We start from the raw sequence: 57,762 nt of genomic DNA on the forward strand, positions 1-57,762 counted from the left end.
AACTTTTTTTATTAAGATTGTTCGGTGCTCGGGGCCGACTCCCGCTGCCTCCTAGCTACAGCTCTGAACTTGATAAGGCGAAGAAAGAAGGTATTGCGAGCGAAGCTAGCAAGATAATTTTACGAATTGTATTTTATGGGCATATAATTTTAAATCGAGGAAGGCAATTGCCCCTGTATCACCCCTGCAGGTGCCCTAGACCGTCATTGTTTGCCCCCTTACCCCCCTAGAACTGATCCCCAAAGATTGGAGAGGCAATGCCCTCCTCTGCCTCCCCCTGTGGTTGCGCCACAGAACAAACCAATGGGTATCGCCGCACTGGAGGAATACATTCACGCGAAATTGAGCTTTTGGCGGCCGAACGGCATGTGCGAACCTTTTCTAACATTGAACGTTGTGTTCAAGAGTGTCTGCATGCTCGCTACCATATATTATGTAATCGGGTGTTTAAAGCATTTACGGTCGCTTTTTAATACAAAAAACTACAAACCTTACCCACCTAACCTATATGACATACGTTTCTAGAAGCGATATCGGGCGGGTCCACGCAGAGCCTGTCCTTTGGCGACCAGCTTATGGCAAGGAGTGCAAGAAATAATCACTTTTTATGTAAGGAACTTGCATTTTCTGTAAAGCGACAACATTATACCGTTGTTTCCATTATGTACCTGCAGATGGCGCGAGCGTCGAAAGTCACGTGGTCTCGCCAGTGTTTCCAAACTTGCCTTTTCTTACGAGAATGTCTTTTTTAACTATGCTTACCTTACCTAACCCTATCTAACCTAACCTTGGCCGGAAATGGTCCGTGGAGCTATCGTGAATTGTTTTTGGGACTATCATGAATGGTTTTCGGGGCTATCGTGAACGGTTTTTGGTGCTATCCGTCAATGGTTCGTGGGGCTATCGTTAATAATTTTTGGGGCTATCGTGAATGTTTTTTTGGGCCTATCCGTCAATGGTTTGTGATGACATAATGAACACGAAAGTAGGTATTTTTCGGTTAAGAAAATCGACAAAACACAAGCACGACGCGCGATGATCCATGACGAGTGCACGCCATATTGTCTGTTACCCAAGCGGAACAAGGAAGACTTATAATGACTCGTAATATGAAAAGCTGACATTATTTTATGGAAAAAGGCATAACTTCACCTCAAAGAATCTTCCGCAATGCAGAAAAGGTAAGTATCAATGCTAAAATGAACTAAATAAACGAGTGAGAGGTGTTCGGGCGATATCGCATAATTACCCTGTATTTTTCTTGCGCGCAAGAAGTTTTCATAAAACCCGCCACATCAAGGTTCATCATAAGATGGGGCAAAACATTTTGAACCTGACTGTTCAAGCCCCATACATAGTTTCTTGAAGAAACACGGGAAACGGCACGTTTCTCTCTCTCACACAAAGTAACCTTCATTTTACTTCGGTCTGCTATTTCGTTGCCACCGTGTTGACGCCGCCGAGTTGTTGTGTCTTGGAAAACTATTGGTGTTAAATTCGGCTGAATATACACTATGACCCTTCATTGTCGTGGGTGTTCACGAAAATTGCGAGTCTGAGTCAGTTTGAGTTCAACCTTCTTGTAGCAAGGACGGTGTAAATTATGTTCCTCGTACTGCACGAAGAGCAGTTGTGAGAGGATTCAATACAGCTCTTATTGATCGATTAATTGATTTATTTTGCTTCGTTCTTCTGCTACTTTTGGCTAATCGCGAAGATGTGGATTAGTGATGAAATTGATTAACGGACACTTAAAAAGACCCATACCCTGGATTCGAACCCGCGCTGTGCAATATAGCCTTATGTTCGGTTTTTGTGAAAAAGTGTGTGTTCCGTGAGTGTTATTTAATGTCGCTAGCACCAGTAGTACAGGCACCAAGGGTAAAATACGTTCTCAAGACAGAAACCTAATTTTTAATGTGTATTCTTACTTCAAGGAATTGACATCGGAAAAAGTGCGTGCTGAATCAGTGTTTTCTGAGTCGAGAACTTACGGCCAATGCGTGTGGTGTAGGCGTGCATACTGCGTCACGTATTATAAAACAGGGTAAAATATCTACCACAGAATCGGTGAACCCTTATTCAAATCTCCCGGGAAACATGCAAGAAAACAGAAACCAGAGCGACAATGATGGCCTTGCAGTTCCTCTACAATAAATATCTTCAAACTTCTTTCAGGTACGAGTTTCTCTTATATGCTGCAGTGATATATGATATGATATTATAATCCTGTGTTGAATTTAACAACAAAGTAACTAACTGAATGTTGTTATAAGAGCTATATTCACTAATTATCACTATTTTATTTCACTGTACTCAAATATAATGTGCATGCAGAGAAAGTATTACAGATAACGTGATGGAACTTTTTGTATCTGGATCTGTCATGATTAGTGCTTGTTGCCATTCATTTGTTTTTCTTTAATTTCAGTTCAGTTGCTAGTAGTGACAAGTAACTGACGAGATGGCTGGGAACCTTTCCGTTGAGCAACGTGTGAAGCTATAGTTTGTGATTTTAAGCTGATTCTCAGCAACGTACACAATATACACAACCATACATTTTTGAATCCTTGTCCCGAGGTTCAAAACTTGCAGTACCTGAAGTTCTGTGGATGCTAGTTTAGGCAATAGACACGTGCTTATTCAAATTATAGCTTAACGCCCATTTCCTTTTAGATATATATAGGTTTATTCACAATGTATTTACAGAAGTTAATTCTTGGCCAAAATCTACATTTCGGTTTACCCTGTCCCCCCTTCCCGAAGAGAGTGTGTAGACTCGCGTAGCCACTGGCTCCACGAGTAAAAAAAAATATAACCCTCAGTACCAAAAAAGGTGGCTGAAGGTATGTGTGTTGTGTACCCGGTTTCCCACATGAAATAAACTATTGGAATAATGTGAAAAGAGCAAGTGTGTGTATTAAAAGAAAGAAAGAAAGTTAAAGTATCCGCCTATTCATATTATCAAGAAAAGTCTTCGTTTCGCCCCATAGAGAAGAGACACCCCTTTACCTCGCCGTATTGCACCAAAACATCTGAGGCCGACTGTTCCCTTCCCTTCCTTTTATAGGCCCCCGCTAATCACCTAACAGTTACTGGGAAGTTTCCGCTTGTCGGCTGTCCAGAAACACACCTACCTACCCAACGGCCAAGAATTAGCACGTACATGAATACATAGACATCCACAATATTACCAAAATACATGACACTAAAACCCGATCGATCCAATTAAATTAATTAATCAAACATATAAAATAAAAGAGGATCAAGTAATGGTTCGCCTCATTACAAACGGAAGTGGATTTTAAAGTGTTTTTGGAAATGTGAGAACATGAAAGAAGTGCAGAGACGATGGCGGGCAGAATTTGATACTGCGCCACCGTCACGTGTAACAATTACGAAATTACGCGACAAGTTTGAGAGGGAAGGGGGAAGGAACTGTGTGTGATCTGGGAAGGTGTGGCAGAAAGAAATCAGTATCGGACGAAAGAGGGATGGAAGCAGTGGTACAAACTTTCACAAGATCCCCCAAGAAGTCCAAACATCAAATTCTGCCCGCCACCGTCTCTGCACTTCTATCATGTTCTCACATTTCCAAAAACACTTTAAAATCCACTTCCGTTTGTAATGAGGCGAACCATTACTTGATCCTCTTTTATTTTATATGTTTGATTAATTAATTTAATTGGATCGATCGGGTTTTAGTGTCATGTATTTTGGTAATATTGTGGATGTCTATGTATTCATGTACGTGCTAATTCTTGGCCGTTGGGTAGGTAGGTGTGTTTCTGGACAGCCGACAAGCGGAAACTTCCCAGTAACTGTTAGGTGATTAGCGGGGGCCTATAAAAGGAAGGGAAGGGAACAGTCGGCCTCAGATGTTTTGGTGCAATACGGCGAGGTAAAGGGGTGTCTCTTCTCTATGGGGCGAAACGAAGACTTTTCTTGATAATATGAATAGGCGGATACTTTAACTTTCTTTCTTTCTTTTAATACACACACTTGCTCTTTTCACATTATTCCAATAGTTTATTTCATGTGGGAAACCGGGTACACAACACACATACCTTCAGCCACCTTTTTTGGTACTGAGGGTTATATTTTTTTTACTCGTGGAGCCAGTGGCTACGCGAGTCTACACACTCTCTTCGGGAAGGGGGGACAGGGTACACCGAAATGTACATTTTGCGAATAACGGCCAATAACTTCTGTAAATACATTGTGAATAAACCTATATATATATCTAAAAGAAAATGGGCGTTAAGCTATAATTTGAATAAGCACGTGTCTATTGCCTAAACTAACATCCACAGAACTTCAGGTACTGCAAGTTTTGAACCTCGGGACAAGGATTCAAAAATGTATGGTTGTGTATATTGTGTACGTTGCTGAGAATCAGCTTAAAATCACAAACTATAGCTTCACACGTTGCTCAACGGAAAGGTTCCCAGCCATCTTGTCAGTTACTTGTCACTACTGACAACTGAACTGAAATTAAAGAAAACAAATGAATGGCAACAAGAGTAGATGGGACTACCTTTAGTGCCTAACAATAGACCTTTTCATTGACATTAATGGCTTTTTTATTCAGTATCGAGGGGTGACGCTATTGTTAATTAATCAAGCGCCACGTGTCGGGGGTGGAGGAGGAGATGAGTCATCGATGACTCATGCACACGTGTGAGTTTGAAATTAATGGTTTTCCATTAGTGCACAATAGATATTATTATGTATTCCGTTTTTACCCTAACCTAACCCTATTGTTGTACTTTATATATGCGTTTCGGCCGGATGTGAGTCATGGGTGGTTTATGCACACGTGGGAGTTTGGAATTAATGGTTTTCCATTAATGTACAAAATACACTATTGTGGAGTTCTGTTTTTTACCCTAACCTAACACTATTGTTGTATTGTATATATGTGTTTCAGCCGGATATGAGTCACAGATGATTTATACAGACGTGGGAATTTGGAATTAATGTTTTTTCCATTAATGTACAAAATACACTATTGTGGAGTTCTGTTTTTTACCCTAACCTAACACTATTGTTGTACTTTATATATGTGTTTCAGCCGGATATGAGTCACGGATGATTTATAATACTTGAAGTTAATGGTTTTGCCATTAATGTACAACCCATTTGATGGCGTCAGGCAAGGTTTCTAGGCGTCGATGACGTCATGTGGCGACGGTGAAGGGTCCGTGGTTCGCAACCTAGAAATAAAGACAAATAGTGGATCGCATCCACTTTAACCTGTAGATACTGAAACTGATTGTACCTAGTTCAGCCAAATTCCTAATGCTTTAGGTCAAATAGTCTTTGCAATGTTACAAAAGGCGGAAGAGAAACGCGTAAATTACTTCTGCAAAATAAAATTGGAACCTCAAAGAAAATTAATCATGCGTGTAAAAAAATTGGCGCCACCTGCCCGCCTACCATTCAGCTCCTGTAAGGGGAACATAACAATGGAGAGTCTTTCTCCCCTCGCGCGTCAATGAACGCTCGCGGTTTGGGGTGACGTAGAATGCAACCACGTAACAGGTTCTTGCTGTAAGCGTATTCTTCCCTTTTTTAAAAGCAATTATTATTAATAACATGTATTCTGCCGTATACTTCGTTTTCATATAGGCTACATCGTTCAATTTCTTCGTCTTTAAAGCGAACATAGGCTAACGCCATATATTGTGTTATAATATCTTCTACCTCCGATCGCATCGGCACCGGTTGAATTCGGGTAAATCCAGATCCTTAATTATAGCAAATATAATCCAGCATCGTCGCCACATGACGTCATCGACGCCTGAAACCCTTGCCTGACGCCATCAAATGGGTTCTACATTAATGGCAAAACCATTAACTTCAAGTATTATAAATCATCCGTGACTCATTTCCGGCTGAAACACATATATAAAGTACAACAATAGTGTTAGAATAGTCCGAAAACGAACTCCATAATAGTGTATTTTGTACATTAATGGAAAAACTATTAATTCCAAACTCCCACTTCTGTATAAATCATCTGTGACTCATATCCGGCTGAAACACATATATAAAATACAACAATAGTGTTAGGTTAGGGTAAAAAACCGAACTCCACAAAAGTGTCTTTTGTACATTAATGGAAAACCATTAATTCCAAACTCCCACGTGTGCATAAACCACCCATGACTCACATCCGGCCGAAACGCATATATAAAGTACAACAATAGGGTTAGGTTAGGGTAAAAACGGAATACATAATAATATCTATTGTGCACTAATGGAAAACCATTAATTTCACGTGTGCATGAGTCATCGATGATTCATCTCCTCCTCCAACCCCGACAAGTGGCGCTTGATTAATTAACAATAGCGTTACCCCTCGATACTGAATAAAAAAGCCATTAATGTCAATGAAAAGGTCTATTGTTAGGCACTAAAGGTAGTCCCATCTACTAACAAGCACTAATCATGACAGATCCAGATACAAAAAGTTCCATCAGGTTATCTGTAATACTTTCTATGTTATTAACATTCAAATATTGTAAATCCCTTTGTGGGACACTCTGTATTTATAAAAAACTGAATATTGGACACAGCGAATTCTCTGTTTACCTTCCGCTAGCAGTTACTTTGGCAATTGCGCAATAGAACTGGCTGCGTACACCGTATAACAACGAAAACATTTAGCGATGAAATATCCCCATTGCAACCCCCGCACGTGAAGTAGATAGCAGAAGAAGTCTGTAAACGAATGGCTGCTCACAAATAAAAATCAAGAGTATTGGGAAGGTAAAAAAAAAGGTTCCCCAGAAAATACCCACTAAGTAATTGCTACCAGCACTGAGGTTTGTGTTAACAGGCACAATTAGAGATATCGAATCATGTAAAAAAAATGCTTGTGGAGTATGATACATTCGGATTTAATCAATCGGAACTTGGACAAAGTACTCATTTTGCACTCGAAAACTTTTTTTAAAAAAAGAAAAAAAAAAGATGTTTTTGCAAAAAAATAAAAAATAAAAAAGTGCCCATAACTTCCCTCGTACTTACTCAACTGTACAGTGGGAACCATGAGTATTACCATCGCCATGTTCGTGCACTTTATTTGACCCAATATGAGCTTCAATAATTAAAAGAAAACTCAAAACAAGCTGTTGACAACTTCTGTATCAGCATATATAAAAATCCATAGCTTAAAAACACGTAGGATGTAAGAGAAAAATTAATGAAAATAGTCATGAACAATTTGCACGCAATACTCATGGATCCGACTGTACAGCATGACTATTCTTATTTATATAATACAGTTAAGTATCTCAATATATTCCACCCGAGAACGTAAGGGACTGATATAATAATATCATAGAGAGGTAACTCACTAAATTATAAAGAACCAGGAAAGAAACTGGTACTTACCAGAAACTGGTCACAAAAGAAGCACCAGAAAAAACGTATATTCAACGTGTGAACAAATCTTATTGAAATTGAAGAAAACAGTGAGGTCATGAGACGTAAACAGTCCCATCTTACGAAGAAGACCGAACCTTTCGCAACACGAGTGTATTTTTCAACGCAGTAATGTAGAAGAAACATGCAAAAAGCAGTTACATATCCTGTTACAACAACTATGTCCTATATCTTAGTCTCCCGAACAAACATGTTTACCTAGCAGTCACAAGACAATGTTACATTACGGTCGTAACCGATAGATGGCACTGTAGACTTAACAGCTGAACATCTGCCTGTGTTGCTGTGAGAAAGAGTCGAACGATGAACAAACGCATATGCATATTATTTGGCTTCAACGTATACGTAAATGTACTACATGTGCAAAGTGTAAATACTTGCTCGTGGCCAAATCTTGAACCAATACTCATATGTGAGATATTGCTTCAAACATAAAACAATAGCACTTCAAATGTAGACCACGAAATGTTTGAGTTACAGGTTTCGAACTCAATGAACTCCTAGAAATGAACGAGTGAGAAAAAGAACGTAGGTGAATAAAGTTTGCAACATTGCGATTCGTAAGACAAATTTTCAACTATATTTTTCGACCAAAGAAGTGAGGAAGTAGTATGAAGCTGGCCAGTAGTAGTTGACCTCCGTGGCGGAGTGGTTCGGACATGAATGTTTGTGTTTGCCACAATGAGAATAGAAACTTGATATATGCGAAAAAAGTAAAAAAAACAACAACATATAAACTGGAATACTACCACATGTCTAAAACATTAAGATGTTTTAGAAATTGATGTATGTGAAATTATTGATTTTTTTAAATCACACGCGTAACTCACATATTAGATCTTCGAGGATCTGTACAATTCCTTCTGTTTTTGCATTAATCCATGATGTAAAGAATCCTTAAGATTAAATGCATATTTAATATTCCTGTAATTAAATGTATAGTACATATAATTGCTTGAGTCATCGCACTGTTTGCCATTTAGTATTTAGGTAGTACATACATTCTGGGATTGTTACAATTTTTGTAGTATAACAAGCTGATGTAGTGCGACATATTCTACTCAACATCGTTCTTAATTGTTGTCACATTGCGTACTTACGTGTTGACATGTAGCTATTCTATGATCTATAGTGTCTTCTTCATTACATAATACGAGTTCATAAATTATGATCTATATTATTATGTCTATGTCATGATATAAAATATACTACAGGGATTGAACTTTATTTGTTAAATGCTTAGCCTAAATGTTTTCCAGGCCCCGTTGGAAGTTTAATGATCTACTTTCGTCAGTTGTGTATTTAAGTCAAATTCGCATTGATATAAGTCGTTGACTTGTAGGTTTTACATCCAACTTCCTGTTCCCAGCCGATAAACACATTCCACAATTGTTGTTAAAAGATAAGCGTCTCTGGTAGCATGTAGCTTCTGTGTTCGTGGTCAAGGTCAAAGAAATTGCTTCCAGTATCGATCGAAGAATTTTCGCTGTGCAGCTATCTGACTGTTGCACTAATGTCTGGAGATTACGCGAGTGAACAAGAACGAGGATATGCACTCGACGTGCATCAGGCCTAGATCACTTGGCTCTCTATGATTAACTTCTGTGTGATAAGCAGATGACGGATTTATATGTATAATTGATTGATTCATTCATTTAGTTTATTTTACTTGTCGTTTTGTGCCTCTTGGCTAATTTGCGAATTATATGTATAAAAATGTGATACATTTTTAGTTATTTTCACCAAAATATAGAATTACATAGACTTAAAATTGTAAAAAAAATACCTTTTATTATAAGTCATAATACCCTTATATTCACATTAATTGTAAAACAACACAAAATGTGTGTTTTTATTTTCTGTTTCCGAAACAATGAATAACAAAATTTTGTTGTAAGTGTTCGAACGTGAATTTCCTTCTGTTGTCTGTTATAAGATGGATTTATATTGACAAACTGTGTTCAGTATCGCAAGAAGTAATGGGAATGTATTTCAAATTTGTCAGTTATTCGCAAGAAATTCACCCAACTCATTCGGTCACACGGGGACATCTAGTTATTGCCCGAATATGGAGTATATATTAAGAAATGCTCGGAAATATGTAAAATATGAGCCAAAACCGACTAGGCCATATGTTAAAATATGTAAAATGATGAATTTTTCGAGTCTACATGCCTATTGCACAAAGATATAATATATCAAAATATCACTGATTTCAACTTCATATTTAAATATGTATTTACATATATATACGTTCCCTGGTGATAAGCACCTCTCAATACCTGACCTTACCACAAGAAATATGTAACTAGCGATCTCAATCGTATTCTTGTTCCCACTAACCAGGCTTTTGCAAAGGCATATCTATTTAAGTAGTGCACTCTTGATGTAAGCGATAGATTTCGTAACACTGATCTTGTGTATTGCTTGCTAATTTTTAAAAATTTATATTTATCGCAGGCTGTTGTTTATTCTGAGGAATATATACCTAACCATTCTAATACAGCTTCTACTTTATGCAGCATCATTTACAAGTTATGTAAACTAATTTGTTTGTTCTCTCCGATGGCGTAGTGGTAACGTCGTCGCCTTGTAATCAAAGGATTCCGAGTTCGATACCCGCTTAAGGCACCTAATGTTTCAGGTCCCACTTCAACTCTAAGCCCAGTCACGATTAACCTTTATGTACATATAGTGGACTTGAAAATCTAAAGCGATCATCACTGGGAAGGGAATTTCTTTCCAGCTTTTTCTCTATCAGCTGTGACCCTGGACTGCCTTTAACACACTAGCGAGGCGCTGGTGTCTGGACTCACAATCAGTATAATCCTCCTTGTAGCTTGTGTTCCGTGCTGCCCTTATGTGTCTGTTTTGATTGATTGATTGATTTCGTGTTTTAAATGCACTTTATGCACAGTAAGGCTAATCGGGATTGAACCTATACTTTACAGTGGGATCCGAACCAGTATGTCTCCACCGGGTATCGAACCAGGGATCCCTTCATTACAATGTGACGACGTTACCACTATGCAATCGGGGAGGCCTTTAGGTATTTTTATTTTCTCTTCATCCATATCAACTTATCACCATTCATTCCCATTAGCTAGTAGCTGAAAATGGAAGTAAAATAAATTAAATCAATCAATATTTCAGATGTACTTGCTTTAAGATTCCTATAACTTTTAATTTTCTACCTATGGAAATCTTTATAGCACACATTACTTAGACATCAATTCCAGAAAAGCCAAGGAAACGTGTAGTCATGTGATTTGGTCTTAAAATTTCTCATATTTAAATTGTTGCTCTCAACGCCATAATCTTGACATGTAGTACACAGCAATCTCAATTCCATTAAGATGTGCCGCCCCCGTGGCGGATTTGTTAGCGCTACGACGCCAGGTGTTCCAGGTTGGAATCTCGGCCTGGCATGGATGTTTGTGAGTGTCCATTCATCAATTTCGTCATGTCATCACTCATCCCCATCTTCGCAAATTAGCCAAAAGTGGCAAAGTAAAATAAAGCAAATCAATCAATCCATTAAGATGTAGGTAAAAGTAAGCAAGATAAAGATTGTTTGGTTTAATTACTAAGGGTAACAATGCAAAAAAATAAACTGTTTTATAACCCATAAAAGCTGTTATCATAATCGAGATGGTGCGCACAGATAGGAAATGGGCACGTTACGAGACAAGGGAAAGTGTGAGGAATTTGTTTAGAGGCTAGCGACGGGTTTATGTATGTGCACGCGCATCATTTTCTCAAGGTTAGATTCGATGTTTACAACTTCCTGTCAGATTGCAAGAGTTTGTTCTGAGGACACTTTATGCTCAGATAGGATGGACTGAACCTACTATAGAAATCTGGAATCCGATAAACTGTGCAATGAGGTACCACGTGTATCGAACCTGGGAATCCCTTGATTACAATGTAAACACTACGTCACTGCAATGAACACGCCTACTACAGAAGTTTTTTTTTCAATTGTTTGATTTGATTTTTGATTTGATTTAGTTTATTTTACTTTGCGTTTTGTGCCTCTTGGCTAATTTGCGAAGATGGGGATGAGTGATGAAATGATGAAATTGATGAATGGACATTCACAAACAACCAAGCCCGACCGGGATTCCAACCCGGGACCCTTGGCGTCGCAGCGCGATGTGCTAACCACTCGGCCACAGTGTCGGGCTTTTTTCAATTGTTGAGACCCAAGGTTCGAATCCCTGCCTGTGCATGGGGGTTCTTTGCCAGTGTCCGTTAATCAGTTTCATCATCTCACCACTCTTCCTCATCTTCGCGATTAGTCAAACGTGGCAAAAAGTGAAGTAAAATAAACCAAATCACTCAATGAAGTGTTGAGTACAAAATGGAGAAGTTTTGTAGATTCCTTACTATTGAAATAGGGACACGGGTCTGCGAAAGAAACTTTTTGACTTTCCTTTTCTTACTATTTATCACTTTCTACCACTCTAACTTTACCCCTGTCTTCCTTTCTGCACTTATCTCCGGCCTTTTCCCTTCTTTTACTATTTACCTCTTTCTACCTTTCAGTCTCCAAGTCTCCTTTTGTTTTGTCTCCTTGTTAATATTATTTCTCTTTCCTTTGTCTTCATTTCTCCATTTACCTGTCTCTCCAGTCTTGTATTTCTATCTTCTACTCCCTTTCACTTACTTTTTACCTATTTCTACCATTACTTTAGTCTTATATTTTCTTTTTCTCTCCCTGTTTTGCTATGTATCTCTTTTTACCACGCTTTTATTTTCTCTGTCTTCACTTATATTCACTTTTCTGCACTTATCTCCGTCCTTTTCCCTTCTTTTACTATTTACTTCTTTATTTATCTTTGTCTCCAGTCTTTTATCTCTCCCTTTTACTTACTATTCATTTAGTCTCATATGTTCTTTTCTTCTTCCTGTTTCACTATTTATCTCTTGTTACCACTCTTTTCTTTTCTTTGTCTTCATTTCTCCATTTATCTCAATCTGATGAAATTGATGAATGGACACTCACAAACACCCATGCTCAGGTTGGGATTCAAAACCGGGACCCCTGGCACTAGTGGTTTGTAATTCACTGCAAATGCTATTAATGTTATATATTTCTATCTAACTACCAAATTGAAAAATAATGTCTATGTGTTTTACTCTTGGTACTTTTCGTTTTAGGAACCCGAAACATTCGGTAACAAGATTCAATATCGAGCGGAATACACTGAATTAATCAACTTATATATTGTATTACTATATTAACACATCTACAAATTGTGTAGCTTTTCATGTCGTCAACCTGTTAATACACGCAATCAAGTTCTGTCATATTATCCAGGATTCCCTCCTCTTCATAGAACCTTCTGATGACAACCATGTCTTCGTTTGTTAATTGATATCCTCCTTTGGTAAGGACGCATGTTGTAATCTCGCTGTACTCACTTCCTGAAGTGCGTTGGCAAAATTTTGCAATCATGTAATTCCCTGCAACAGCTATTGGTACCGAGACTACTACATCATCTGTAATCAAGGAATGGGTAATTAAGATAATGAATGGCATTTTGCAGACACAAATAAGAGAGTTACTCCGCTGCTTTAAATTAATGTATACTGCTAAACCACAACATGTAGGCTACAGTCAACTGTAACAGTACTTCTTCAAACTTCCCAAAATGTGTCCTTCATGACTAAATCTTAACGTGTACAGTCAACAGCAAAACTATTTCTCTAAACCTCTCCGAATGTGTGCATTATTGCTAAAGCAAAACATGTATTGTCAGAAGCAAAAGTACTTCTCTAAACCCCTCCGAATGTGTACATTATTGCTAAACCAAAACATGTACAGTCAGCAGCAACATTACTTCTCTAAACGCATCCGAATAAGTACTTTATTGCTAAACCACATGTATATGTATAGAGTACTTCAATCACAAAGTAATGGGTTATTAACGAAATTGTATTGTCCTCCTATTCACTTTCTGGCAGGGGCGCCGACTTGTCAAAATTATTGGGGGGGGGAGTTTATCACTGAAATAAATTAATGAATGACTCACTCACTCCCTTTTTTAAGTTTTGGCCTGAGTGTTCGGAATCTCATAAAAGCCTACGAATTCCTCAAAAATATCAAAATTTTCATTTACAGTTCGAATGCAAAATTTCAATTGTTCACGGATGGAAATGTCACAAGTTTCGTCAACCATAAGAGCAAAATATTCCTGACTTTAATATCTGCTACCACGGAGCGCAAAACAGATCTCCCTAATATATCAATGATCTCGTTCTGAATGTCATGTGAGAGCCATTTGTAGCCCGAACGTCCCATCCACTCTCCTAGTTCATGCACATTTTCTTTTGAAACTCTTTTTAATAAAAATGTTAAAATACTCATAATTATATACTTAGTGTATAGTAATAAGTCATGTGTTTTGGTGTCTCTGGACATAGTCCCCCCCAAAGTTTATGGTTTAGCTGTCTCAGCCCCCCAAAGTTGATGGTCTGGAACATTTCAAATGTGTATTTAAAGTGAAGTTCATGTGGCACAATTCAGAGTAAATTTTACAAGAGAATCAAAATAATACTTGTACATTATATTTTCTTAAGCAAAATTATTTTGGGGCTCTGCCCCCATGGAGTCGGCGCCTATGCTTTGTACGAACAGTAAATTGGGTGTCTTATATGATTTTCAAATAACACTTCCCAGAGCTGCTGTCAGCCATTGTGAATTGAAATAATACACAAAACATGATTCAAGACAATACTCACATGTTTCACCAAGCACACATGTGTATCTTTCTTGGTGTGTCATGTTGCAAGGCATCACTAACGTCTGGCCCATAGACTGAAGAGTTAAGTTAAACGATGTACTGGAATTTCCATTTCCAAAGGATAAGGTATAGCACAATATAGAAGAGGAAGAACCTATTTGAAGTTCCCAATTTCCAGATACATGCTGTAATACAAAAGTATACTGTTTTGTGTTATTTTTTGTAATTGAAAAGACAAGTAATAATAGAATAGGACATATAGAATCTGGTAGGAAGGAAAACATCAGTCAAGCAGTGAATAAAAATAAACAAATGAACATAAAAATGAAATAACGTTGTTTCAAAGGGCCCTTTACCAGTTAAGAGTGAATCATAAAATAATTTTTATATAATACCAGGCTTATGAATTCACGTATTCTTGCTCTTCATATGTTTTTAATGTTAGTACAATTTTAGAAACATTCGAATGAATATATGAAACATACCTCTGGAAATCCAAGTGAGCTAAAACCCTGACATCTATCGGTGACCAGCGAATCGTATATTGCTTCAACAGACTGGTCCTGTCCCGATTCCCTGTTCAACACTTTTAGGCGTTCCTCTTGTTCAGTGTGGCGTAGCTTTTTCTTTGGAAGGGGAGAGAACTGTTCGCTTATTTGTAAAAGTAGGAAGGCGATCAAAACCATACAAGCCAAGGTCTTCATGCAGCTTACCAAGAAATTCAAAACTGGAAAATTTTTCATTGATATTGTACGATTAGCAGACATTGTAGTACATGCGATCGTGGTCATTTTGCTTCAGCAGCATAGTTGTCGTTCTGTATCTAAACTAGAGCTGCTTCCTATTGGCAAGATAATACGGATTTGTCGTAACAGACTAATTAGATTGCCTTATCTTCTGAATGACAATAACTTACAAACTTGATTAATTTACTGTTGACAACATTTATACATTCCCTCTGTTAAGCAGATACATTACTTTTAAAATTAATTATATATACGTATAATTTGAAATTAATTGTACTGATACCTTGGAGACGGCTACCCCCCCCTCTCTCTCTCTCTCTCTCTCTCTCTAGGGTCTCCCCGATGGCGCAGTGGTGGCGTTGTCGCCTTGTAATCAAAGTGTCCCGGGTTCGATACCCGTTGGAGGCGGATTGTGGTTCGGATCCTACTTTAAACTGTAGGTCCAGTCCCGATTAGCCTTACTGTGCATAAAGTGGACTTAAAACACAAAATCAACAAACCAATCTCTCTCTCTTTATATATATATATACACACACACACACATCAAGACCTTTCAGATTCACATTTCACAGAGGAAAATATGAATGTGCACACGCACTCACGCACGCGCGCGCACACACACACACACGTACACACACACACACACACACGTTTCTTGTTGCTGTTTGAACGGTGGGAATTCTGTCGTCTTGCACCCAAGGGGTCCGGATTCGAATCCATGTTGAAGCACATTGATTCGAATTCCATTTTAAAAAACAGTAAGTCCAGTTCCGCTTTACCTGTCTGAGAATAAAGTGGAGATTACACGAACTTTTACATTTGCTGCACGAAACATTAGGAATTTCACAGTTGAAATAATCGTGAATGTATATGTATAACTGTGAATGCATATTTAATATGCAATATTTATTTAATTTCAGTTTCACTTGCGTAATGTCCCAGAAAAAAGTCAAATCAAAGAGAATGTTAGCTTTCGCATTGTGTCTGCTAGGTAGGTGGCCTACTGGGTTAGAGGGTTTAAACCTCATCGTGCGAATGAATGTTCCTCGTAAACGTTCATCAATTTTCTCATATCACCCTCTTCGTTGATTAGCCAAAAGTGGCATAAAAGCGACGCTGGATAACAAAAATACGAAATACATACTTTTCTCATCTTTATTTCAGGAGTTGACAAATAAAGTATGTTAGAAATCAAGATGGAACAAGACATAATCAGGCAGATCAGAAGTTACCAATTAATTTTATACAGTATTAAGGTGAAATCAATGCTTCACTTATTTCTTGATTCTTATATTTACGAATTGTCACTTCAAAGGTACAATGGTGCAACTTGGTAAAAAAAAAAGAAGAAAAACCTGACTGTTTAAATGACCTTGCCGAGACAGTATGTGACTGACGACGTTTGCAAACAACTCTGAATGCCATTGGTTGTTTGACAGGAGTGGGCACGGGTGGGCAAGTGCCGACCCAAAAATTCCTGTGCCCACCCGACTGCCCACCCAATCAAATTCGATAAGTACATATACTTGGCGATATATCCATGATTCAATAAAGAAGTGTATTCTGGTGTTCATAACATGTATATTTTACTTGTGAATATTATCTATGCTGAAGTGTTCACATATTATCAACCCATAAAAAGCCAATTTTGTCATTAGAAAGTGAAAGTAATTACTAGAGCTATTGAAACAAAAACTGTGATCAAATGAATACTTCCATGATTAAGAGCAGCTAGTAGGCTTAGGAGGCTCAAAATTATGCAGGGTATGATCAAGATTAGATCAGAATTTAGGGTGAGCTTGAGGACTACAGCTCCGGGTCTCCACATACGTATATAAATCCCGACCTGGGTATGGTTAAAATAATCTCTAAATAAACAAATAGAAACATCATCTTAGGGTTACTTCCTCCGGAACACAATAAATTATTTCGACTTTTTAATTATTATTAGAATAATTTAATCAAGAAGACTTAGATGGGCAGGCCATGTGACGGGAATGGCAGACGAATGAATAGTTTACAGGATTCTTGTTGGCAAACCTGATGGTAAGAGACCAGTAGGAAAGCCAATACAAGGATGGATGGATAACGTTGAGATGGACCTAAAAGAAATCGGTAAGGATGGGAAAGATTAGATTGATCTTGCCCCGGATAGGGACAGATGGAAGGCTTGTGTTGCTGCAGCCATAAACCTTCGGGTTTATGTATGCTAGAGTATAATAAAAAAATAATGTAAAGTACTCCCCTGTGCTTTGTACCACGCCATGAAGGCGTATAGGAGGTGTGGAGTTAGGGTCCCTCATACTTTCTTGATCTCGGCCGAAGCTGGGGTTTCTGTGATCAGAGTATAATATAGTTTTAATTAGCTCTGCACTGAAATCCCAGAAGTGTCCCTTTGTTTATTTCATTACAATTTTTATATACCTGTCATCTTCAAATGCGAAGATGCGAAATATCAACTTTATATCACTACAATACCTAAGTAAATGCATTTTAATAAACCAGTTATGTATGGATAAAGCTACAGAATTATTCAATTGCTAATGAGTGGCTTATCCTATTTAGAAATCCTCGTTCCACACATAAATTTTGCCATATGATTCAGCCGAAAATGTCAACAGAATCTGCAGACGCAGCTGAAGTAAAGAAAAAAATACGTCACGAAGTATCCAGAAGACGATTTTTTTGTTAAGTTCGTTTTTAAGCCCACTTTTATGCTCAGATAGGTTAATCGGGACTAAGCCTACAGTTTAACGTGTAGTCCGAACCAGTTTGCATTGTGCTTTCACCAGAGGAGGGGGGGAGTCGAACAAAGGACCTCTTCATTTTTAATGCGGCAGCGTTATGCCATTGGGTAATAAATATACAGAAAGAACTCGCACCAAACGTGTCATTTTATCACCACAGAAGATGCATCCATTTTAAGAGGGTGATTGCCTGAGACAAATATTTGAGACTTTAATAATTAGCTGCCTTGCTTCACTAATGAAACGCTGTGCAATTGAAACTACCACCTCAACTTTCTAAGAGGTATGAACTAATGAAGCACCATTTTTGTAAGAGTAAGTTTTGGTTGATTTGTTTTATTTCAAGTCATTTCTCTGCTAATTTTGATAATGACGACGATAAGGTTCAATGGTGATTAGATGAAAGTAACGAAGGGGCGAAAACAAACACATGCCGACACTCAAAATACAATCCCTCATAAGTTATTACATTGACAGTGGTTCCAGGCGCCAGGGACTCGTTGCCCTGCAAGAATAAAGTTTCCAGGGTATGCTGCATAGGACAGAGGTTGACATTCTAGTGTGCTCGAAATGGTCATGCCATACAACCCAAGACATCTATGAAAAATGTATTACTGGTACGGTGATCAACTTCAATGAATTCCTTGTGTCCTAAATCATTTTGTTACCTCAAAAAATATGTTCATGTAACCATACGTGTATTATTTCTCCCGCATTAGTAACATGACTGTTCAGAAAATGAATAGCAACTTAGCTAATAATCTCTTCAATTCTGAACAGATTTTTCAATCTTACTTGTTTATTACATATGAGTGATATTTTTTTCAAAATAGCCTTTCAGTAGCCTAGGAATACTTCATGGACAATGAACAAAGAATTGGTTTTCCGTGTCTGTTTTAAATCATTCCTAATAAGACGTTCATTTTAATACAAACATTCAGTGGAGGCGATTAGGAGGAGCGGGAAGTGGGGGATGCAGTTCCCCAGCCACACTATGCCACTTTTTGCCCCCGCAGTATGGCCTCTTTATGCTAAGCCTTTTCTACCAAGAAAAGTATATTGTCCCTGCCCCTCAAACGTTGGCACCCAATCGCCGCTACTACAAATATTCACATAGATTTGTCAGTTGTACAAAACTTGTAAGCTAAGAAAAGTGACCTGCAAGGAGTAAGAAAACTCTTTCAGTCCAAAACTCATACGATGAAAATACTATGCTCAGGAACATGCATTTAAATTACGAGAAACTTCACGAATGTCTACCATCGCACTTCCTATCACTGTCGCCGAATACATAAAATCAAGTATGTGCCTTGTATTTGCAACACTAGCTTAAACCTAATCCACATTTATTTCACTGTATTAACATCCATGAAAGAATTAGATTAGAATGTATGGCTGCGCATGGGTAAACACTTCCTTGAAATAATTGTGTCCATCAGAGACATAGCAAAAGGAAATGGAATAAGATGCGAGAACAGATTAGAGAAGAATAAAGAGGAAAACAAGAAAGGAAAGGAAAAAGAAGTAAGAGGAAAATCGGGAGTGTAAGAGAGAGGAGATACATACGTCTTACATACACATATATACTATATATGGTCTTACATTTATACTGCCCACCCTAATCCAACAATATGGAGCTTCTGCCCACCCGGTCGAAAATTTCTGGCGCCGCCCCTGGTTGTTTGAGTTTCCTGTCAGTGCATCTACTGTCAATTCCAAAGAGACAGTGTTAAGCTACAGCCACACAGAGCACTACACACACCATGTTCGATATACGAAACCAAAAAAACTTCCTTTATTGACAATGTGACCACTGGTGTACGCAAGATTTTATTTCGAGAGGGGCTGAAATTGTAAAGGTGGATAGTGCATAGCTGCTTTCTATGGGGTGGCATACACACTAACATATTTCGTAAATATATAACTTTCCACTCTCAAAAATGATATTCAGTGGTCATTTTAAGGTCAGGGGTTGCATTTACCACTGGTTTACCTGAGTTATTGACCGCTTTTATTTGTAAATGTTGATTTAGCACCTTCGCTCCCTCGCCCCTCTGCGTGCGCCAGTGAGTGTGACTATAGTCCACGAATAGACTTGGTTAACGTCCAAGATCTGAAGAGAGCTGGCGCCACGAACGTGGGTGCGGATAAACAGCGGGCGAGTTGTTTTCGTCCAATCACACTCAATCTTCAGCCAATGGGCGCAGCTGTCATTCTACTCGTCTACTCCACGCGGAGTCTCAGTCACATGACTGCAGATACGCTGTTGCCGTACTTTGCAACTTCAATGTGGAGACCGTGGGAAGGCGGAGTGACACAGTAGCGTAGAGTAGATGTATGGCAACACTATGCGTTGAATGTGATTGTTGCAGCTGGTGGGCGCGCTCCGTGGACTTCAAAGCCAGCCTAGCCACATCCGGGTCTCACTTATTGCCCAAGTCTCTACTAACGTCTTCATCGCGTAATGCGTTCGTTCATATGCGGATACAGACTTTTCATCTTGGAGGGGCATACACACATTTTTGTATGTATGTGTGTATGTATACATGGGGCATTTCATTGTCACAGGTGGGACACAAGGACTACATTTTTTATATTAAAGTAACTATTCTACTGGTAGTTACGCAACGCAACATTTTTCTTACAGTTTCTGTGCAATGAAATACGAAACGGAACATTGATTAAACATTACTACCCTTAAAATACTTTCCCAGGTTTTTAGTTATATGTGAACAATTTGGTGTCACGGGTGGGACAGACGAAACACTACGTCTTCACTTAATAATACATTTATTTTAAGATCTGTGAATTGTCAAATAATGATAGGGATGTGACGAAGCTGACAATTTACCGATGCCGATGTACTCACCTATAATTTTTGGTACCGATACCGATGCCGATATTTAACCGATTCCGATACATAACATTATTAAACAGAAATGGGAGGTTATTTTCAGCATGATAAAAATAAATTTGCTATGTACATTTCCATTGCATATCATATGTATATACAAATACAGGGTGACAAGAAATAACCCGTACTAATGTTTGTGATCATAAATTTATTAAACCGAAACAATTGAGCAAAACAACAATGAAGAACAATGACATGGGACCTTAGGAACAAGATGTTCAGCCGGTTTCGAAGTGGCCTCCCTGGGCGGCGATACAGAGGTCCAAACGGGCTTTGAAATTTTGGGCGATGGGCCGCAGATCCTCAGGCGACAATCGGTTCCACTCATGACGTAGCGATTGCTTCAGCGACTCCAAACTGTGGTGGTGTTTAGCACATACCCTGGCCTCCAAAATCGACCAGACACTGTAGCCCATTGGGTTGAGATCCGGCGAGTAGGGCAGCCATTCCATCGATGCGATGAAGTCCGGAAAATGGGTTCCGCACCACGCTTGCGTCATTTTCGCCCTGTGGGCCAGAGCGGAGTCTTGCTGGAATGTCCATTGCATATCGCCGAAGTGCTGCTGGGCCCACGGAAGGACGACGTTCGAGGTGAACAGCTTCTCGTCTGTGAAGAGAATGCGCTCCCATTGCTGACCTGCGGCCCGGCGCTTCAGAGGGCGGCATCTTTTGAGTCGCAGGCGCTTGTTTTCGTCCTTGAGAAGCTGAACTTTTTGGAGCTTGTACACCTGTAGGTTGAGGTTCTTTCTCACTATTTGCCGCACCGATTCGCGGTTGATCTCGATCACACGGGCGACTTTTCTCATGGAGACCCTCGGATTTCGCTGAACTCGCTTTTTGATGATCTTGCGGTTCTGGGACGTGTTGACGGTAGGCTTTCTTCATCTTCCGGGACGGTCGCCTTCATGGCCGAGCTCCTTCCATCGCCGAACTTCGTCTGAGACTGTCACTTTTGGAACACCCAGCAAACGAACGATTTCACATCGATGCTTTCCTTGACGCCACAGTTCTAAAATTACACTGCGTTTGGTTGACATTCTCAAACACACAGAAAGTAATCGTTATGAAGCCGAAACAACAGGTACAGTTTCAAAAGACTATGGAGAATCCAATAACACAACAATTATTTGGCTACGGTACACTACATTCTTGGCAGGCTACGCCAAACTTTGTACGGGTTATTTCTTGTCACCCTGTATATTCTCAAGAGATGCGAATGTACATTTGCATCTACAAAATGTTATGTGAACCGTTAAGAATAACATGGATTCTCAAGAGATTTAACATTAGTACACAAGCAGTTCTTTGAAATGCAAAATGTTCCTGTTCTGCCAGATTCAACTTCAGAAACACGAGATTTGGAAGCACTTCAGGAAGTAACCTACTTCTTCTCTTATCTGAAATCTGTTCAGCAACACTGAACACTCAATCACTGAATACTGATGCAACAGGTATGCTCAAGTATTTTCTCAGGACTTGCTTCAGGTTTGAATATTCATTTTTGAATTTCCAATACAACAGCAGATCCTGGTTCAGCAATGTACTGTTTTATTTGCGATTTATAGTTAGGTTGATCCTCTGAATGAGTTTGCAATAATTTTATTACAAAAACTCCACAATAATGACGAATCATAACCAAATTTTCAATAAATCTTACAAAACTAAAATATAAAACTTATTAGAAGGTAAAACTCTAGTATAATCTGCAGGCTACCGGTTTAAATATAGGATTTTTGCCGATGCCGATACGATGTCGATGTGTCAATTTTTTTTACCGATTTTCGTACATCTGTAATAGGCTTCGGCACATCCCTAGATGAAAATAAATTATTTAAGACAATGAGAGAAGACACTTGAAAAAAGTGCGAATATAATCAAAATGTCCATCAGCTATTCATTGATTTCAAAAAATATGATTCGGTCAAAAGAGATAAATTATATAATATATTAGTAGAGTTTCAAATACCTAAGAAGCTTGTTAGTATGATAAAAGTATGCACCAGTGAAACAGAAAGTAAAATTCGTGTGGGTATTAATATGTCTGACAAATTTACAATTCATGATGGGTTAAAACAAGGAGATGCATTATATCCATTGCTCTTTAATTTTGCCTTAGAATATGCTATTAGGAAGGTAAAAGGAACTAAAGAAGGACTAAAATTAAATGGTGTGACTCAGTTGTTAGTATATGCAGATGATGTAGACTTATTAGGGGATGATATAAATACAATCAATTTTTCAAAACTGCTAAAGAGATAGGTTTGGAAGTTAACAAAGGGAAAACTAAATATATGCTTACAGGCCGAAACCAATTGTTAGGTAATAATCAAAATCTAATTATTGATAACAACTCGTTTGAACCAGTTTCCAAATTCAAATACTTAAGAGTAATATTAACAAGTGAAAATTATATTAAAGAGGAAATAAAAAGTAGGCTTAATTCAGGAAATGCGTGTTACTTCTCTCTTCATAATCTTTTGTCTTCTCGTTTAATACCTAAGAAACTAAAAGTTAAAATATACAAAAGAGTAATTTTGCCTGTAGTATTATATGATATGGGTGTGAAACTTGGTCCCTTACATTGAAAGAGGAACATAAATTGAGAGTATTTGAAAATAAGATCCTTAGGAAAATCTTTGGACCTAAAAGGGATGAGGAGACAGGTGAGTGGAGAAGGTTACATAATTTAGAAGTACGTAATTTGTATTCATGTCCAGATATTATTAGAATGATTAAATCAAGAAGACTTAGGTGGGCAGGCCATGTGGCACGAATGGGAGAGGAAAGATGAGTTCACAGGATTCTTGTTGGGAAACCTGGTGGTAAGAGATCTGCAGGAAGGCCAAGACGAAGATGGAGGGACAACGTTGAGATGGACCTAAAGGAAATCGGTAGGGATGGAAAAGAGTATATAGATCTTGCTCAAGATATGGACAGATGGAAGGCCTGTGTTGCTGCAGCCATGAACCTTCGGGTTTAAGAAGGATAGAGGGTTAGTTAGTTAGTTAGTTAGTTAGACAATGAGAGAAGGTACTTGGCCTTTGAATATTCTAGTGGAGTTGAGGGGGAAATGTAACAGATATAGGATAAATTTATTGTTTTCTTGGTGTCACGAGTGGGATACAATACAAAACACTAGTAAATCAAAACAAAACACAAGTAAATCAAAAATCAAAAAGTTAAAATAAACTAATATATTCTACTTTCTAACTTAATTACGTGTAATACTTGAAATATTCCAAAAGACAAATTTAGATTGTTCACTCAAAACATAGAATGAAGTTATAGCATTCCATTTGACTTTTAAAATTGAGGTTCAGGATGCACTTTCACATGTGTGCATGGGTGTCGGGAAGGGGGGGTCGAACGGGTCGGTTACCTCCCTGGAAATTGACATTGTTCATTTAAAGATACAAGAAAGTCGAAAGTTTGTTACTCTTATTGTTAAGAAAAGAAATAAAGTTCATTTAGTTAGTATTCGAAGAAAATAACCAAAGTAAAAATGCATTGGATGGAAAACATTGAGTGAAAAATACACGAACAAGGTTACATTCTACCATTTCATCCAAAGAATAAATGGTTCTGCAGTTTTCAAAATTCTAAGAATTACTGTTGTAGGTGAGAGGTCACACAAGAAACTTTATGAAAAAAGATCACCCTAACATTTAAAGCCTTTTCTTGAACGAGACGTGCAAAAGTTAATATCAAAATGCATTTTAGATAATAACTGGATATAGTGCAAAAGAAATAATAGAACATAGTTTTGCTGGTGATCACTCGTTTGTTGGATCGAGTCTCCACATTTATATAATAATAATAATAATTATTATTATTATTCCGAATAAAATTTATTTTGTTATTTTATAATATTTATTATTGTATAATAACATTTATAACCGTGGTAATAATACTTCTAATTTTTCTACTAATCAACTTTTATCATTTGCCCGACCCTCCCTGCAAAAATTTCTGGCGGAGTCCATGCATGTGTGCGGTGTAGTAACATTGTTCCCTTGAAATTAAGGCGTCCCGGATTGGATCGCCGATGGAAACACATAACGTGTCTCATGGATTCCACTTTAAACTTTTTTCAGGGTAAGATTACCATATGTTTTTTCCTTTGGGCTTCATGTGACGTCAGGATGCGCACAACCGCCATGTTTGCGGCAAATTGTACCACAATGCAACAGTTTGTGACGTAGGTGAAACACACATATACAGGACACGCACTGAACAGAATGTAAAGAAAAACAGCTATTATACACTGACGCAATACAGTGATATGTTTCGTTCCAATACATATTAAAATGTGATATTTGAACTTCCACAGGACACACTCAACTTCATCCAAAATGCGTAACATTTCAATAGACAAAACTATCAATATTTAGAACCAAGGTTCCTTAATTACTATGGGACGAAACAAACCTCTTGGCTGCTAACTGAAAGAACTGACGGTAGGTGGCAGGCTGTAATCTTTGTATTGAGTTGCGTCATTTATTGTAGGATATGGTTATTTGTAGAGAACTGAATTTATATATAGGAAAGATATATTTTATTTTCGTTACTTTTCTTTCTAGAGAAATATAGTTATTGGGATCGAACCTCCACTCATTTCTTCTTAAAATTCAGAGCATATAAGCTCTTAATAATATAAATTAAGTGTCACGGCAGAATAAGACAAATTTAATACATTTTCTTTTTTTCCGTTTTAAAACGTTGAATTGTTGCATGTTTGTTTCTGAGCTTTATTAGTATTATAAGGTTTTTCTCTCGTAGACAACATATTTGGGTACGTTCTTCGTTTTGGAGTCAGTTTCTAAAATACGGATATGGTTATATATCCTTCACATGGAGTATAAGCTGAGGATATAATTGTTTTCGAGAGGATAAATCAAAATTTTTAATATGGCGGAACATGACTTATGAACCTTTACTCTGAAGAAGATCTAATAAAAGTGTATTTTAAGTACACTTAAAATATAAATTTATAACATTAAACTTTGCAGGAAGAAACATTCCTGGTATAAATTAGACACATATGAAGACATTGTGAAAGCAATAGACGCACGAAATTGTTTTTAAATTTGTTTTATTTCATTTATTACATTCACAAGTTTCTCAACGATACGTTCACTTAAGCAACAAGGCATGTTTCAGGTCAACATTTGTTAGACCAAGTGGTAATTGTTTTAGCTCCTGTGTCCTTAAGGAAACCTGTGATGTATTCTTTGTCCTTGTTTGGATAAGGATTGTCCTGAGGGATAAGGACATAAGTAAGTTTCTGGTGTCTTTCATCACTTGTGCAAAGCATGATGATCAGGTAACTGTCTGGCTCTAATCTTGCTATTGATACGGTTATTGGCTCTGAAAAATTAAATTAGATAACGGTTGTAGAATGTAGTTTGAAGTACCCAAGAAAATAGTTATTTGTTTTAAATACACTAAAACCTCGTTAATCCGGACTGATGGGGAGACAAGTTGACCGGTTTAAAGTCCGGATTAACTGAAATAACCTAAAAGAACAGTAGAAAGTGCATTAAAACTCCGTTTATAGCAACAAAACACGTTTATTATGGTGTATTTAAGGAACATAGGCCTAAATACACTATACAGTACAGAACAAAGTCTGCGGGAAACAGAATTTCATCAGTGGTTGACTGCCTTTTCTTTGGGAAGTCCTCTTGTTGACTTCTAGCCACATTTAAAACCTTGCATTCTGCTTTATTTGCCTTTTGCCTGTTCGGATTAAGCAAAGTCCCGCTTATCGGGGTCCGGATTAACGAAGTTTTACTGTATAAGCTGGAAAATGTTACTTGAATAATGGCATACCATTGAAGCAAAATATCAGGGCCTCCCCCATGGCGTTGTGGTGTAGCCTTGTAATCAAGGGGTCCTGGGTTCGATACCCGGTGGAAGGTCATAGTGGTTCAGGTCCCACTTTAAACTGTAGGTCCAGTCGCGATTAGCCTATCAGTATGAAAAGTGCACTTAAAGAAAAAGTCAAGCAAAATTTCATGATTAGTATTCTGTGTTCTGTTTCAACTTATTAGTCCATGAGTTTGGGTTCAAAATTTCACTTATTGGTACCGTATAACGCCGCCGACCTTCAAAGATGAGGAATCAGCAGCCACGGGAGTTTAACAGGAAGCAAAAAAATAGCATTAACTCAAAGAACGGTTGGGTGCAGGATAGAACATGCACATCCGGCTAACGTTCGAAAATTTGAATCTCACTTACATAGATCGCGTGAAAAGTTCTCGGGGTCAGATATAGCTAGTTCGATTGTCTTAGAGTACGGAGTCATAGTCCGATTATCGATTGAGTTACCGCGAGGAGTTTAATTTCAGGGACCGTGCGTGCACAGGAGAACCGGCGGAGACGATCTTCACGTCTAGAACCAGAGGTAAGGAACATCCTTTTCTGTTACATCATGACCCTGCCAGTCCAGTCAAAGGAAGTGTTTTAAGCCTAAATGTTGTACGAGTTAACCTCATTTCTCAGGGGTGTTGCCCCATATAAACGTACCTCACATAAGCGAGTAGCTTTAGGTTAGCATAGCCTAGATCACGATCCCTAACAACCCTGCAGGGGTTTTATACGGTACCATCTGTTACTTGCCTGCCCCCCCCCCCTTACACACACACTTTACCTCCGTACTCGAGGTTCGGTGCACTTCACTTCGTAATCGGCTCTGATTTGTCTAGGGGTATCTTTCTTTGTACGACAATGTACGTGGGTTGCTACAAGTCAACATAATTATACAGGGTGGCTCAAAAAGTCACTTAACACCCTCAGTACAAGGCCACTGCGGCATGGAATGTGAAAATGGCGATTACCAATCATTGCCTGGCCAAGGGGGAACCACATTGACGCCACCCACACGGTCGGCGGCCATCTTGATGTCCACCATCTTGAATTCAACTTTAGAATTTTAAATGGTAACGGGGTCGTGCGACATATCAAAATGGGCTAGAATTTCACGAGAAATGCAATGGTGAAGGTTGTTTCGACGTATCTTTAACCAGTAAAAAGTTATGACTGAATTCTTGTACCAATTTGCTCCTTTTCGAGGTGTTAGAAAAATGCCTTAAAATTTGTTTAGCGCATCGGTAATGCATCGAGATCAAAGTGACGTCTATGGAGAGATGTTCGCATGCCATTGCACATTATTTTAATCGGATACATCCATGAAGAGCTGTGCATTATGAATGGTTGTCACGAACAATTTACAGTGTGACGCTTCCATTGAATTAAAAGTCCTTCACAGTGACAAGGCTAATGGTTATGTTCATAAGGAAGTTCATAAACAGAATATTCGATGATTTTTATCTGATAACCCATTTTCGACAGATCAAAGCTGAATGGTTAGTGTTGGTAAGTTAATGGTGTGACGTGCTGTGTGGAACACGATTGGTTAGTCAATTTTCCATCAACGGAACCTTAAATGCTTAGGGCTACTTGGATTTGTTAAATAAAAAGTTTTTTCATCCTTGTTTATGGAAGAAGGTACTTTTTACAGAGTTTTTTCAATAGGGAAGAACACCAGAACACTTATGGGAACGTTATGAACCAGTTTTTGTCCGAAGTTAGTTATCAGATAAAAAGCATCGAATATTCTGTTTATGAACTTCCTTCTGAACATAAACATTAGCCTTGTCACTGTGAAGGACTTTTAATTCAATGGAAGCGTCACACTGTAAATTGTTCGTGACAACCATTCATAATGCACAGCTCTTCATGGATGTATCCGATTAAAATCGTGTGCAATGGCATGCGAACTTCTCTCCATAGACGTCACTTTGATCTCGATGCATTACCGATGCGCTAAAGAAATTTTAAGGCATTTTTCTAACACCTCGAAAAGGAGCAAATTGGTACAAGAATTCAGTCATAACTTTTTACTGGTTAAAGATACGTCGAAAAAACCTTCACCATTGCATTTCTCGTGAAATTCTAGCCCATTTTGATATGTCGCACGACCCCGTTACCATTTAAAATTCTGAAGTTGAATTCAAGATGGTGGACATCAAGATGGCCGCCGACCGTGTGGGTGGCGTCAATGTGGTTCCCCCTTGGCCAGGCAATGATTGGTAATCGCCATTTTCACATTCCATGCCGCAGTGGCCTTGTACTGAGGGTGTTAAGTGACTTTTTGAGCCACCCTGTATAATTAACTACAAGAGACAACGGATAAGCTTTGCTAAACCTTATTGCTATAGGGGATAAATTACCTTGTCCAGCATCTGTGAAATTAAAAACTGAAATTTTGGATATTTTCTAAAAGTTTAATTAACGTAAAATTTGAATTATATACATGTCGTATCCGAACGTTTATTTCTCTAAATATCGGGCCAAAACTCTAATTTTGATGTTGGAAATCTCTATTGTTTGTGCCTGGATGCTTTACATTTCATGAGTTACATCGGGAGTACGCTTGTCACAAGGTAGACTCGCGTTACTCCAAGAAACGTCTTAACAGGCGCGAGGTCGCCCGACGTGTACATTTCTCAACCTCCACGGTGACAAGGCACTAGGCTGCCCGGCGCACCGTAATTACTTCAAAATAACATTCAGTACAAACTACCTTTTTTACCTGTAAACTGGACACCAAGGCACTAGCTTGCCCGGCAATCCAATCTCTTACAGCATCCGTTTCGGGAGACCTGTCCTCCGGTCCTAACTGACCGAAGCAAAAACAGCCTCTCCCTTCCAAGTCTCAGTTCCAACAGCCGACCTCCCCCACTCTCATCTGGGAGTTTATATATGTTTTGTTGGCGTCTGTTGCCAACGGCCCTTCTTTCAAAATTTTTAATCTTTAACAGCTAAACTGCCCGCCTTTTCCTCGAACAATCGAAACACGAAGAAAGAACAGAGAGCTACATGGTATTTATACATGGAATAATACGAACCTAAAAATGCATAATAAATTGATTTACACTAATCACACATATATATGTTTATACACTTGATTTCCCAATTAATTAATATATTAATATATATTTCAATAAGAAAAAAACACTGTTGCCCTGACACGGGGGCGGGTTAACACACCTGAGGTGGTAAGTTCTGGTAATGATTTTTGTTATGCTCCAGGTGTGAGGGAAATTTTCTGATATGATAATCTCAGCAGAGTGGTAGCTTAGCGGGAGTTATAACCACTTTTGTCTCCAGACCCCGTGAAACGCTTCTCGGACTTACAAAAATGGCTACTTTTTAGAAAGTACTTAATTTTGTGTAAGTACGTAGCTCGGAAAATGTTTTTTTATTAATGAAGTGATTATATGTGTGGGTGTGTAAAAAATTATCACAAATTTTTTTTTTTTTTTAAACAAAAAAAATATGGCTATTTTCAAGATAATTTTAACATGATTTTGAAACATATACAGTCACCGACAATAATAATGGAACACGTAGATCCTGAAACACTCGCTTCCCTGCAAAGCATTATGTGTGTTGCCTAACTCCACGGCGATGGTAGAAGTTGCTATTTAAACTTTATTGACGTACAGTTAGGCAACACACATATGCCATACAGGGTTGCGATTTCATGATCTAGATGCACTATTTCTATTTCTGCTGACTGTACAAGTATCCGGATCAGAAAAGGATCTATGTTTCAAACCATCACTTTGCACTCATTTCAAACAGTTTTCATTTCCTTCTCTGAAATCTTTTCAAGGAGTACAATTCGGATGAAAAAAATTAGGGGAAATACAGCGCCACTAGCAATGTTCACTATGGATAATAGTAATAATAATAATAGGGCCTTCCCGATAGCGCAGTAGTAGCGTCGTCGCCTTGTAATAAATGGGTCCTGGGTTCGATACCCAATGCAGGCACACGGTTGTTCGGATCCCACTTTAAAACTATAGGTCCAGTCCCGATTAGGCTTACTGTGCATAAAATAGACTTAAACACCAAATCAAGCAATCAATCAAATCACTATGGATAAGAGGATATATGAAATTAAGAACAGCTTTTCCCCTTACCATTATAGGATGGCAAGCAATGGAAGCCACCTTCTTCAAGAAGAGTGCAAGGCATTTCATATTCCATACCATTCTCTACAATAGCCTTCAACAAAATGGAAGTGGAATTTACTTTCTTGAAAGACATCGAAAAACACTCGAAACATTCAGTACTCATCCATGTGTCCCAGTTCCCTTGAATCTACAATACAAGAAAATGATTAAGCACAAAATTTTGTTAAAAATTAAAACTATAAAGACTAGCAGCTTCTCGTTCATCTAGATCTACAAAGAAAGTCAAATAAAAACCTTAAAAGTCCAATACAAATTGTACGACAGACTGTATACAGCTCAAATTTACATGAGGTATCGACTGTTCAATGCAACATTAATCAATTGATCTTCGAACAGCCATTTTTGTCATTTTAAAGATGGTGCCTCCTCTACACACTTGCACCAGTGAAGAGAAGTGGTTTCTTGTCCTCTGTCAGCTTAAAACTTACAGGAATTTCTCCTCAAATGAAAATTCAATATCTCCATGCATGCTTACCACACCAGCAAGTTTACTAATGGAGGAGAGAGCTCGACAATGGCCTCAGTTTGCAGGCAGATGGGTGATAAGGCCTTCGCAGTGGCTCATAAGTGATTGCACGTGGACCCCAAAGACTTGTTCTTCTTGAGGTATACAGGTACTAACAAGGTTGAAGATATATGAAGATCAGCAATAGATCTGTGCTAAAATGTAGCAAACATGTGCAGCCCTACATTCAGAAATCTACTCAATCAGAAACAAAAACAAATTAAGTTTTCCATTTGACTCTCCCTTGTACATAACAAAATGTATATTCCAACAATGTACTCAGTACTCAAATAATTGTTTAATGTAATTTGGTTGTACCGGGTGTTTCAACAGAAACGCATGATTTCAAATGGCATTTTGAAATATTTATTAGAACTACACAAAAGAAAAAGATACATAATCTGATAGAGAAAACCCAAAAGTTTAATGGAAAACATGTTCGAAATGTCCACCTTGGCGATTTATCATTTCGCTCACCCTGTTGCACATGTTGTCAAATACCTAAGAAAGGTTTGCACGACTAACTTGTGCGGTACACTGTTCGATGTTTGCTTTCAAATCATCTAGTGATCGCGTTCCTCGTTTGAAAACTTCCTGCTATAGGTAACCCCACAAGAAATAGTCACATGGATTTAAATCAGGCTTACTTGAAGGCCACTCTAAACCATTTTGAAAGACATGTGTGTAGCGATTTGAAATCACACGATTGTTGAATTTTGAGTGAAGGAAGGTCAGGACAGGTTCAGTTGTATGCGCCCTAGCTCCGTCTTGCTGGAAGCATTTCTGACGAATTGGACAACGTTTCCGACGAAGAGCAGGACACGTATTCTCCAACCTGAACCGTCGTTGGACAGAAACAAGAGAGCGTTACTCAATAGACCAGGTCACCAACTGAATCTTCTGCTGGAGTGATAGTCTCCTGTCCTCCATTACTGTACTACTGTACTAAAAACACCTGACAAACACAGATAGAAAAATAAATTAAATTAAATTTTAGACTTTTGTCAATTATAACATATACAAATTATTACTGTCAATATACTAAATATTTTTTTAGGGTCATTTGAAATCACGGCTTTTCTGTTGAAACACCCGTTAATACTTGGATAAGAATACTGGATATATAGATTAATACATAAGTACAGTGCACTCATTTATGACATTATGAACATTAACCAGAAAAAAATACACAATTCATTATTGGGTAAGTGGTAGGTATTTCCCTACCTCTTGCTTTCCACACACTCCTGGTTATTCAAGAATTTACCATAAAATTTGTGAATATAACGCTGTATATATAACAAACCTCGTCTAAGTCAACTTGCTGGTCATACTGCTTCACCACACTGCATGCTGAACTCTGCGTTTGAACCTCATCATTACTTTCTTCATCTTCTTCCTGTCTTTTGGAAACTTTCACTTCTCTCTTCAGAATAGATCGATGATGAAGTATGTCGTCCCCAAAAGGAGATAATTTTGATTCCCGTTTGAAAATGTCCCTGGTTTTGTGATTTGCCCTTTTCAGGAAACGAAGAGAAGAGGTTTCCTGAAATGAACTTAGAATGATGGCAACAGCAGTGATGCAAACTATGATATTCATGCTGGTAATTGTGTTCAAGACCTCAGTGTACTAACAGCTATGGAAGGTTTCTCAAACTTTTCTATTTTTCTGGGGGCATCACTGTTGCAGGAAGCACATGCTGGCAAACATTGATAGAGGTAATTGAACATAACATATCACTTGAAAACACTAAGCAAGCGTTTGACACCAAATATATCGTTTAAACTCAGGAAGTCATGCACCCAGACATGCATGGGTAAAATAGCTTTAAGATATCTCCTCTTGAAACAGGAAGTGAGATTTGATAGACGGGAATTATTGCAAAGGATAAATAAAATCATATCAGCCTCTGTATTGCAGTTAAAAGTTGACATTATTCTATATGGGACACTATAGCTCACCTTACTATTTCTTAAATGAACATTTTCGCAGTGGGTCACAACCCAGAATTCAGTATTGCCTTATGATTTTTCTTCAAAAATTATGTTTGATTATTGTTCTTCCTGTTTTTCTTTGTGCTTTGCCTTTATAAATCTCATCTGATTATTGACCACCTTCGTTGTTACGTTTTGTTTGCTCTTCATCGATTACCTTTGATTACTATTCAACCTTACTGTTTCTTTGTGCATGCCTTTATAACAATTGATCATTGTTAATCTTGTTAATTTTCTTAATTAATTGTATCTGATCATTTTGATCTTCATTATTTCTTTGTCTCCTTTATCAATTTCTTTGTGTTTCCTTCATCAATTTCATCTTTGTTGTTCATCTTCATTGTTTCTTCGCGCATTCTCATCATCAATTACATCTGATTCTTGTTCATCCTTATTATTTCTTTGTGCATTGTCTTTATAAAAATGTCTTCTGATTATTGTACACTTGTGCTTTTCGATGATTAATTGTATCCGGTCATTTTCATTACTTCTTTGTGTTTCCTTCCTCAATTGTATCTTTATTATTCATCTTCATTGTTTCTTCGCACTTTCTCTTCATCAACTAATTCGCGCTTTCTCTTCATCAACTACCTCTGATTCTTGTTCTTCCTTATTGTTTCTTTGTGCATTCCAATTATTGTTCATTGTAAAATAATTCAGGCAATTTGCTCCACATAATGTTCCCAAAGAAAAGAAAAGAAAGCAGTTCCATATCTTCAACATCACAGAAATATAGATATTGTAAAAGATCTTAAAAGAAATATCGAAGGTCACATCTATAAATAACGTGTCTGAATATAAATAAAAACCTGATAAATGATGCAGTTTTACTAAATTTTATATATTTTTGAAATCTTTGAAATTCTTTAACATTTGAAAATCCACCATTGCACAACAAGCTTTTCTGTGTCACAAATGACTGTAGTGACACCTAGTGCAGACAAATCTAAACAACGTTTACAGTGACATTTTCCTTCAAAGATTAAAGGGTTTCTCGTAATCTGTTCAACATAATTTATTACCAGGGTCGTCGCCACCGGGTGGGCATGGGTAAGCTCTAGCCCACCCTTCTTCCCACCAAAATAGCCAACAGAAGTTTTAGAGGATGATTCATAGAAAGATAGAAATATAAATAATGAGAGAGAAACAGAGAGATAAAGAAGAAAATGGAGAAATAGTAAATGAACGTAAAAAGGATGACTGTTAGAGAGAGAAGGGAGAAACAAAATCAAAGAGAGAGAGAGAAACGATAGAACAAAAGGAAAGAAAGAGACATACAGGAAGAAAGGAAAAGTGATCTAGAAAGGAGAGGAAGAAAGAATTAGAGGGACAAAGATAGGAAGGAGAATAATAGAAAATAGAGGAAGAAAGATATACAACTACTTTTCCCGCCCTTGAGCCGACCTCCGTGGCGGAGTGGTTAGCACTGGGCGCCACGACACGAGCCGTCCCATTGCATTATATCATCACTCTTCCTTATCTTCGCGATTACCATTCAAGTCTCATTTTAGCCTGCATTTCTGACCGGCAAGGGTAGGCAGAGTTTGGTATATTAAATCCACAATGTAAAAGATGAAATGTCTATTTTAGGTTTTTCTTGTTTTTGTGTCCCAAGTGTCTCGATCGAGATACCCAAATGCAGTGGTTAGAAGTAGCGCGCTAGTTGTAGCGTCGCTACTGTAGCTAGCTACAAAATTTGTAGCGGTAGCTGTAGCCGCGCTACATTTCTTAAATTGAAGTTGTAGCGGTAGTGAAGCTACAAAATTCCTGTAGTTGTAGCGACTCTTCTCTGCATTATGAGGAAACTTTTGAAAGTGACCACAGCATTAAAAAAATCGACATTAACGCTTACTTTTGGAGGAGGTTCATAAAGACAGACCGGAAAAGGGACTTCTCTCTTGCGTCTCTCAAGGGAAAAGTTTTGCCGACAAAGGAAGACGGGCTTTGTTGTTCTAAAGCAACGCTTTCACTCCGGCCTGGTAACTGCATTCGAAGGAAGCTTGTTTATCAGTATCCGATGTCAAAATGAAAGTTTTTCGTGAGGGCGCAAGCAGGGGGTGGGGGTGGGGGAGGGGGAAGACTGGTTGTTGAATCTGCGTTGAGAATGGAATTTCGAAGCGTGCTGATGGAAACCTTTGTTTTTTTAGCACAAGTGTCCACAAGTTGCAACACGGGTTACCCTGGATTGTCTAAAAATAGAACTTCAAGCAGCTACAAGAATCGGCGCTCATATTTCACTGCGTTCTAGCTTTTCGTTTGTGAATGTTGTGCGTAGCTGTCGTTTTGTGCCCTAGTGCGAGGACATTTTTTGGGTGAGTGACATATGTACGCTGAATGTGCATAAATTATATATCGTCTGAATCTGTGATTCATTCTGCGTACAACGGTATATCGTTCATATCTCCAAGGCAAATAGTCTCTGAGCTAAAGCCATTTCAAGGTACCACTGCATTTTGAAGATTGAATCAGTGGCGTGCCGACCATTCCTTTTGGGGGTACAACTCACGTTAAATTGGTCATATGATAATAATGCAAATATTTATGTGTTCCTTACATGTCAGCGATCAATTCCATGTGCATGTCGACACTGTCATGTATTTTTTGGGGGGGGGGGAGAGGGACCCCATTCCCCCCCCGAAATTTTAGAATTTTGAGAGTTAGCCCCCTCCCCACCGCCACATACACGCCGAATTTGCTTAAATTTCATATAGTCTGAATCTCTGGTTCATTCCGCGGACATTCTCTCTAGGACAATTAGCCTCCGATCTACACTCATTTAATTGAAACTCTGCATTTTTCTCAAAATCGGCTCGGGACCAAGGGAGTTACATGTGAAAATGGCCTTGGGACTCAAAAAGCTACGAAGTTTCATTTGTGTGTAGAGGTAGTGCCATCATATGGATATACAAAGGTGCCCGCAGAACTTCGAAGAGATTCATTACAAATGCCGATTCGGATTTTGCATGGTTGTGTTTACTTCTGATGCAGTTGTGATACGATTCCCAGCTCTACATCCAGAGTCTAAGCATCTTCAGATTATAATAATTTGGTCCAAATTGATACGTATTGAGAGACGGAGCAGTTGAGATCGATTGAGGTTCCAGAAGAGAAGACTATCAACAAGCCGGCCGAGATATACGTGATAAAAAGCTCGTAGAATTAATCAAAATCCGCTCAAAATGCTTCCTTGAAGAAAAGAAGGGAAGAGAGCTCTCTGAGATTCAAAAATCTAGATTTACGAATATCATTCAGAGTACTAAATAATTAATTCAAATACTTAAATGTTGTTATAGTGCAACAAAGTTTACGATTACCCGCAGCCGCTTCCATATGACAAGACGGAATTCGCAGAAAGAAGTGTCAGGCGAGGCAGATATATCTGACGCAGAAGCATGGGCTTCGGGTGCAGCCGCTTTCCTATGACAAGACGGAATCCGCAGAAAGAAGTCTAAGGCGAGGCAGATATATCCGACGCAGAAGAATTGGCTTCTGGTGCAGCCGCTTTCCTATGACAAGACGGAATCCGCAGAAAGAAGTCTCAGGTGAGGCAGATAAATCCGACGCAGAAGCATGGGCTTCTGTTGCAGCGCTTTCCTATGACAAGACGGAATCCGCAGAAAGAAGTCTAAGGCGAGGCAGATATATCCGACGCAGAAGAATTGGCTTCTGGTGCAGCCGCTTTCCTATGACAAGACGGAATCTGCAGAAAGAAGTCTCAGGTGAGGCAGATGAATCCGACGCAAAAGCATGGGCTTCTGTTGCAGCGCTTTCCTATGACAAGACGGAATCCGCAGAAAGAAGTCTCAGGCGAGGCAGATATATCCGACGCAGAAGCATGGGCTTCTGTTGCAGCCGCTTTCCTATGACAAGACGGAATCCGCAGAAAGAAGTCTCAGGCGAGGCAGATATATCCGACGCAGAAGCATGGGCTTCACGTGCAGCCGCTTTCCTATGACAAGACGGAATACGCAGAAAGAAGTCTCAGGCGAGGCAGATGAATCCGACGCAGAAGCATGGGCTTCTGTTGCAGCGCTTTCCTATGACAAGACGGAATCCGCAGAAAGAAGTCTCAGGCGAGGCAGATATATCCGACGCAGAAGCATGGGCTTCACGTGCAGCCGCTTTCCTATGTCAAGACGGAATCCGCAGAAAGAAGTCTCAGGCGAGGCAGATATATCCGACGCAGAAGCATGGGCTTCACGTGCAGCCGCTTTCCTATGACAAGACCGAATCCGCAGAAAGAAGTCTCAGGCGAGGCAGATATATCCGACGCAGAAGCATGGGCTTCTGTTGCAGCCGCTTTCCTATGACAAGACGGAAACCGCAGAAAGAAGTCTCTGGCGAGGCAGATATATCCCACGCGGAAGCATGGGCTTCTGTTGCAGCCGATTTCCTATGACAAGACGGAATCCGCAGAAAGAAGTCTCAGGCGAGGCAGATATATCCGACGCAGAGCATGGGCTTCACGTGCAGCCGCTTTCCTATGTCAAGACGGAATACGCAGAAACAAATCTCAGGCGAGGCAGATGAATCCGACGCAGAAGCATGGGCTTCTGTTGCAGCGCTTTCCTATGACAAGACGGAATCCGCAGAAAGAAGTCTCAGGCGAGGCAGATATATCCGACGCAGAAGCATGGGCTTCACGTGCAGCCGCTTTCCTATGTCAAGACGGAATACGCAGAAAGAAGTCTCAAGTGAGGCAGATGAATCCGATGCAGAAGCATGGGCTTCTGTTGCAGCGCTTTCCTATGACAAGACGGAATCCGCAGAAAGAAGTCTCAGGCGTGGCAGATATATCCGACGCAGAAGCATGGGCTTCACGTGCAGCCGCTTTGCTATGTCAAGACGGAATCCGCAGAAAGAAGTCTCAGGTGAGGCAGATGAATCCGACGCAGAAGCATGGGCTTCTGTTCCAGCGCTTTCCTATGACAAGACGGAATCCGCAGAAAGAAGTCTCAGGCGAGGCAGATATATCCGACGCAGAAGCATGGGCTTCACGTGCAGCCGCTTTCCTATGTCAAGACGGAATACGCAGAAAGAAGTCTCAGGTGAGGCAGATGAATCCGACGCAGAAGCATGGGCTTTTTTGCAGCGCTTTCGTATGGCAACACGGAATCCGCAGAAAGAAGTCTCAGGCGAGGCAGATATATCCGACGCAGAAGCATGGGCTTCTGTTGCAGCCGCTTTCCTATGACAAGACGGAATCCGCAGAAAGAAGTCTCAGGCGAGGCAGATATATCCGACGCAGTAGCATGGGCTTCACGTGCAGCCGCTTTCCTATATCAAGACGGAATACGCAGAAAGAAGTCTCAGGTGAGGCAGATGAATCCGACGCAGAAGCATGGGCTTCTGTTGCAGCGCTTTGCTATGAAAAGACGGAATCCGCAGAAAGAAGTCTCAGGCGAGGCAGATGAATCCGACGCAGAAGCATGGGCTTCTGTTGCAGCGCTTTCCTATGACAAGACGGAATCCGCAGAAAGAAGTCTCAGGCGAGGCAGATATATCCGACGCAGAAGCATGGGCTTGACGTGCAGCCGCTTTCCAATGTCAAGACGGAATACGCAGAAAGAAGTCTCAGGTGAGGCAGATGAATCCGACGCAGAAGCATGGGCTTCTGTTGCAGCGCTTTCCTATGACAAGACGGAATCCGCAGAAAGAAGTCTCAGGCGAGGCAGATATATCCGACGCAGAAGCATGGGCTTCTGTTGCAGTCGCTTTCCTATGACAAGACGGAATCCGCAGAAAGAAGTCTCAGGCGGGGCAGATATATCCGACGCAGAAGCATGGGCTTCACGTGCAGCCGCTTTCCTATGTCAAAACGGAATACGCAGAATGAAGTCTCAGGTGAGGCAGATGAATCCGACGCAGAAGCATGGGCTTCTGTTGCAGCGCTTTCCTATGCCAAGACGGAATCCGCAGAAAGAAGTCTCAGGCGAGGCAGATATATCCGACGCAGAAGCATGGGCATCACGTGCAGCCGCTTTCCTATGTCAAGACGGAATACGCAGAAAGAAGTCTCAGGTGAGACAGATGAAGCCGACGCAGAAGCATGGGCTTCTGTTGCAGCGCTTTCTTATGACAAGACGGAATCCGCAGAAAGAAGTCTCAGGCGAGGCAGATATATCCGACGCAGAAGAATTGGCTTCTGGTGCAGCCGCTTTAATATGACAAGACGGAATCCGCAGAAAGAAGTCTCAGGTGAGGCAGATGAATCCGTCGCAGAAGCATGGGCTTCTGTTGCAGCGCTTTCCTATGACGAGACGGAATCCGCAGAAAGAATTCTCAGGCGAGGCAGATATATCCGACGCAGAAGCATGGGCTTCTGTTGCAGCCGCTTTCCTATGACAAGACGGAATCCGCAGAAAGAAGTCTTAGGCGAGGCAGATATATCCGACGCAGAAGCATGGGCTTCACGTGCAGCCGCTTTCCTATGTCAAGACGGAATACGCAGAAACAAGTCTCAGGCGAGGCAGATGAATCCGACGCAGAAGCATGGGCTTCTGTTGCAGCCGCTTTCCTATGACAAGACGGAATCCGCAGAAAGAAGTCTCAGGCGAGGCAGATATATCCGACGCAGAAGCATGGGCTTCACGTGCAGCCGCTTTCCTATGTCAAGACGGAATACGCAGAAAGAAGTCTCAGGTGAGGCAGATGAATCCGACGCAGAAGCATGGGCTTCTGTTGCAGCTCTTTCCTATGACAAGACGGAATCCGCAGAAAGAAGTCTCAGGCGAGGCAGATATATCCGACGCAGAAGCATGGGCTTCACGTGCAGCCGCTTTCCTATGACAAGACGGAATCCGCAGAAAGAAGTCTCAGGCGAGGCAGATATATCCGACGCAGAAGCATGGGCTTCACGTGCAGCCGCTTTCCTATGTCAAGACGGAATACGCAGAAAGAAGTCTCAGGTGAGGCAGATGAATCCGACGCAGAAGCATGGGCTTCTGTTGCAGCGCTTTCTTATAACAAGACGGAATCCGCAGAAAGAAGTCTCAGGCGAGGCAGATATATCCGACGCAGAAGCATGGGCTTCTTTTGCAGCCGCTTTCCTATGTCAAGACGGAATCCGCAGAAAGAAGTCACAGGCGAGGCAGATATATCCGACGCAGAAGCATGGGCTTCACGTGCAGCCGCTTAACTATGTCAAGACGGAATACGAAGAAAGAAGTCTCAGGTGTGGCAGATGAATCCGACGCAGAAGCATGGGCTTCACGTGCAGCTCTTTCCTATGACAAGACGGAATCCGCAGAAAGAAGTCTCAGGCGAGGCAGATATATCCGACGCAGAAGCATGGGCTTCACGTGCAGCCGCTTTCCTATGACAAGACGGAATTCGCAGAAAGAAGTCTCAGGCGAGGCAGATATATCCGACGCAGAAGCATGGGCTTCACGTGCAGCCGCTTTCCTATGTCAAGACGGAATACGCAGAAAGAAGTCTCAGGTGAGGCAGATGAATCCGATGCAGAAGAATGGGCTTCTGTTGCAGCGCTTTCCTATGACAAGACGGAATCCGCAGAAAGAAGTCTCAGGCGAGGCAGATATATCCGACGCAGAAGCATGGGCTTCACGTGCAGCCGCTTTCCTATGTCAAGACGGAATACGCAGAAAGAAGTCTCATGTGAGGCAGATGAATCCGACGCAGAAGCATGGGCTTCTGTTGCAGCCGCTTTCCTATGTCAAGACGGAATACGCAAAAAGAAGTCTCAGGTGAGGCAGATGAATCCGACGCAGAAGCATGGGCTTCTGTTGCAGCGCTTTCCTATGACAAGACGGAATCCGCAGAAAGAAGTCTCAGGCGAGGCAGATATATCCGACGCAGAAGCATGGGCTTCACGTGCAGCCGCTTTCCTATGTCAAGACGGAATACGCAGAAAGAAGTCTCAGGTGAGGCAGATGAATCCGATGCAGAAGCATGGGCTTCTGTTGCAGCGCTTTCCTATGACAAGACGGAATCCGCAGAAAGAAGTCTCAGGCGAGGCAGATATATCCGACGCAGAAGCATGGGCTTCACGTGCAGCCGCTTTTCTATGTCAAGACGGAATACGCAGAAAGAAGTCTCAGGTGAGGCAGATGAATCCGACGCAGAAGCATGGGCTTCTGTTGCAGCGCTTTCCTATGACAAGACGGAATCCGCAGAAAGAAGTCTCAGGCGAGGCAGATTTATCCGACGCAGAAGCATGGGCTTCTGTTGCAGCCGCTTTCCTATGACAAGACGGAATCCGCAGAAAGAAGTCTCAGGCGAGGCAGATATATCCGACGCAGAAGCATGGGCTTCACGTGCAGCCGCTTTCCTATGTCAAGACGGAATACGCAGAAAGAAGTCTCATGTGAGGCAGATGAATCCGACGCAGAAGCATGGGCTTCTGTTGCAGCCGCTTTCCTATGTCAAGACGGAATACGCAAAAAGAAGTCTCAGGTGAGGCAGATGAATCCGATGCAGAAGCATGGGATCCTGTTGCAGCGCTTTCGTATGGCAACACGGAATCCGCAGAAAGAAGTCTCAGGCGAGGCAGATATATCCGACGCAGAAGCATGAGCTTCTGTTGCAGCGCTTTCCTATGACAAGACGGAATCCGCAGAAAGAAGTCTCAGGTGAGGCATATGAATCCGACGCAGAAGCATGGGCTTCTGTTGCAGCGCTTTCCTATGACAAGACGGAATACGCAGAAAGAAGTCTCAGGCGAGGCAGATGAATCCGACGCAGAAGCATGGGCTTCTGTTGCAGCGCTTTCCTATGACAAGACGGAATCCGCAGAAAGAAGTCTCAGGTGAGGCATATGAATCCGACGCAAAAGCATGGGCTTCTGTTGCAGCGCTTTCCTATGACAAGACGGAATCCGCAGAAAGAAGTCTCAGGTGAGGCATATGAATCCGACGCAGAAGCATGGGCTTCTGTTGCAGCGCTTTCCTATGACAAGACGGAAAACGCAGAAAGAAGTCTCAGGCGAGGCAGATGAATCCGACGCAGAAGCATGGGCTTCTGTTGCAGCGCTTTCCTATGACAAGACGGAATCCGCAGAAAGAAGTCTCAGGCGAGGCAGATATATCCGACGCAGAAGCATGGGCTTCACGTGCAGCCGCTTTCCTATGTCAAGACGGAATACGCAGAAAGAAGTCTCAGGTGAGGCAGATGAATCCGATGCAGAAGCATGGGCTTCTGTTGCAGCGCTTTCCTATGACAAGACGGAATCCGCAGAAAGAAGTCTCCGGCGAGGCAGATATATCCGACGCAGAAGCATGGGCTTCACGTGCAGCCGCTTTCCTATGTCAAGACGGAATACGCAGAAAGAAGTCTCAGGCGAGGCAGATATATCCGACGCAGAAGCATGGGCTTCACGTGCAGCCGCTTTCCTATGACAAGACGGAATCCGCAGAAAGAAGTCTCAGGCGAGGCAGATATATCCGACGCAGAAGCATGGGCATCACGTGCAGCCGCTTTCCTATGTCAAGACGGAATACGCAGAAAGAAGTCTCAGGTGAGGCAGATGAATCCGACGCAGAAGCATGGGCTTCTGTTGCAGCGCTTTCTGATGACAAGACGGAATCCGCAGAAAGAAGTCTCAGGCGAGGCAGATATATCCGACGCAGAAGAATTGGCTTCTGGTGCAGCCGCTTTCCTATGACAAGACGGAATCCGCAGAAAGAAGTCTCAGGTGAGGCAGATGAATCCGACGCAGAAGCATGGGCTTCTGTTGCAGCGCTTTCCTATGACGAGACGGAATCCGCAGAAAGAAGTCTCAGGCGAGGCAGATATATCCGACGCAGAAGCATGGGCTTCTGTTGCAGCCGCTTTCCTATGACAAGACGGAATCCGCAGAAAGAAGTCTCAGGCGAGGCAGATATATCCGACGCAGAAGCATGGGCTTCACGTGCAGCCGCTTTCCTATGACAAGACGGAATCCGCAGAAAGAAGTCTCAGGCGAGGCAGATATATCCGACGCAGAAGCATGGGCATCACGTGCAGCCGCTTTCCTATGTCAAGACGGAATACGCAGAAAGAAGTCTCAGGTGAGGCAGATGAATCCGACGCAGAAGCATGGGCTTCTGTTGCAGCGCTTTCTGATGACAAGACGGAATCCGCAGAAAGAAGTCTCAGGCGAGGCAGATATATCCGACGCAGAAGAATTGGCTTCTGGTGCAGCCGCTTTCCTATGACAAGACGGAATCCGCAGAAAGAAGTCTCAGGTGAGGCAGATGAATCCGACGCAGAAGCATGGGCTTCTGTTGCAGCGCTTTCCTATGACGAGACGGAATCCGCAGAAAGAAGTCTCAGGCGAGGCAGATATATCCGACGCAGAAGCATGGGCTTCTGTTGCAGCCGCTTTCCTATGACAAGACGGAATCCGCAGAAAGAAGTCTCAGGCGAGGCAGATATATCCGACGCAGAAGCATGGGCTTCACGTGCAGCCGCTTTCCTATGTCAAGACGGAATACGCAGAAACAAGTCTCAGGCGAGGCAGATGAATCCGACGCAGAAGCATGGGCTTCTGTTGCAGCGCTTTCCTATGACGAGACGGAATCCGCAGAAAGAAGTCTCAGGCGAGGCAGATATATCCGACGCAGAAGCATGGGCTTCTGTTGCAGCCGCTTTCCTATGACAAGACGGAATGCGCAGAGAGAAGTCTCAGGCGAGGCAGATATATCCGACGCAGAAGCATGGGCTTCACGTGCAGCCGCTTTCCTATGACAAGACGGAATCCGCAGAAAGAAGTCTCAGGCGAGGCAGATATATCCGACGCAGAAGCATGGGCTTCACGTGCAGCCGCTTTCCTATGTCAAGACGGAATACGCAGAAAGAAGTCTCAGGTGAGGCAGATGAATCCGACGCAGAAGCATGGGCTTCTGTTGCAGCGCTTTCCTATGACAAGACGGAATCCGCAGAAAGAAGTCTCAGGCGAGGCAGATATATCCGACGCAGAAGCATGGGCTTCACGTGCAGCCGCTTTCCTATGTCAAGACGGAATACGCAGAAAGAAGTCTCAGGTGAGGCAGATGAATCCGACGCAGAAGCATGGGCTTCTGTTGCAGCGCTTTCCTATGACAAGACGGAATCCGCAGAAAGAAGTCTCAGGCGAGGCAGATATATCCGACGCAGAAACATGGGCTTCACGTGCAACCGCTTTCCTATGTCAAGACGGAATACGCAGAAAGAAGTCTCAGGTGAGGCAGATGAATCCGACGCAGAAGCATGGGCTTCTGTTGCAGCGCTTTCCTATGACAAGACGGAATACGCAGAAAGAAGTCTCAGGCGAGGCAGATATATCCGACGCAGAAGCATGGGCTTCTGTTGCAGCGCTTTCCTATGACAAGACGGAATCCGCAAAAAGAAGTCTCAGGCGATTCAGATATATCCGACGCAGAAGCATGGGCTTCACTTGCAGCCGCTTTCTTATGTCAAGACGGAATACGCAGAAAGAAGTCTCAGGTGAGGCAGATATATCCGACGCAGAAGCATGGGCTTCACGTGCAGCCGCTTTCCTATGTCAAGACGGAATACGCAGAGAGAAGTCTCAGGTGAGGCAGATGAATCCGACGCAGAAGCATGGGCTTCTGTTGCAGCGCTTTCCTATGACAAGACGGAATCCGCAGAAAGAAGTCTCAGGCGAGGCAGATATATCCGACGCAGAAGCATGGGCTTCACGTGCAGCCGCTTTCCTATGACAAGACGGAATCCGCAGAAAGAAGTCTCAGGCGAGGCAGATATATCCGACGCAGAAGCATGGGCTTCACGTGCAGCCGCTTTCCTATGTCAAGACGGAATACGCAGAAAGAAGTCTCAGGTGAGGCAGATGAATCCGACGCAGAAGCATGGGCTTCTGTTGCAGCGCTTTCCTATGACAAGACGGAATCCGCAGAAAGAAGTCTCAGGCGAGGCAGATATATCCGACGCAGAAGCATGGGCTTCACGTGCAGCCGCTTTCCTATGTCAAGACGGAATACGCAGAAAGAAGTCTCAGGTGAGGCAGATGAATCCGACGCAGAAGCATGGGCTTCTGTTGCAGCGCTTTCCTATGACAAGACGGAATCCGCAGAAAGAAGTCTCAGGCGAGGCAGATATATCCGACGCAGAAACATGGGCTTCACGTGCAACCGCTTTCCTATGTCAAGACGGAATACGCAGAAAGAAGTCTCAGGTGAGGCAGATGAATCCGACGCAGAAGCATGGGCTTCTGTTGCAGCGCTTTCCTATGACAAGACGGAATACGCAGAAAGAAGTCTCAGGCGAGGCAGATATATCCGACGCAGAAGCATGAGCTTCTGTTGCAGCGCTTTCCTATGACAAGACGGAATCCGCAAAAAGAAGTCTCAGGCGATTCAGATATATCCGACGCAGAAGCATGGGCTTCACTTGCAGCCGCTTTCTTATGTCAAGACGGAATACGCAGAAAGAAGTCTCAGGTGAGGCAGATGAATCCGACGCGGAAGCATGGGCTTCTGTTGCAGCGCTTTCCTATGACAAGACGGAATCCGCTGAAAGAAGTCTCAGGCGAGGCAGATATATCCGACGCAGAAGCATGGGCTTCTGTTGCAGCCGCTTTCCTATGTCAAGACGGAATCCGCAGAAAGAAGTCTCAGGTGAGGCAGATGAATCCGTCGCAGAAGCATGGGCTTCTGTTGCAGCGCTTTCCTATGACGAGACGGAATCCGCAGAAAGAATTCTCAGGCGAGGCAGATATATCCGACGCAGAAGCATGGGCTTCTGTTGCAGCCGCTTTCCTATGACAAGACGGAATCCGCAGAAAGAAGTCTCAGGCGAGGCAGATATATCCGACGCAGAAGCATGGGCTTCACGTGCAGCCGCTTTCCTATGTCAAGACGGAATACGCAGAAACAAGTCTCAGGCGAGGCAGATGAATCCGACGCAGAAGCATGGGCTTCTGTTGCAGCCGCTTTCCTATGACAAGACGGAATCCGCAGAAAGAAGTCTCAGGCGAGGCAGATATATCCGACGCAGAAGCATGGGCTTCACGTGCAGCCGCTTTCCTATGTCAAGACGGAATACGCAGAAAGAAGTCTCAGGTGAGGCAGATGAATCCGACGCAGAAGCATGGGCTTCTGTTGCAGCTCTTTCCTATGACAAGACGGAATCCGCAGAAAGAAGTCTCAGGCGAGGCAGATATATCCGACGCAGAAGCATGGGCTTCACGTGCAGCCGCTTTCCTATGACAAGACGGAATCCGCAGAAAGAAGTCTCAGGCGAGGCAGATATATCCGACGCAGAAGCATGGGCTTCACGTGCAGCCGCTTTCCTATGTCAAGACGGAATACGCAGAAAGAAGTCTCAGGTGAGGCAGATGAATCCGACGCAGAAGCATGGGCTTCTGTTGCAGCGCTTTCTTATGACAAGACGGAATCCGCAGAAAGAAGTCTCAGGCGAGGCAGATATATCCGACGCAGAACCATGGGCTTCTTTTGCAGCCGCTTTCCTATGACAACACGGAATCCGCAGAAAGAAGTCTCAGGCGAGGCAGATATATCCGACGCAGAAGCATGGGCTTCACGTGCAGCCGCTTAACTATGTCAAGACGGAATACGCAGAAAGAAGTCTCAGGTGAGGCAGATGAATCCGACGCAGAAGCATGGGCTTCTGTTGCAGCTCTTTCCTATGACAAGACGGAATCCGCAGAAAGAAGTCTCAGGCGAGGCAGATATATCCGACGCAGAAGCATGGGCTTCACGTGCAGCCGCTTTCCTATGACAAGACGGAATCCGCAGAAAGAAGTCTGAGGCGAGGCAGATATATCCGACGCAGAAGCATGGGCTTCACGTGCAGCCGCTTTCCTATGTCAAGACGGAATACGCAGAAAGAAGTCTCAGGTGAGGCAGATGAATCCGATGCAGAAGCATGGGCTTCTGTTGCAGCGCTTTCCTATGACAAGACGGAATCCGCAGAAAGAAGTCTCAGGCGAGGCAGATATATCCGACGCAGAAGCATGGGCTTCACGTGCAGCCGCCTTCCTATGTCAAGACGGAATACGCAGAAAGAAGTCTCATGTGAGGCAGATGAATCCGACGCAGAAGCATGGGCTTCTGTTGCAGCCGCTTTCCTATGTCAAGACGGAATACGCAAAAAGAAGTCTCAGGTGAGGCAGATGAATCCGACGCAGAAGCATGGGCTTCTGTTGCATCGCTTTCCTATGACAAGACGGAATCCGCAGAAAGAAGTCTCAGGCGAGGCAGATATATCCGACGCAGAAGCATGGGCTTCACGTGCAGCCGCTTTCCTATGTCAAGACGGAATACGCAGAAAGAAGTCTCAGGTGAGGCAGATGAATCCGATGCAGAAGCATGGGCTTCTGTTGCAGCGCTTTCCTATGACAAGACGGAATCCGCAGAAAGAAGTCTCAGGTGAGGCATATGAATCCGACGCAGAAGCATGGGCTTCTGTTGCATCGCTTTCCTATGACAAGACGGAATACGCAGAAAGAAGTCTCAGGCGAGGCAGATGAATCCGACGCAGAAGCATGGGCTTCTGTTGCAGCGCTTTCCTATGACAAGACGGAATCCGCAGAAAGAAGTCTCAGGCGAGGCAGATATATCCGACGCAGAAGCATGGGCTTCACGTGCAGCCGCTTTCCTATGTCAAGACGGAATACGCAGAAAGAAGTCTCAGGTGAGGCAGATGAATCCGATGCAGAAGCATGGGCTTCTGTTGCAGCGCTTTCCTATGACAAGACGGAATCCGCAGAAAGAAGTCTCAGGCGAGGCAGATATATCCGACGCAGAAGCATGGCCTTCACGTGCAGCCGCTTTCCTATGTCAAGACGGAATACGCAGAAAGAAGTCTCAGGCGAGGCAGATATATCCGACGCAGAAGCATGGGCTTCACGTGCAGCCGCTTTCCTATGACAAGACGGAATCCGCAGAAAGAAGTCTCAGGCGAGGCAGATATATCCGAAGCAGAAGCATGGGCATCACGTGCAGCCGCTTTCCTATGTCAAGACGGAATACGCAGAAAGAAGTCTCAGGTTAGGCAGATGAATCCGACGCAGAAGCATGGGCTTCTGTTGCAGCGCTTTCTGATGACAAGACGGAATCCGCAGAAAGAAGTCTCAGGCGAGGCAGATATATCCGACGCAGAAGAATTGGCTTCTGGTGCAGCCGCTTTCCTATGACAAGACGGAATCCGCAGAAAGAAGTCTCAGGTGAGGCAGATGAATCCGACGCAGAAGCATGGGCTTCTGTTGCAGCGCTTTCCTATGACGAGACGGAATCCGCAGAAAGAAGTCTCAGGCGAGGCAGATATATCCGACGCAGAAGCATGGGCTTCTGTTGCAGCCGCTTTCCTATCACAAGACGGAATCCGCAGAAAGAAGTCTCAGGCGAGGCAGATATATCCGACGCAGAAGCATGGGCTTCACGTGCAGCCGTTTTCCTATGTCAAGACGGAATACGCAGAAACAAGTCTCAGGCGAGGCAGATGAATCCGACGCAGAAGCATGGGCTTCTGTTGCAGCGCTTTCCTATGACGAGACGGAATCCGCAGAAAGAAGTCTCAGGCGAGGCAGATATATCCGACGCAGAAGCATGGGCTTCTGTTGCAGCGCTTTCCTATGACAAGACGGAATCCGCAGAAAGAAGTCTCAGGCGAGGCAGATATATCCGACGCAGAAGCATGGGCTTCACGTGCAGCCGCTTTCCTATGTCAAGACGGAATACGCAGAAACAAGTCTCAGGCGAGGCAGATGAATCCGACGCAGAAGCATTGGCTTCTGTTGCAGCGCTCTCCTATGACAAGACGGAATCCGCAGAAAGAAGTCTCAGGCGAGGCAGATGAATCAGACGCAGAAGCATGGGCTTCTGTTGCAGCGCTTTCGTATGACAAGACGGAATCCGCAGAAAGAAGTCTCAGGCGAGGCAGATATATCCGACGCAGAAGCATGGGCTTCTTTTGCAGCCGCTTTCCTATGACAAGACGGAATCCGCAGAAAGAAGTCTCAGGCGAGGCAGATATATCCGACGCAGAAGCATGGGCTTCACGTGCAGCCGCTTTCCTATGTCAAGACGGAATACGCAGAAAGAAGTCTCAGGTGAGGCAGATGAATCCGACGCAGAAGCATTGGCTTCTGTTGCAGCGCTTTCCTATGACAAGACGGAATCCGCAGAAAGAAGTCTCAGGCGAGGCAGATATATCCGACGCAGAAGCATGGGCTTCACGTGCAGCCGCTTTCCTATGACAAGACGGAATCCGCAGAAAGAAGTCTCAGGCTAGGTAGATATATCCGACGCAGAAGCATGGGCTTCACGTGCAGCCGCTTTCCTATGTCAAGACGGAATACGCAGAGAGAAGTCTCAGGTGAGGCAGATGAATCCGAAGCAGAAGCATGGGCTTCTGTTGCAGCGCATTCCTATGACAAGACGGAATCCGCAGAAAGAAGTCTCAGGCGAGGCAGATATATCCGACGCAGAAGCATGGGCTTCACGTGCAGCCGCTTTCCTATGACAAGATGGAATCCGCAGAAAGAAGTCTCAGGCGAGGCAGATATATCCGACGCAGAAGCATGGGCTTCACGTGCAGCCGCTTTCCTATGTCAAGACGGAATACGCAGAAAGAAGTCTCAGGTGAGGCAGATGAATCCGACGCAGAAGCATGGGCTTCTGTTGCAGCGCTTTCCTATGACAAGACGGAATCCGCAGAAAGAAGTCTCAGGCGAGGCAGATATATCCGACGCAGAAGCATGGGCTTCACGTGCAGCCGCTTTCCTATGTCAAGAAGGAATACGCAGAAAGAAGTCTCAGGTGAGGCAGATGAATCCGACGCAGAAGCATGGGCTTCTGTTGCAGCGCTTTCCTATGACAAGACGGAATCCGCAGAAAGAAGTCTCAGGCGAGGCAGATATATCCGACGCAGAAGCATGGGCTTCACGTGCAGCCGCTTACCTATGTCAAGACGGAATACGCAGAAAGAAGTCTCAGGTGAGGCAGATGAATCCGACGCAGAAGCATGGGCTTCTGTTGCAGCGCTTTCCTATGACAAGACGGAATCCGCAGAAAGATGTCTCAGGCGAGGCAGATATATCCGACGCGGAAGCATGGGCTTCACGTGCAGCCGCTTTCCTATGTCAAGAAGGAATACGCAGAAAGAAGTCTCAGGTGAGGCAGATGAATCCGACGCAGAAGCATGGGCTTCTGTTGCAGCGCTTTCCTATGACAAGACGGAATCCGCAGAAAGAAGTCTCAGGCGAGGCAGATATATCCGACGCAGAAGCATGGGCTTCACGTGCAGCCGCTTTCCTATGTCAAGACGGAATACGCAGAAAGAAGTCTCAGGTGAGGCAGATGAATCCGACGCAGAAGCATGGGCTTCTGTTGCAGCGCTTTCCTATGACAAGACGGAATCCGCAGAAAGAAGTCTCAGGCGAGGCAGATATATCCGACGCAGAAGCATGGGCTTCACGTGCAGCCGCTTTCCTATGTCAAGACGGAATACGCAGAAAGAAGTCTCAGGTGAGGCAGATGAATCCGACGCAGAAGCATGGGCTTCTGTTGCAGCGCTTTCCTATGACAAGACGGAATCCGCAGAATGATGTCTCAGGCGAGGCAGATATATCCGACGCGGAAGCATGAGCTTCTGTTGCAGCCGCTTTCCTATGACAAGACGGAATCCGCAGAAAGAAGTCTCAGGCTAGTCAGATATATCCGACGCAGAAGCATGGGCTTCACGTGCAGCCGCTTTCCTATGCCAAGAAGGAATACGCAGAAAGAAGTCTCAGGTGAGGCAGATGAATCCGACGCAGAAGCATGGGCTTCTGTTGCAGCGCTTTCCTATGACAAGACGGAATCCGCAGAAAGAAGTCTCAGGCGAGGCAGATATATCCGACGCAGAAGCATGGGCTTCACGTGCAGCCGCTTTCCTATGTCAAGACGGAATACGCAGAAAGAAGTCTCAGGTGAGGCAGATGAATCCGACGCAGAAGCATGGGCTTCTGTTGCAGCGCTTTCCTATGACAAGACGGAATCCGCAGAAAGATGTCTCAGGCGAGGCAGATATATCCGACGCGGAAGCATGAGCTTCTGTTGCAGCGCTTTCCTATGACAAGACGGAATCCGCAGAAAGAAGTCTCAGGCTAATCAGATATATCCGACGCAGAAGCATGGGCTTCTGGTACATCCGCTTTCCTATGTCAAGACGGAATCCGCAGAACGAAGTGTCAGGCGAGGCAGATATATCCGACGCAGAAGCATGGGCTGCGGATGATGGCCTCGGAAGGCAAATGAGACAACAGCCAAAGCATTTTATCATTCCTGATGCAGAATGATGTGTCATCCTTCATGAGAAAATATCTTTTTGTAGTTTTTGCTACTTCCATTCTTCCATTCCTAAACAATAGTGTGTAATCTACTAGGAATTTCTAGTTCAGTAAGAAGGATTTCATGCCTCTTCTTTTTTAGACTACTATGTCGGGCCTATCGTGCTGTGTATTAACGTCCGGATGAACGCGAGTGTCCACTACGATATAGTGGTTCTGCCAACTTCAAATGATAACGGAAAGACGATGAGTAGTAACTTTATATGCTTATGAAATAAAAATATTCACACAGGTATTTAAGGCGGTGTATAATATGGACAATACAGACATCCGTGCACCTTGAAAATGACGTTCTCTAAATGTCCTTCTTCTGCTTGGATGCACTGTTCGAGGCGATGCGGGAAGGCTTTCATGACGTGCGTCTCAACATGTCCTGTGGAGGAGTAGGTATTTCATGGAGACTGGCGGTTCGCAACATTACAAATGGCTCTACACTGTATCTAACCCATCTCACAATGCATATCATGGCGATCTTCATTGTACCGCCCCAGTGCTCGGTGCATGTTGGGATGAAGGCTTCCACAGCTGCAATCTGCGTCTGTACCGGCTAACGCTCCATGGTGTACTAATTGCCACACTCCCAACTCTCCATGGATGTAGGTATGCCGAGCATACGCACGTACATTCTGGCAGAGTTACCAACTCAAATTGGTGGATACAGATGCACCACCCTGTATATCGGATATCCGATATTTAAATTGATATTTTTATCCAGGATGCCAAAGAGATGTTGGACCCTATATCATGGAGAGACGTCGTTGCTCCTATTGCTTGATTGTTCCCTGAATTCTGGTAAAAGTGTAAATTTCTAAGGAGCCAATCATATCAATCACACCCAAGACTAAAACAGAAACAATATTTTCTTCTCTCATGTTCATTTCCTGATCATATATAACCTTAGACATCAAACATTGTATTGCACAATAATATATTTCTTTCTTTTTTCAGTAATTTATTATTTGATTTTGTCTTCATTTACAATGTTATTTTCCTATCCGATATTAGTGAACATTTTTTGAACGACAAATTTTTCCACCTTTTTTCTATTGGGCTCTCTACGAAAAATAATAAACTTTTCAATAAATGAACTTGGTACATTCTAGTAAAGAAATAATGGTCACAGCTGCAAAAAGCACATGCAATTTAAGGTTATTAAGATATCATAAACTTGTGTGAACAAAAAGTATCCTATATTCGAGCACGTTTCCTTACTCTTTCAGACAGAAAGTAGGGTTCCATAGTTTCAAACCTAACCTTGAGAAAACATTTCATTTAATGCTTTCTACACGTAATCCTTTGTACTATTTTGTCCTGACTTAGATTGTAGAGCTACCTTAGGCCGAAACTCGCTCAGCATAACGTAAAAATGCTATTTTGTTCTATTTTAAAAAACACTGAGTACATTATAATTATTCTTTGTGCATGTGCCATTCCAATTCAAAAGTATTGTACGTGATACTACTAAAAGAAAATGTATTCAGCATTCATAAATTTTAATCGTCTTGAACATGCATTTTAGCGATAATGATCAACTACCAGATTGAATTAAAGTAAAGTTAAACACCAGAACTAATTTCGTACTGATGACAAACTAATCTAAATTGTATTAAGCCAACCATGTAGTTTTTGGACACTAGGATTTATAAAACATTAATAGCGATACAAATGAGATAGTCACGTTTTAATGTTTTATTCAGTTAAATTTAGGAACGTGTACATAAAATAAAACACAGTTCAATAGTTCTGTAAGTTGATTTGAAACAAATTCTAGATCATTTTTCAAATATGAATAATGTTTTGGCATAAATGATGATTTTAGTGTTAACAGTGCTGATTTATGCACTCTACAAGCATCATATTTTAGCTGCTTCCTTGCAAGGACCCTCAGTAAACGGCTCCCAGGTAAACATCTGCAAATTCGATAAAGTATTTTTAATATCTTCTTTTTCATCCTCGTCCAAAGTCACTCCAACATGGCGCATTACTTCCCCAGAGCTGCTATATAATGTCTCGCCCGGCTCTTCCCAGCAAATTACTGCTATGTAGTATCTACCAGGTTTTATCGCTACGAGCTTCCACACATACTCTGTTGAAAGAAATAAAAGAAATAAATGGCTAGGAAAAAGAAAAATAACGTGCAGAAAGAAATCTAAAGTTATTACCATCACTAATGTCTTTTTACAGAGTGAAAGATATACAGCATGTATTAAATTGACTTCGTTGCATGAAAATATTTTATTTTCATTTGTAATTAAAAACCATATGGTTTAGTTAGCGAACCCTATGCAAGACTTGTTCAAGGTTGGCTTAGGCGTTGATTTTTAGGGAAAACACGGAATGTCCTACAAGCACCAAACTATGTCTGTTTTCAAAATATTTCACCTGAACGTCCCTCAGTCATCGTTGTGGCAGTGCTCTGCTTCCTTTGGTGTAGCCAACGCAATACATAGTTTGTCCTTCTTCAATGTCCTCCCTCTTAAATACTGATAATATCTGAGGGCTACGTCAGGATTGTAAAGGCATGGGGCAAAACCTTGCATTGTATTTCAGTTAGAGTTGTTGCTATCAAATTGATCGTATGGGACCGAACATTGTCATGGTGAAGGATATCATTTTCAGACATCTCCGATCTGATAATGCGAATGCCATTACGTGCACCACCTTTCATCGGATGCCTAGTGGATTGTTTTAAGCCAATCTTTGGCCCTAAGAATAAATCAGCTACACTGAAAGAGGATAAAATGCAGAATTGATTACTAAATATACTAGCTACTCTTGCTAAACTCCTGAGCACTCGATACATATGTTCAATTGTAAATTCAGGGAACCGTCTCAACTCAAATCCGCCACTATACGTATATACTGGCAACAATGCAAAGTGATAACATGAAATGTCACAGATAATACCACATATTTAAGCATGCAGGTGTCACAGCCATGAAATATCCTGTTTGTGCCTGACAATGACACAAGTGAATATTTAGGCGGCTTATATATGATTATTTTCGGCAAACCTTTATTTGTGCAAATACAATGTATTTGGTTTGGTATACAAATACAAAGCATGTATCCAACTTTCAGATAATTCAATAACTGATGATAACTCTAAATTCTTTCGATTTATTTGAGTTCTAAGATATTTATGGGGGGGCGCAAGCCTGATAGTTCTCTGGTTATATACGCCAGTATTTTTTAGTTTCAGAAACATTGGAAACTAACAAGAAAATAACACAATGAAATATATCATCTCTCTCTCCCTCTCTCTCTCTCTCTCTCTCTCTCTCTCTCTATCTATCTATCTATATCTCTCTCACTCAGTCTCTCTCTCTCTCTCATCTACTTGGATGAACAAAATATCGTTTCACACTCACACACCTAAAGATTTGTTTGCACATAACATTATTTTATATATACTTACCTACATCATTATCTATGTATGTTGTACATAATCCCGAACTTGATATGTGACAGTAGTCTTCGAACATTTTGATTTCAACATTTTTCGAAAATCGTACTTCAGTTGCATTTACTGTAGTTTGATTGTACATACGAACGTGAATTCCATAGCAGGTAACGTTGACAAATGGTTTGTACATCGGTATCCAGGACCCTTGAAGCTGCCAAAGACAATACAATTATTAAACAATACAACAGTAATGTATAGGGCTAGCATTTTTATGACATAGAAATCACCAAGATATGCAGAATAACAAATGCACTTATGACGTAATTTTTTTAATAAAAATATGCACTATAATTTGAAAGATATGCCCTTACAACTGAACTGTTTAAAAAATCAATATTTAATAGCCTATATACTGAGATATTTTCACATACCATTTTTAGTTCAGTTTAGGAGCTCTTAGTTGGAATGCACAATGAATACATTCCCCTCTAAACCTGTTTTTTTAGCTGAAACACAAAAACACATATTTCTTCCTTTGGGCCCCTCTATACACCTGCCAAGTTTCATGGAGAGGGGGACACTTAGATAACCTCCCATGTCAGAGTTATATTGGGCAAATATCCATTTTCTGATTTCATTCCATTATAAAAGAAGACGTTTTCACAGTTATTCAGGAAATAAACTGAGACGTTTCACTATAAAAGAATCAACAACTTGAGTGAACATGGGATGAACAAATCAACTTCGTAAATGCCTGTATGTTCCTTGAAAAAGCGAAAATATGCTGAAATATGAGCGAATATCTATCAAAATATGCTCTGTAACGTAGAAATCGCCAAATATGCCTAAATATACCCTTAAAAAACTTAATTTAATTAGTTTCTTTATAATATGAATTTTTATGTATTTAAGGAACACATCACCCTTGTGAAAAAAATATGGAAAGTCATGAAAATTCTAGCCCTAGTGATGTATGTTAACCCAGACTAGATCGAACCCACAGTCGCTATACGTTTTTCACGAGACCAGGTTACGCTACTCACTCGTAGCTCCCCAATTTCCTCACGATGGTGGGTTGCCACCGATCCTATACGCAGGCCGAGAACCCAGAGACTGAACCTATGCCGTCCAGCAGTCGGAGTCAAAGCACAGAGCTTTAGACCGCAAGGCCCCGGAGGACGATACTTAAAAAATGCAGGAGGAAGTTTTAAATACACACCCTTTATTTCAATTTTTAGTTGGCTGCCATTAATTTTGTTTTAGTTAAGGATCATATTCCCGTATGTTGTGACGGGAAAAAATAGCATATGTGTGTGATATACCCATGACATCAAAATCTATCAATCAGAGTAATTAATCTACGGAAAGTGAATCTGAAAATTTTGTGCACAGATGCAGATGCACTTTACACAGTTTGTTGTGTGGACTTTTGCCCCACTGTGATATGTAAACTTTTAGCTTTTTCGTTATAAGCAGGTGCTGTCATTTATGAGAAATAATTTGAAACATCTAGTGCACTACCAGACGCAACACAAGTGCCTTACTTAAAACATGAGGTCAATGATTCACTGAAGTTCATTTCTTGTTATGAAACGCAGTTTGCAAAAAATCAAAATATCAACGTTCTTTGTTCCAGATGCCTGTAACTACATCTGATTACATTCCACCATAACACCTTTCGGACTGCTTAATCGTTGCCAGCCTAACTTGCGATGGAACACGGATATTTGCACTGCGAACATTTACCCGCCGCTCAATGTTACTCCTCTTCATTCTATCTATTCACAAATTACAATATATCTCATCTCTTGTAAAGTATTCAAACTCCTGCTTACCTTTTGAAAGTCAACATCTCCTTCCTGATCAACATCCGGACATTCTACATCTTCATCTTCTGGTTTTTTGTCGATTTGTCGCTCGTTGCGTTGCAAGCAACTCCCATCCTTCATCAGGGAGAAGGCAACAATGAAAACAAAGTAGAAGTTTAAAAACACCATTGTTGAACTTCCAATCAAATCCTCAGTTTGCCCAATGTAATAAATGCTTGCTTTTATAAGGTGTGATATGGCTGGTGCTGATTTAAATATCATTCTGTTTGAGACGATAACCTCTCCATGGACACATGATTTTAATTGACGGATGTGTGTTGCTTTCGATAAATGTGTAAAGCATTTGTAGTCAAGGCTATCCCAGGAGTTTTGTATGAAGGCCTTTTTCCGAAAATGTAGTCCCTCAACCTTGAAGCTTGGCTGGACCATTAGACGACGCAGCCAAAACGATTTTCGTAATTTTACTCTTATTTCGAATACCCTTATGATACTAAAAATAATACATCTGTTGGAGCATTCAAGTGAATCTTCACGTAGTTGCTTTCACTGTTGTGCAGATGTTAATAATTGTTTCGTGGCTACGTAATCCTATTTGAAGATACACGCGAATTCTTTGGAAGGGGTTTTATAATATGTAGTCAATAGCATAGTGTTTTTCTCGAGAGCAGACAAAATGTTGGAAACGTCTTAACTGGCTGGCATCGGCTGACTGCTGATAATTATCATGAAATTAATAAAAGGTAACATTTTTGAAGTCAATAATGAATAGGTACGAAATTCAAGGATCGCTATCATTTGTACTAAATATACTTCCACAAGCAAATGTGTTTTTAGAGAAAATCTTTTAATGGATTCGATGATTGTAGTGAACTTCTATAGTAATATAAATTAGGATATAAATGTAGTTCATTTTGATTATTTTATATGAATTTGGGGTGATAACTCTGTTTGATAAAAAAAATTGAACATTGATTTATATTGTAAACACCCACTGAGTTGAGGCCAAGAGTTTTGATGAAAGTTCAGCCAGGAAAAAAACTACAGTCCATATCACTGTAGTGCA

The 57,762-nt window shown here is 41.6% G+C and overlaps 3 protein-coding genes across 3 annotated transcripts; all 3 read right to left on the reverse strand.

Annotated features, from left to right (window-relative positions):
- Window positions 1–12,725: 12,725 nt before the first annotated feature.
- Window positions 12,726–14,981, reverse strand: LOC145980979 (uncharacterized). The gene is made up of 3 exons (XM_083114069.1): window positions 14,687–14,981; window positions 14,200–14,386; window positions 12,726–12,957 (listed from the first exon to the last, which is right to left on the reverse strand). The coding sequence occupies exons 1-3, from the start codon at window positions 14,966–14,968 to the stop codon at window positions 12,740–12,742; spliced, it is 687 nt and encodes a 228-aa protein (XP_082970195.1). The 5' UTR covers window positions 14,969–14,981; the 3' UTR covers window positions 12,726–12,739.
- Window positions 14,982–25,694: 10,713 nt separating this feature from the next.
- Window positions 25,695–32,824, reverse strand: LOC145980712 (uncharacterized). Its single transcript, XM_083113778.1, has 3 exons — window positions 32,466–32,824; window positions 30,601–30,781; window positions 25,695–25,975 (listed from the first exon to the last, which is right to left on the reverse strand). The coding sequence occupies exons 1-3, from the start codon at window positions 32,757–32,759 to the stop codon at window positions 25,770–25,772; spliced, it is 681 nt and encodes a 226-aa protein (XP_082969904.1). The 5' UTR covers window positions 32,760–32,824; the 3' UTR covers window positions 25,695–25,769.
- A 20,314-nt stretch (window positions 32,825–53,138) lies between these two features.
- On the reverse strand, window positions 53,139–56,885 carry LOC145980750 (uncharacterized). The gene is made up of 3 exons (XM_083113812.1): window positions 56,706–56,885; window positions 54,883–55,081; window positions 53,139–53,550 (listed from the first exon to the last, which is right to left on the reverse strand). The coding sequence occupies exons 1-3, from the start codon at window positions 56,865–56,867 to the stop codon at window positions 53,318–53,320; spliced, it is 594 nt and encodes a 197-aa protein (XP_082969938.1). The 5' UTR covers window positions 56,868–56,885; the 3' UTR covers window positions 53,139–53,317.
- Window positions 56,886–57,762: the final 877 nt, after the last annotated feature.

Source organism: Lepisma saccharinum, chromosome 28 (assembly GCF_977018435.1).
Source record: "Lepisma saccharinum chromosome 28, izLepSacc3.1, whole genome shotgun sequence".
Taxonomy (NCBI): Eukaryota; Metazoa; Arthropoda; class Insecta; order Zygentoma; family Lepismatidae; genus Lepisma; species Lepisma saccharinum.

Bases quoted from the DNA above. Each gene is read 5' to 3' on its own strand.
- LOC145980979 (XM_083114069.1), bottom strand. From the start codon at position 14,968: ATGTCTGCTAATCGTACAATATCAATGAAAAATTTTCCAGTTTTGAAT. The intron at 14,387-14,686 runs GTATGTTTCATA...TTTGTATTACAG, and splicing joins GCTCACTTGGATTTCCAGAG to CATGTATCTGGAAATTGGGA. The intron at 12,958-14,199 runs GTGAGTATTGTC...CCTTGATTACAG, and splicing joins ATGTGTGCTTGGTGAAACAT to ATGATGTAGTAGTCTCGGTA.
- LOC145980712 (XM_083113778.1), bottom strand. From the start codon at position 32,759: ATGAATATCATAGTTTGCATCACTGCTGTTGCCATCATTCTAAGTTCA. The intron at 30,782-32,465 runs GTTTGTTATATA...CTTGTATTGTAG, and splicing joins AGCAAGTTGACTTAGACGAG to ATTCAAGGGAACTGGGACAC. The intron at 25,976-30,600 runs GTAAGGGGAAAA...TTAATTTTTCAG, and splicing joins TTGCTTGCCATCCTATAATG to AGCCAATAACCGTATCAATA.
- LOC145980750 (XM_083113812.1), bottom strand. From the start codon at position 56,867: ATGGTGTTTTTAAACTTCTACTTTGTTTTCATTGTTGCCTTCTCCCTG. The intron at 55,082-56,705 runs GTAAGCAGGAGT...TGTCTTTGGCAG, and splicing joins GAGATGTTGACTTTCAAAAG to CTTCAAGGGTCCTGGATACC. The intron at 53,551-54,882 runs GTAAGTATATAT...TTCTTTCAACAG, and splicing joins ATACATAGATAATGATGTAG to AGTATGTGTGGAAGCTCGTA.